The 71,646-nt window shown below is 41.0% G+C and overlaps 4 protein-coding genes across 6 annotated transcripts in view; 2 read left to right on the top strand and 2 right to left on the bottom strand.

The window, feature by feature from the left end:
* Window positions 1–10,773, top strand: part of zdhhc3a (zinc finger DHHC-type palmitoyltransferase 3a) — a 14,497-nt gene extending 3,724 nt beyond the window's left edge. For 2 of the 3 annotated variants that reach the window (XM_054621537.1, XM_054621536.1), the window contains exons 5-7: window positions 458–539; window positions 1,870–2,000; window positions 9,620–10,773. In XM_054621537.1, coding sequence (XP_054477512.1) covers window positions 458–539; window positions 1,870–2,000; window positions 9,620–9,826 — 420 coding nt within the window. In that variant the 3' untranslated portion in view covers window positions 9,827–10,773. Of the gene's footprint in view, window positions 1–457; window positions 540–1,869; window positions 2,001–3,663; window positions 8,125–9,619 lie in introns of those variants that run through there. The other variant, XM_054621538.1, reaches the window with a different exon arrangement.
* Window positions 10,774–14,608: 3,835 nt separating this feature from the next.
* On the bottom strand, window positions 14,609–18,064 carry LOC129109951 (transmembrane protein 42-like). The gene is made up of 3 exons (XM_054622103.1): window positions 17,686–18,064; window positions 16,242–16,388; window positions 14,609–16,085 (listed from the first exon to the last, which is right to left on the bottom strand). Exons 1-3 carry the CDS (start codon window positions 17,899–17,901, stop codon window positions 15,942–15,944), a joined length of 507 nt encoding a protein of 168 aa, XP_054478078.1. The 5' UTR covers window positions 17,902–18,064; the 3' UTR covers window positions 14,609–15,941.
* Window positions 18,065–18,370: 306 nt separating this feature from the next.
* kiaa1143 (KIAA1143 ortholog) lies at window positions 18,371–21,120 on the top strand. Its single transcript, XM_054621884.1, has 3 exons — window positions 18,371–18,596; window positions 18,983–19,133; window positions 19,258–21,120. The coding sequence occupies exons 1-3, from the start codon at window positions 18,483–18,485 to the stop codon at window positions 19,557–19,559; spliced, it is 567 nt and encodes a 188-aa protein (XP_054477859.1). The 5' UTR covers window positions 18,371–18,482; the 3' UTR covers window positions 19,560–21,120.
* A 182-nt stretch (window positions 21,121–21,302) lies between these two features.
* On the bottom strand, window positions 21,303–70,560 carry LOC129109289 (dolichyl-diphosphooligosaccharide--protein glycosyltransferase subunit STT3B-like). The gene is made up of 16 exons (XM_054621319.1): window positions 69,805–70,560; window positions 45,496–45,604; window positions 43,068–43,355; window positions 40,543–40,608; window positions 39,494–39,593; window positions 35,932–36,030; window positions 35,074–35,220; window positions 33,418–33,466; window positions 32,437–32,591; window positions 29,222–29,433; window positions 28,101–28,288; window positions 27,068–27,239; window positions 25,813–25,986; window positions 25,367–25,480; window positions 25,002–25,211; window positions 21,303–23,831 (listed from the first exon to the last, which is right to left on the bottom strand). Exons 1-16 carry the CDS (start codon window positions 70,089–70,091, stop codon window positions 23,751–23,753), a joined length of 2,451 nt encoding a protein of 816 aa, XP_054477294.1. The 5' UTR covers window positions 70,092–70,560; the 3' UTR covers window positions 21,303–23,750.
* Between the last annotated feature and the right edge of the window lie 1,086 nt (window positions 70,561–71,646).

Genomic DNA, 71,646 nt, shown 5'->3' with positions numbered 1-71,646 from the left:
GATTGTAGTTAACTTCGTGGTCTTGACTTTTACCGTTTTTTGTTTTGTATCTGTGTAACACTGAGCAACTCCTCCTAAAGCCTCGCTTTAAGATTACCACACAGGCGCATACACGGAGAGAGGCGGACATCACGGCCATATCTTAGTTCTGTTTATACTGTCCCCTTGTAGCTGCATGGACAAATCGGAAAAGGTCACGATCGCGTGGACAGCTTATGCGTAAACCCTCTGACTTAAACATTTCCATCACACAGACGTTAGCATATTTGCAGGACGCTCCAAGTACGCGAATGTATGTGTAAAGTGCGTAACTTTGGCTTGAGGAGATCCAGTACTATTGGCTGCTATAATGCATTACAGATGCCGTTGTGATGGATTACTCAGAATATGACTCTGTTTGCAGTAAATGTATCTGATGAATGTTTCTTTATTGTGTCCTTTTATTATTTCAACCTAGATGTACATTGCACTTGTCTCCCTCCACTCTCTGCTCATGGTGGTCTTCCATTTCCTCTACTGCTTTGAAGATGATTGGACAAGTGAGTTGTTGTTGTTGTTGTCAATTCTTTTCATTCATAAAAAGAAAAGCCTTTCTTTTAAGTACTTTCTAAACTTACAATGTTCTTTTGAAATGTTTGTCAGGATGCACATTATTTATCAGTATAAAAAAACAATATATTACTCTTAACTTTATGCTGAAACCTATATATTCTTAAATAACCAGTGTGTATAATTATTGAAAGGAAAATTCTGATGTTCAATGTAATATCCAAATAACGTATATGTAGTGTGAAAAACCCCTGTAGTTGTTGCTGATGTTATTGGTTTCTCTCGGGGGCAACTGCAAAATCTGTGTGCTACTCTCAGCTTTGGTAACTCTGGGCCGCTTAAAAATGTCCTTCTTCTCATCGCTTTGATGTGTTTCCAACAGCGAAGATATCAACCCATAATAGGAGTGCAGAGGATGTTATGGATACAAATATTTTTTACAGTGTATGTTTTAATTTATTTGGCTGATGAGGATATCAGCACGGGCAGTTTTTCTTGGATGCTGTCGCCTACGACAACCCAGAGAGACAGAGCCGTTTGTGCCTTACTATGCATGCAAGTTTTCCTCCTCACTGGCACAGAGGTATACTCGAGACCTTCATGATCCCAAAGATATACTGGAAAAGACAACCAAGACCAGCAGGTCATTGTATTTATCTAGTTTAATGGTCTGCCTGCGTAGCAGGAGTGAGAGACACCCGTTGAATCGCTACAGTTGGGCAGCTGCCACAGGAATGTCTAGAGACGGCATATTTTCTTACTTCTCACTTGAATTAAGGATTCATGTTGACCAAACCACAGTTGCTGATTGTTGGAACAGTGGAACAACTAACCAATATGTGTTTGGTGAGTTTTATTTTGTTTCAGTCCAACTAGTATTAAGTGTTTTGATGATGAGTTAACAAGGTCTTAGTTCAGTGTAAGAGATAACTTCAGAATGTGTACGGTTTATTTTTTTGATTAAGGTGTAAGCATATTCCCTTCACTGACCAAAATCGCAAAAATCGCCGCTCCCGAGCAATGCATCTTGGTACATGTAGGCACAGGCGGCACAGCTCCGCAGCAGGAGCTTTCTTGGTCAATGTAACACCCACTGGGGATTTTATTTTTTCCACTACAGTCGACTCCTTTCCCCCTTTCACTGAAGCACCATCAGCAGGTGACAAGTGGACAAACCTGTAAACCTCTATAACGCTGCACACAAGTCAACAGTAGAGTGCACTGGTTCCTTTTATTGTAGTGTATAGCAGTTCTTCATGTGGCCCTCTTCTTTTTGACCCCTTCACTTCTCTCCCTCCATGCCCCTCCATCCTCCCCCAGAGTGCAGTTCCTTCTCTCCTCCAGCAACAGTCATCCTCCTCATACTCCTGTGCTTTGAAGGCCTCCTCTTCCTCATCTTCACCTCTGTGATGTTCGGCACCCAAGTCCACTCCATCTGTACCGACGAGACCGTAAGTGATCCATTTAGCGACCCACAGTCCTCCTCCCTCTTATCTCACTACTTCCTCCTGCTCTTCTTCCTGCCGCTGCCGCCCCCTTTCGCTTTTAACATCGTCTACCTCCTTCTAATTCAAACTGTCAGCAACTAAGTGACGTCCTTAATTCTGCAGCCTGATGTAGAGTAAGGTGCAGCGGATTTCTTGCAAGTTTTAACTTTGACTAAAAACGGTGTCTGAAAACTGAGTAACTGCCAAAAAGAAAGAAACTTTGATATTGAGTTAATTAAAGGGACATTTGTGGTGTCTGTAACCACATATCTTTTTTTTTTTTGACATAAAGAATCCATCGAACAAATCAGCCACTAATTATAAACGTCATACTTTCTACATTAGGATTTAAAGCTTGACAGGCATAGAAGCAACAGTAACTAATGGCCCTTTCAGAGACTGAGCTATGGACTCCACTGAACACACGTTCAACGTTTGTTGCAGTAGAATAATTACCAAATGCAGTATTAATACAGTTTCAACTCTTGATCTATTCATATAAAACCGTCCCTTTCTTTTCAAGTTTCTTCTATGTGTTTCTCTTTCTCTTTCTTTGGTGATTTAAATGGCATTTACACATCGAGGTCATTCAATTATATCCATACCTGTTAGACATGCCATGTCACCAAAGCTGGAACACACCCAACCACAGTCTGAAGGGTTGGCTGAATTACGTTGAACATTTCAGAACAAGTGCAGGTGTTTTAAGTACATTCATTTTATCCTCTCCCTGGCTCTCCATTCTCTGCCCACATTTTTGATTTTGGCACACGCTGTTTCCCTCATTTTGGCAGTTACCTCTAAAGCACAGCCTGTGATCTAAATGTAGAAGAAAGGGTTGCCCAAAAGCAACATTTCACTCTTTTGAACCTGCTGTTGCTTGCCAAATTGATTTCCGTTGTCTCTCTTTAGAAAAGAATACTCAGTAAATATAACTAAATCTAAATAGTTAGTTAGTTATAGTAAAATGTTATCTTATGCTATTCATGATTTTTTTTTTTGTCACACTTTTTAATTATATATGACTGAATATAATTTATTTTACAAGGTGCAAACAATGGCGAAGCCATTAATATCTACGGTAAACCAGATTTGTCTGTAATCTAGGCTATTCAACCCATATGCCTTATTTTATTTTGGGCAAGCGTGAACATCTGCTCATGCCTTTTTACTTAACGCTACATCCACAGAGGTAGATTAGATTAGATTAGATTATATAGAAGGGTTATTTGTCCATGTATCAGTGGAAGAAGGAATCAGTAACCCCTTTATGTAGTTTGGTACCATCCTAAAACCATTCAGTATTGGAGCTCACCGAACCAAACTCCCTTACCCGCTTTGAACTTCTTTTTGTCTGCAACTCTAGTTCAGATATATAGGAGACATTTGATATCTTAATCAGAGGGCTTAGACATGTAGGGAGCCGTGCAATTTAGCAACAAATTTTTGCTTGTAGAGAAAACACTGAAATGCAGAGTTTAGTGGCCCGGATGATTTTCAAAAAAAAAAAGAAAATCTTATTTATTGGGGTCGGAAAAAGAAAAAGTCGATATTTGGAATTTGGTTTGTGTTGCTGACTGGGTCACAAAAGCACACCAACTGAAGTTTGGTTGTCTCTCATTTTCAGGGCATAGAGCAGTTGAAAAAGGAAGAGAGAAGATGGGCTAAAAAAACTAAGTGGATGAACATGAGGGCGGTATTTGGACACCCTTTCTCCTTTTTGTGGTTTAGCCCGTTCTCCACCCCTGACCATGGGAAGGCTGAGACCTACCAGTATGTGGTGTGAGAGCTCAGCGCGTTGAGCGTGGTGACCCGGGTCAGAACCAAAGTGGGAAACCACTGCCCGGCCCCGTAGAGCTCAGCTGGGGCAATCCGTTGCTTTCAATGCTGAACACATTGTATCTCCCACACATTAGCCATGGACAGCTTCCCATCTGCTTTTTGTTTTGCAATCCAAGTGCGCTATACGTTTATTTTTGTGTTGCCTTGTGCGTTGAGTTGCAGAGAAAAAGAAAGCACTTTCATTTTGTGAATCCAGTTTGAAAACACTGTGATAAATCTGTATTTTTGTTTCCTGAGCTGTTTCTATTTCTGTTGTTGTATCAGAAGCCTTTTATTTTCTTGAACTATGTTTACTCTATCATTCCCTCATAGATTTAGTTCAGTTAAATTCCAAAAAAACCCATTGACTTACTTATCCCGAGTGATGTCTGGCCATGCTGGTAGTTTAAGGTGTTGAAACTGCCATCCCCAATACAATGGAAGAAAATGGAATTGAATATAGGGCTACCACTAACAATTATTTTCATTATCAAGAAATCAGATAAATATTTTTATTTGGTAGTTTAACTGTAAAAAAAAACAACATGTTCCCAGAACTGTTAAAAAAATTAAATTCTAATCCCAGACAAATGAAACCCAAACTATCTACATGGCTTCATACCACCAGTGGTGAGTGGAAAAATGTCGTTTTTGATGAGTTTACCATTTTTTTTAAAATCATCTTCTTGTCAGATAGTAATCAGTAGTGTTCCAGATATTGCCACTATAATGGATTGGATTAATTGTTAGGTTACAGTAGTTTCTACAATCACATTCCTTGTGGGAGCAATTCTGAAAACCGATCCATTCCTAAGGCCTTTACACACCGGGAGCATGACAAATAAACAACACGAAATTGTCAAAGGTAAAAGCAGAAGGAGTGGATCTGGTAGGGGCTGCCTTTGTTAAGGTTGAAAGGAGTGATAAAGTTTGCTGTCTTTGTACAGACTACGAAGCTTTATATGTCCGTTCCGTACAATGTGGTTTGTTGATTCCTTATAGAGGTGTAAATACACAGAAAAGTCAACCTTCTTCTGAAAACAATTTTGGCATAATATTCCAGTCAGTGTGAAAGTATTCATGATAAAAAGCCACAGTTCGAAAGATATTTTAAAAAATGCCCCCTGTGGGTAAAGGCCTGTAGGCTGACCCTTTTTAAATGGCGCCAAATACAGCACATAAAGGAACACTTTGCCATCATTATTGTGGATGTTTGGTATAATGTCTATGATACACCATTCATACAAAATTGCCTACCCCATGTTTTCTCCTGATACCTCAGCTGAGGGCATCTGCCAACATCGATTTCCTGTGTAATACCAGTGCTCTGATTTTCCCTTTAACTGGGAATATATTAACATCCCTACGTAGAGTATTTATTGTAAATACTGAGATCTGACCCCACCCAGTGAAGAACCCAGTGAATCCAGCCTGAGAAATCGTTCGCTATTGTTATTGATGGGTACATTGATGGGTGGTGTTTAGTGCTGTCCTCGAAAAAAGAAACTCTTAGTTGACTAATACTCCTCTTATTTTGTCGACTAATCGATTAGTTGATTAAATCAACAGACCTGTAAAACTGAGTGTCTCCACAAAGAATCGCACAAAAGCCCCATTATAAATCTTGTGTTTACCAGAGATGTGGTCGTAAGTCTCTTTTGATTTAAGTCATTTAGTATAAAAAAAAAGCATAAGAAAGACTAATTGACTCAAGAAGTATCATCAACTGAGACCAAAACGACTGATTAGTTTGCTACTCGACTAAGAGGGGGCAGCTCCAGTGGTGTTTAAAGAATCCACAGCTCACCTGTGGGACAGTAGACGGTATCTTACCATACAAGAGAACATGTTCAAAGTGATCCTTTAGTGTTGTATTTAAGCCTTTTTTATCCCTTTTGAGAAAAACTACGTACAAGGCCAAAAAAAGTCACAGTGCAGTTTAATTATGTGTTTAAAATGAATTTAAAATCTACATGTTGCCCAGTTGTGGAACAATCTCCCTGATTCCTCTCTGATACATGCTTTACATGAACAAATCCTTTGTTAGAGGGCAGATAGGTATCCCCCCTCCCATCAAAACAAACGATTGAAAAAGAGTCTGCTTGCTTTAGTGGTTTCAGGCTTTGCTGAATCATTCTTGTACTGCTTTATGGGGACATGAAATCTCAGGTTCTCAGTCAAATTTCAGTTAGCACAGATGTCCACCTCATCGTGTCTTTCAACAAAACATTGTGAGGATCTTGTCGGTAGATTCCTCCCCCCCACCATTACACTAACACCCGTGAGTGTGTGAGTGTGTCTGTGTACTTGCACATCTATCTTTGTGAGGACCAACTTGAGTTTTAGACTTTCAAAGTGAGGACATTTTTGATGACGTTTTGCAGGTCCTCATCTCTTCAAATCTTGTTTGATGGTTATTTGTCATTCAAAAAGCGAAACCAGACGATCTACTGTAGGTCTGGATATACAAGCTGTTGTTATAATACGCACATGAAATCAAGCAGCCTTTGTCGACCATTTTTCTGCCACTCTCGCTCACCACTTCATTACAGTCAGCCACCTTGTTGTGAAAATATTTGTGTACACTGGAATGATTAGAAGAGTGTGGCCTCTTGACTTAAGACGTCGTCATGCTTTCCTCACTGCGTTTTTAATTATTGTGCGCTGATTTGCTTAAGCTGAACAGCCAATCAGAGGGACAGGATTAAACGGCCAAAAACGTTGCCAGCAGTAGGGACACATCACAAGAACTAGGGACACAGACACTTACTAATGACCTGACATTGGCTGACCTGATGTAGCTTGCGATGATTAAGGTTAAAGTAAGGGGGGTAGGGAGTGATTTTCCTCGATATGAGTGTCCTCACAAAGATAGAAGTACAGGAATGTGTGTGTGCCAGCGCATGAAACTTGCCCGTGAAACACTCCTGTGCTCTGTGATGTATTGACGTTGTGAGCGCGTGCCAAATTAATTTAACCCCACAATGACATGATTATTTGGGAAAGGTTTGACATGTAATTCCTCAGAAAAGGTAAAAGTATTAAAATGTAAATTGTATGAAATCCTGTGTGGAGTCAAAGGGACGCGCCGTATTAAAATGTTTAGATTTGCATTCTTCTGATTATTCAGCAGCTGGATGAAAGCTTGACTGTATTTCTGCACTATAGAGTGCTGCAGGAATGAGTCCTAAAACTTGGTAAATGTGCCTGCATCTTTGCACTTCTGGTTTCCTCGTCTCAAAGTCTATTTTGATAATTTTTTGTGTTTTTGGTTAAATGCCAATAATATGGTCTGTGGCTAACATGTTTTTATAGATTTGTGTTCTGCAACATTAAATATACAGAATATAAATTAAGAAGCTTTTACATGTCTTAAAATTGGTGGTTGCTAACAAGTGGCTAAATGAGACTACAAAACGTCATCACTAGAACACTAGTCCACCTTTAGCATAGTGGTTGTGACGTGAAGTCATGTGACAGCGGTGTAGTTAATTTTAACGCTTTATACTTTCGCCAATTTGCTTTCAAGCTCTAAAAGTCATTTTTTTTGGAACCAGTGCAACTTCTGGGGTTAGCCCTACAACAATACATCATCCCTGCACCACTCTATTCCAGCCTGCTTCAAAACACTTAACTTTCATCATTCACATTTACAAAAGTACTAAAAACGCTGATACGCACTTTGTATTTATTATTTAAGATTTTCTCCTGTGTGAACTGCTCTGTTCTGAACTGTGCATTTCATTCTCCTATTCTTTGTTTACACGATATGTTATGTATCCTTTGTTATCTGAATGCATGGTACAGGTGAAGGTTAGTTTAGTGATGTATGTGAAACACTGCCGGTATGATGACGCCAAGTCATCACCGGTGAGCGTGATGGTGGAGATGATTTGTTTTTTACGGAAATTTTAATTCTTTCTAAATATTCTGAAAATATTTCAGCACATGCGGAGAATAAATACTTCTCAGTTGCAATGCAAAAACTGTGTTTGCTTGCTTTTTTTTGAATGTATTTATTTCTCTTTGATTGTGGGGGGCCCTTCTACACCCAAAATGTGTTTTCACCTCTCTATTTGTTATGTTTAATAAGGTTACAGAAAAGGTTTCTGCTTTCCCTGCATACAGTCCTCTCACACCCTGCATTGTTCAATTTTTTCACTCTGTCCTTGTCTTTCATTCTATTCCATATTTACTCTCTTTAAACTGCCTCTTCCCCATGCAATGTTCTCTCTACGCTCATGCATTTGCTTTGGTTGATAACTCGTTCTGCCAAAAGCTCTCTGAAGCAGACAGCTCTTTGTAATCTTGAGGAGAGGTAAGCTTGTAACAGAGGTCACATTAGCCGTCCCATCGAGCCTGACACAATCACAAGCATGCTGATTTCAATTTGAAGGCCAAAGTACGCTTTTTTTTTTATATATATATATATATATATATATATATATATATATATATATATTTTTTTTTGTTTCAGATTCAACCAAACATTATGAATGAATGAGTGAGCTCTGTGTGTAACAAGATGCATGCACCATTTTTACCATTTGACTTGTTTGTTTCTTCTGCAGGGTTTTTGTTCCTTTATTTCTAAAGTGCATGTGAGTCATTATGTACAGTGTTTATTAATTTTGGGCATGTTTCTTAGATACCAAATGAATCAGAAGTGATACAAAAGCATTTAAAGGATATACTTATTTCTATTGTTTCACAATATGCATATGTTTTATGTACATTTAAAGAGTAACCACAACTCCTGTCTATACTGGCTGTGAAGAGATCCTTTCATGAGACTACACTGTAAAAGACAGGCCGCGGCTAATATTATGCTTTAGCCAGCTGAGTTAGACGAATCAAGTGGAGGGTCAAATAAAAAAAAATCTAATTATAACTGGCTTTGGGCAACAGGGAACACAGTAACTCTGAGTCACAATAGGCATGGGTAATTATTATATTTTATTGATACCGATGCCATTTGATTCTGCTAATCAGTCAAAATCTTGTGGAAAAAGACATACACAGGTTGTTATTATGTAATTCCTGCCCAAGTTTTTTGAGTTGTTCAAATTGCAATTAAAAACTGACGGCCCTAGTCCTTTTAGTAGAAATTCCCAACCTTAGCGCTAAACTTAACCAGTCCTCTCTGTGACACCAAACCATGACCTAAAATAAAGTTAAACCTAAACTAAACTCAGCCAGGAATGGGCAAAAGAGAAAAAGACATTCATAGTCCCCAGAGAATGAATCCTAATTACTTTAATGATCCCCTGTATGAAATAACTTCAACTACTGGATGGATTGCCACAACATGTGGTTCTCACATTTTTGTTTCCTTTTAAGATGAGTCACAACAACTTTGATGATCCGTTTACTCTACATCTAGGACCATCATACCTATCAGCCTCAGCCTTTGTCTCACAACCGGAAGGGATTTCTTTATGGTCTATAAGGACAGGAGGACTGATTACAGTGACTGATAACTTCTTCAACATTCGTACAACAAATGACAATTGTATTAAGATAGACTTGGGAAAACCCCAAACTATCCTTTAATTTAAATCTAAAGGCTTTTTTTCTAAGCCTAGAAATCATCTTTAGCCCGACTTGTGTCTGAGAAACATGACCAATTAGCTAAATCATAGTGTTTTAGTCATCAGCTTTTGTGTCATAGTTTTTTGATAGTGCATGTAGAAAAAGACATCCAGTCCTTTCTTTGGCTCAGCTCCGTTCACCTCAGACCCTCACTGTTGTGTCTTCACCAGGGAATCGAGCGCCTGAAGGGAGAGACGGGGAAGTGGGGGAAGGTGCCGTGTTGGGAGGCCATGCAGACAGCTTTCGGCGGCCCGCTCTCTCTATCGTGGTGCAGCCCCTTCGCCGAGCTGAGCTGCAAGAACAGGCCAGCAGAGCACGACCCCGTCCCACAGGGGAAGATCATCGAGGAGGACGTTATAGAGATACCACTCAACTAGTCCTGCCTGCACTCAGGAGGACGTTTTTTTTCTCAGTCTGGCAGCACCTCTTCCGTTAGACTTTTTGGAATTTGTGGACTTAAGACTTTATCGGGGCTTTCTAAATAGGAATTTTAATTTATATTTTTTATCTGGAAAAAGTATGTAAGTGACAATATCACATATACAACTTCCACTTTTTCTTCCAGTGTTAATGCAGCCATTTTCCGCGTGTGCGCAGGCGGTAAACGTATATTTTGTGGAAACTTTTACCAAACCAGCATCTTGATCCTTTTATAAATGTTCTGCCATTGCACACAAAAGAAGGAGGATGAGTTCCCAATGTGGAACTCAATCATTCCCTCCAGCTCCTTCCCGTCTGCAAAGTGTTTCTGACTTGAGATGAGAAGACGCTGGATTTTTAAGGGGCTCATTGAGACGTCTCAGGTGAAAACCACTAAAAGAAGCACTAATGTATCATTGACGTATGAGTAGTTTGCTTTAACCACTCTGTTTCTCTGATGCCTCTCCAAGGATTTTATTTTTCATTTTTGCCTTATCTGTCTTGACAAGTTAACATAGCAATGTGGGGAAAAAACACTTTGCATGACTTATAGTTCCCACTAATCATCCGTCCAGTTCCGGTGTTAGTGTCTGGAGCTGACGTTATCATCTCCATCACTCTGTTGTACATATGGAATAGATGGTAATGGGCTTCATGTGAAAGAGGTTATTGTATAATTGAGCAAACAGCTGGATAAGGGCTCTAAAATGGGTGCTGATGTCGTGGGACCACTCGTGTTATATCGCGTTCACATTGTTTTAACACAGTGTGTGGGTTTCATTTTAAAATTCTAAAATGTATATAAATATTTCATATATCTTACAAACGGTATTGTTTAAAACATTGTTGCTGTTAATAATAATCAAAGAAACAGCCTTGAATGAGTGACTTTTTATTTTTACAAACTTACATGACAAAAGTATTTACAATAAAATGATAAAAATAATACTTGACTGTTGGCTGTTTAATTATTTGTCTGACAGTACAACAGGAATGGTTTCAGCACTAATGCACATTAATTGGGACAAAACAGGACTAGAAACCAAAAGCTTGGGGTTTTTAATAAGAAATATGCATTTTACTTTTAGTTTACAGAAGATTATTTTCTAAATAATTCACTGTTAGCTTCATTATTTTTAAGGCATCCCTACCTGAGTTTGAAAAATGTAAATCCATTTTTTTTTCAAGAACTTACATGAATTATATAAAAATATTTTATTTAGCAAAATACAGCCAAAAGCGGTTAAACTGATCAATATATTGATTCAACCCATAGGTGAAAGAGGACACAATAACACCACTCTGAAGATGCGGTTAAATACAAAGTTGTTTTAGGTGGAAATGTCAGACTCCTTTTTAAAATAAATATATTAGGTATTGAATGATGGTATATTGGCACTGCTCAGACCATCTATTTGATTAAGACACTTTGTAAAAGTTGTTAATCTAAGCAAAATGTGTTAAGTGAGGAGTATAATGAATTTTTGTTCATGTTAATATGTAAAAAAGTATGCAATAATAAACTTGTACTTTTGGAGATATATCAAAATAAAATTTAAACTCAAACTAGACACTCCAAGCTATAATATATACTGTAACTGCTTTAAAGTACTTTGGTAAAGATTTTAAAAATTCCTTTTTTAGGTTAATCTCATTTCCATAATCTGCAATCAATCTATGTGTAATTTGCTACTATTTACAAGATAATACATAAATAGATTATACTTGAATAAGATACAAACACCATTCCAACTTCGATTCCTTTATTTAAATCACAGGCAAGACTGACTAAGCAATTCGTGTGACTGGTCTGCTTTTGGAATAATGGATGTACTACTCAACACTGAAACAATCAAGTTAATTACATAAATGTTTTCAGGACAAACTGCTCAGAATGCATACGCTAGTTATATTATCATGAGAACAAATGAAATTGAATCTCACATTTTTACTCAAATAGCAAATAACACAGTAACAAGACTCGGTTTTTGAAAGTTCTTCTAGTCTTTGTGATCAGGGGAAGACAATAAATATTAAATATTACATTCTATATACAGCGGGTAAAATAAGTATTGAACATGTCACCATTTTTCTCAGTAGATATATTTCTAAAGGTGCTATTGACATGAAATTTTCACCAGCTGTTGGTAACAACCCAAGTAATCCATACATACAAAGAAAACCAAACAAATACGTTCAGAAATTAAGTTATGTGTAATAAAATGGAATGACACAGGGAAAAAGTATTGAATACATGAAGAAAGGGAGGTGCAAAAAGGCATGGAAAGCCAAGACACCAGCTGAAATCTATCAGTAATTAGAAAGCAATCATGCCCCTTGTCAGTGCAAATTAATATCAGCTGGTTCAGTCCCAACTGATGGCCTATTAAAGGGTGTCTCCTTACCAAGGTGTCACACAAGAAACATCTCATGATGGGTAAAAGCAAAGAGCTCTCTCAAGACCTTCGCAACCTTATTGTTGCAAAACATACTGATGGCATTAGTTACAGAAGGATTTCTAAACTTCTGAATGTTCCAGTGCACTGTTGGGGCCATAATCTGGAAGTGGAAAGAACATCATTTCACCATAAACCGGCCATGACCAGGTGCTCCTCGTAAGATTTCTGACAGAGGAGTGAAAATAATTATCAGAAGAGTTGTCCAAGAGCCAAGGACCACTTGTGGAATTAGCAGGTACAATTGTTTCAAAGAAAACAATAAGTAATGCACTCAACCACCGTGGCTTGTATGCACGCTCACCATGCAAGACTCATTGCTGAAGAAAAAGCATGTTGAAGCTCGTTTAAAGTTTGCTGCACAACATTTAGACAAGCCTGTGAAATACTGGGAGAATATAGTCTGGTCAGATGAGACCAAAATTGAACTCTTTGGATACCATAATACACACCTGTTTGGAGGTCAAATGGCACTGCACATCACCCCAAAAACACCATACCAACAGTGAAGTTTGGAGGTGGGAACATCATGGTGTGGGGCTGTTTTTCAGCATACGGCACTGGCAAACTTCATATAATTGAAGGAAGGATAAAAATCTGCTGCCATCTACCAGGATGATGAAGATGAAACGAAGATGGACATTTCAGCAAGACAATGATCCCAAACACACAGCCAAGGAAACTCTCAATTGGTTTCAGAGAAAAAAAATAAAGCTGCTAGAATGGCCCAGCCAATCACCTGACTTGAATCCAATAGAAAATCTATGGAAAGAACTAAAGATCGGAGTTCATAGAAGAGGCCCACGGAACCTTCAAGATTTGAAGACTGTTTGTGTGGAAGAATGGGCCAAAATCACACCTGAGCAATGCATGTGGCTAGTTTCTCCATACAGGAGGCGTCTTGAAGCTGTCATTACCAACAAAGGCTTTTGTACGAAGTATTAAATACATTTCAGTAAGCGTGTTCAATACTTTTTCCCTGTGTCATTCCATTTTATTACACATAACTTAATTTCTGAACTTATTTGTTTTGTTTTCTTTGTATATATGGATTACTTGGGTTGTTACCGACATCTGGTGAAATTTTCATGTCAATAGCACCTTTAGAAATATATTTACTGAGAAAAATGGTGACGTGTTCAATACTTATTTTACCCGCTGTATATGTATGTGTGTATATATATATAGATATATATGTGTGTGTGTGTGTGTGTGTGTGTGAAAAAAAGAAAAAACAAGTCACAAAATGTTATGTCATAAAAAGTCATAGCATAGCATGTTGAAAAAAGTAAAACAATGTTATTGTAAAAAATATTGAGAGAGAAAAAAAACGCAATAATATATTTGACAAAATGTCATAGTATAGTATTTCAAAAAAAGTAAAACAAAAGCCATGACATTGTCGATAAAATAAGTCAAAGTATAGTATGTCTAAAAAAGTTTTGTAAAAGTTCTAGGACAGTATGTTTAAAAAGTTCCGATTATAGTTTATCTTAAAAAGTATTCAAAAAGTCATAGTTTAGCATGTCGAAGCATAGTATTTCAAAAAAGGTAAAACAAAATGTCAGAGTATAATATGTCCAAAAAAGGATTAAAGAAATTCCTAGCATAGCATTCCGTAAAAAGGAAGTAAAAAGTCATGGTATAGCATGTCAAAAAAGTCATAGTATAATTTTTCAAAAATAAAGAAGAAAAAAACATTATTGTTTAGCAATACAGAAAAAGTAATAGTATTGTATGTCGAAAAAAATCATTGTATGGTTTGTTGACCGAAGTCCAAAACATCACAAAACTGATTATCAAAAATAGTCATTAAAAGTCATAGTATAGTTTGTTGAAAAAAATGTCATAGTATAGCAGGTGGAAAAAAGGGAAAAAAGCAGTCGATGTGTCCTTGGGCAAGACACTTAACCCCAAGTTGCTCCTGAAGGCTTGCCATCGGTGTGGACTGGATGTTGCATGAATGTTAGTTAGAGTCTGATGGTGGCACCTTGCATGGTAGCCTGTCATCAGTGTGTGAATGGGTGAATGATATGTAATATACTACTGATTGTAAGTCGCTTTGGATAAAAGCGTCTGCTAAATGACTGACTGTGTCACTCACAAAAGCTGATGAACAATGTCAGATAGTTTTGACATTAGAGAATTCATCCAGGTCAGTGGCTGCAGCCTCAAAAACACTCCAATCAGTTTAGTCAAAGCAGGTCTGTAACTCCAGATGACCCTCATTGCACATTTAGGTTTATGAGTGCAAGTCGGGAGAAAATGAACCAGACAGTCAAGTCAAGTAAAGTCAGGTTTATTTATAGAGCATTTTTTTATTAAAACGTAGCCCAAAGTCCTTTACAAAGGCATCAAATAAAACACAGGAATGATAAAATGAAAACACAGACATAAATAAGAGAAAATATAAATAAACGCATGGAGTATCTTGATAGAACCAAGACACAACAGTATTGCACAAACAACTTAATAAAGTAAAAATCTGAGTTTGGTCAGGCATGCCTTTTGTGATAATAATTATTATAGGCTAAACTGGAAAAGAGAGGAGTCTTTGGACTGGTTTTAAAGTTGTCAAGGAAGATTTAACTGTGGCAAACCATGCAGTTCTTTAAAAACAGATGAATAAATATCTTCAAATCTATTTAATTGCAATAGTTGAGATGAGAGGGAATAAAAGCGTTAACTAAAATCTACAACATGCAGGAATGAAAGAGTAAATTCAATGAAGACAAATGGGTTGGCTGGACATCAAAGAGATGGATGTTAAAATCGCCTCAAATTAAAAGGTTAGTGACCATAAAGGACCAACATTCAGAGATTTCACAAATAAAAACCTTCTGTAAATGAGTGCACAAATCTAGGAGTTGACTGTTAAATCTTACACAGCGATAGTTTAAAACATCTTCATGCATCAGTCAACTTAAGTTTACAGGTAAATAGATTGTTTAAACCATAGCCAGGCCCCCAGTAAAAAAAAGAAAAGTATTTTTGAGGATACAGCTCAGAAAAAGAGCTGATTTCCCCGGGTCTTTTCCCAGGTTTCAGTAAGACAGCTGGAGCCGGGCACACACCACTTTTTTTCCTGCTATATTCCAGGGGTACATCCATCGTGTCTTTCATAGAGCTGAAACTCATCTTCAGTTAAATCCACTATAAAAAAATTCTGCATCAACAAAGTAGCGATAATGGCTTTTCCATGACATCACTGTCGCCATCTTCCAACTTCAGTGTTCTGTGTGAGAGACTGTGAACAGAGTCCCAAAGCTGCACACGGATACAGAGCGATAGGCGTCCTTTAATGTGGTGCACAATGGTCTCTTGATGGGACCCCCAAGAAAAATAAGCATGTACTCTGGGGAATTTAATTCCTCATTAGTTATGTGGTCAGCCAGGTGTTGCAGGTCTGAGGTTGGAATGTAAACACCAACCAGGACAAGCGAGGAAAAGTCCGGCGATGAATTCATTAGAACTGCATGTTTTCTTCATGTGAATGTACCATCAGCTCTGTGCCACATAGTCTACTGTTACATTAAGACACGTTGTCCATTATAAGCAACATTTCCACTTTAAAGTGCCAGAGAAATTCCATTATGTGTTTCCGTAAAGAGCTACGTTACTCGTCCTTTTTGCCCTCCTCCTGTGGGAGTGTCCGAGGTGTTGATCCGTGAAGCACCAGCAGTCCGCAGAGCGTCAGAGAGATTCCCGCCCACCACAGAGCAGCATGACTCTCTCCAAAAATCACCCTCCCCAAGACGGCCTGGACACACAGACAGAAGAGACTCGCTGTGAGACACAACTTGCTTAAATGATTTAAGCTGCCGTGTACATTTCTTTTCACAGGCTCAGTAGTGTTGAAACTGAATCAATAAAGTGAATAGCCTACGAGATCTCCATAATAGGTGGAAATGCTTACTGAGGAGATGAAGTTGGATGCGGTGGTAGTGACTGTGGCCCTGGCTGAAGAGGAGCAGTGTCGGAGGGCCTTGGAGAAGAAGGTCCACATGACGGCGTTGCAGGCGAACAGCAGGCCTCCACAGAGCAGCCGCAGGGGGATGTGGAGCTGCAAAGATTCAGGAAGCAGCAGTCAGCCACACAACCACGGATGGATGACAATTGTCTGTATGCGCTGTTTGTATATCACGTTTTTACCATTAGCTTATGTCAAAAGGACATGATTATAAAGACCAGCCACCCCTCATCTAATGGTGGTATGTTCCGTCTCCTCGAATTTGGCCTAACTTAAGCTGCGTTCCACATACTTATTATTTTTATTTTTAGTACATATTGCAGCAGCACTCACAAAGTGTGTACTGTTGCATGCAGTATGCATTCAATTGGGACATAATACTTCGTCATACCATGGCACCTTGAACTTTGACCCCTTTGCTCTAATTTCTGCTTCGCAAAGGATTGTGGGTCAGAATAGCCAGAAAAACATGCTGGCTTACATATTCGGCAAAGCATGACCAAATGTAGTAGAACATCCTTTTGGCATTCTGTATTTGACATACCATGTATTGGGACATACTAACTGTGCGTTCCAATGCCCATACCATTATATTATTTAGTAAGCCAGATAAATGTTTAGTATGTCCCATTACATGGTATGTCAAATGTGGTATGCCAAAAAAAACAGGATGATCTACTACATCCAGTCGCATTTTGCAGTATGCAAGCATAGACTGTATATAAGAAATGGACCTAATTGTCGTGAGGTCACCGATGAGTTTGTGGACTGCCATTTTTAGGCCTTGAGTTAGGCGATTTGACCATCTTGGAATACGGCCCAACCCATCTTGGTTTTTTTTGCAACAGATGAATGGACTTTACCATATTTGGAATGCGCAGGAATGACATAGAGACCTGTCAATCACAGTAAGACCTCCCTAAAGCATAATCTGATTTATGGTCTATTTGACTCTAAATGGACCATCATTTACTAAATGAACATCATGCTGTATTGAAGAAGACTTGAAACTAGAGATTGAGACCATAAACTCATGTTTACAATGTTTACTGAGGGAATAAATCAACTGAGAAGTAGAGTCATTTTCTCATAGACGTCTATACAATCTGACCTCCTTTTGGAACCAGAGGAGTCGCCCCCTGATGGTCAGTAGAGAGAATTAAGGTTTTAAGACACTTCCGCATCAGCTTCACGAGACAGAACCAGAGGTTGCCGCATGCAAACATGATGCGATAGGAACTCGTCATAAATCTTTTCCTGGTATACTAAATAGTATGCCAGTTTGGGGACTGGGACTCCAAGTTAGTTTACAAAGACCACAGGAGGGTTCCAGGGTGTTTTGACTGATGTGTTCGTCCATTGAACTGTAAGTACGTAAAGTTGGTCTCACCCAGTCACAGGCTGAAGTTCCACCGTGGGTTTGAGTCCAGACCTTGAGCCCCGACTCACACATCTCCCTCAAGTAGTCTGCACCGAGCGACAGCTTGGCAGACAACGAGGCAGCGGCTCCCAAAAAGCCCGCTATTAACGCACAAACAGACCCTGAAATCATGTTTGAATGACACTCGTAGTCCGAACCGGAATCTGTAGTAGTTACACCGCTCATAGAAGTGTCAAGACGTAAAGCATAAGTATGAGAAATCGTGGTAGAGATTTTTCAAAACAAAACCCTACTTTGAACCCGATAGCTCCGTAGCACAGACCTCACCCATGTTAAAGGCTTCGAGAACCAAATATTACAGACATTGAATTATTTTTTTGTCACTTTGAGAGGTATCTCCCGAAAATGTCGCCTTCAGGCGACAATAATAATAGTAAGCAAATAGTTAATCCAAAAAATAATAAATGCCATGTCAAAATCTTTTAAACCTTCAGTTGTCATCTAACTAAATCAAAACAAAAATGTTCTTCTGGTAAATTAATTACCACACGACGAAATGTACTCGTTTTCTACGCCGACAAAAATGTACCATTTTATTTTGAAAACAACTTCCGATCCCACTGTCGCCACCTTTACTTCACTTCTACGCATGAGCCAATTGCAGTCGCTTCTGAAGTCACGTGACCCGTAGCGGCTCATTTTAATGACGTATCCTCCTGTGTTTTGGTGAATACCTGTGCTTAACGAACAATCTGTGAAGGGCCTGTATTTCATTTGGGTGTTTGTGCCGTATTACTCCTTTTGCAATGAACAGAAGCAAGGCCAGCGGCGTGTCGTGGGTGAAGCCCGCGGAGCCGTCCTTCCTGAAGAAGTTTAAAAATGACGTCGGCTACAAAGAAGGACCGAATGTTGACACCAAGGTACGCGGTGGTTTGGCTAGTTCCTTTATCATTGAGCTAGCAGCATATGGCGTTAGCTAGCTTGAGTATAGGCCGTAGCGGTGGCTTTCTCTTCTAGCAGCTTTATGTGTTGTTGTATTGGGTTTCAGTGACCGTCTGCTGAATAACTACATCTCTAGCTTTGAATCAAGACACAACCTTTGCATTGGGCCGCCGAGCCGTCCATTCAAACTATTCGAAACGTGCAACACACCGCTGTCTCTTGATTGCTCTCATCCACTGATGTTATGTTCACCCAGTACGGTTATTGAACTTTGTTTTTAAACGGGACCAGCTGTGTCATAGGATGGGTGTCCGCTTAAGAAAACCCTCTTTGTCTTCATTTTATATCTCCTCCCCCCCCTCAGCGCCAGGCGATGCCGACACTGGATGACGACAGCGGGAGTGATCGAGATGACGAGCTACCTCAAGTTGTGGTTCTAAAAGGAGGAGACCTGACCGCAGAGGACGTGAAGAAGATCAAGGGCGACATGCGTCCTGGAGGTGGGGCAGAGAAAGGTGAGAGGGACTGAGCAATTTTTTTTTTTTTAATGTAAAGTGGGCTTTGTTTGTTTTACTAGACACGCAGAATGGTTCGGCCCAGTTGAATGTTTGTAATCTCATCATCCATCCTGTCCCACAGACGACGAACCTCCTCCCGATGGTAAAATCCTGTTCAAGAAACCAGCCAAGCGCTCCTCCTCAGACAAATTCCAGGGCATCACTGCCAGCTCCAGCAAAAAGAAGAAGAAGAGTGATGGGGTAGAGAAGAAGAGGAAGGAGGAAGAGAAGAAGAAAGAGGAGCAGCAGGAGGAGGATCAGGAGGAGGATCAAGAGGAGGAGGAGGAGAAGGAGGGGGAGAAGAAGGAGGTTAAGTCTGGAAAGACAGTCAAAAATAACAGCCTGCTGTCATTTGGAGGGGATGACGATGAAGATGAGGACTGAATGTTGCTGGTGAGGTGTTTCACTCTCTTTGACCCCTGTGACAGAGTGGAATCAAAGTGAGTGTTAATGGTAAAATGTTTCATTATATTGGCAAAACGGAACAGGGGAAACATTAAGACATTGTATTAACATATACTGTCTGCAGTTCATCAACAGTGTGCAGCCTGTCCATTCTGTAGTTGTTTTTTTAAAGGACAGTGCCACTATTTTTCCATGTCTAAGCCCACTGACTACTGCTCTGTTCATTTAGTACAAAATCAACTATCAGAGATTCAATTTGCTTCATCCATCAGATTGAGCATCTTGATTGCCCTGATTTAGGGTTTTTTCAACTCCACTTGGTACATTCGGAAATGATCAGACCGCATCAAACCGATAGTGTGCTAAACAGGAACAGTCAGGGCTGACTGACTGGAGGAAAATATCTAGCTCACAACTTCAGTACGAGACAACGCAAACACATCTTTGCCAAAAAGAAGTGAAGTGATGTTCACTTTGACTGTTTGCCTACCTCAAACAAGTCTCTGCAAACAGTGTTTATAAAAGCCCTTTGAGATATTTTTCTTTTTCAAAAATTGAGCTATACTGGTAAAGTTCTCCAAGTGGATTTTCAATACTGAAAGGAATGGACTCCCAATTAAAAACCTTTGGTCATCAGAAATGTAAGCAATTTGTAGTCAATGGGCTAAAACAGAGAAAAAAACCCCACCAGTTTGATCCTGTGTAATCCGTCCTTTTTCATCAAACATCTGGCAAGAGAACATCTGCAGTAGTCAGTGAAACGGAAAACGAGAGCAAGGCTGCTTTTGCCGTCTGAAGGTGCTCCTCAATACATTCGGTTGGCAGTTCAACACAAACTATGCAATTTATTCCAATAAATGGAAATCAAGCAACTCCAGGTGCAAACACAGGGAGATTGTTTGTGATTTAAATTGTTAGATTTTTTGCCAAATTTTACAAATTGTCAATAATCTGGTTGACTGCAGTATTTTGCAATAATCTTTTCTTTTTTTTTTAAAAGGACATTAAAAATAAAAAGACACATTTTTTTATCTTTTGACAAAAGAAAAGTAATATTCTTGAGGTTGAATCCAAACAGTGACACACTTTTCCTGTGCTCTTGGTGCCTTCCACTTTAGCAAACAATAAAGCAATGCCACAGACTCCGCCTCCTGTTACGTGGAGTCAGAACACATTTTAAAGATGCTCGTCATTTAAAGGCGAAACACCGTCCTCTCATTCATGTTAAGATCCTCGACCCCCGTCTGTCCGTATCTCTGTGGTGTCGTCACAACCGTGTGTTTGTTTTTTGCGAGTAGTGTGGAAGTGCTCATTGTAGTAATTTTCAAACACGTTCAATGATGTATTGAATGAATATATGTTCTAGCTTCGACAACGGAGCTGAAACAGTTTGTGTAGAAACCATGCATTTTTGTCAATGCGATTGTATGATCTTTTTTTTAAATGTGGATTTGTTTTTATTGTATGATCTTTTTTTTTAGAGAATGGTCGCGGCTGTAACATTTTAAAATATAAAAACATTAAAAACGACTGTACAACATCCTGTATCGTCAGCTTGATGTTTTCTTCGGGTCATAGTTGGACTGTACTGTGGTGTGTTCAGGTCTAGGTTGGGTATACAGAATGTCTTAACTGGCACTGAAAACGTACTGTGTGGGGAAAGATGCATTTGAAATATATAGGGTAAGTAGATGGATAATAACTGTGCACATGAGCGAAAGGAACTTTTAACAAACAGGAGTTTTATTTCAACCTCTTTATTCAAAAAAAGGCATGTTTCACTCTCACACCTGCATCCAGATCATTACAATTGATGGAAGAAACCTCGACTTAGAAAATCAAAAATCGGACGGGACTCTTGCATTTTCCTGATAGAACGCTGCCCCTTGCTTCAGCCATCGCAGCCTCCATCGTCCATGTAATAAATACACTCACTGCCTCTGAGCTCTGGAAATCATACACATTTTTTTGTTTGTTTTTTTCATTCTGTTAAGGCCGATGCTATCCTCTCCACTCGGGTTTTACATTCCTCAGACAAATCCTCACAACAGAATCAAAGTGGTTTCTTGGGATATCTTCAAGAAACGAGATTGAAGAGGATTTAAATGAGGGAACAAATTACAAATCATAACAGATCACTCATGTTGTATGAAAATATTACGCCACTCGTATGACAGAACAAAAGAAAAATGGTGTCAATTCAGCCAATTAGAAAGATTCCCGTTAGGGTTCGGTTAGATGGACTGACGGAGGAACTTTATTTCAACTGGAAGAGTGCGGTTTAAATGCTTCTGGGCTGCAGAAAGTGTTTTAAATTGAGTAAATGAGTGTTACACCTTAAATGTTTATTTTTAAAATGGTTACACTGGCAGAAGTGAGCGAAATCTTGCTTGTTAGGTTATGTTACTAGCAACAAAAAAGAAAGCACTTTCAAGTAGTAGTGACTCCCAGATGGTTTCTGCTCGCATCGCCGTGGCTCTCGATTTTACTCCAGTGCAATTTACCCTCAGAGCAAAAGCAGGCAGTTTAGTAAACCTGCATCCTGATAACTAAAAACCAACAGTCTGTTTCTCACCCTGAAGCTCAGAAATGCACGGGTTTGCACTTCCTTGACGTGACCTATTCTGCTGGGAGTGATGGATGGATTCTGCTGGACTGTGGGAGCGACACATTTCCTAACTGTCAAAGATGCTTTAGGTACTGCATTCTTCAAAGATATGTAATTGTGTTATAAGGACTGAGTTGCAAGCTGAACACTGACGGTCTCTCGTAGCTCTGACTCTGTCCTGAGTTTCAGTGCAGGTCGACATTGTATGAATAATACAGATAGGAATAACGCGCACCAGTTAAAAGATTTTCTGGTTTGGGTCAAGTTGAGTCTTTCTATCAGTTAAGATAATATTATACTAGTTTTAGTCATTGCTCAGATCCAGAGGAACGGTGACATCACAACAACAAAGTCTGAGAGGAGAGAAACACAGCGTTGGATCAAAGAGCTGCATAATGTCTAGTTTGCCCGTGTAACAAACTGGTAGTAATGGCTTTTTTTAAAGGAAGTGAACGTTTATGAGGCATGAATGATCTTAGGAAAGACACTATCCAGTTTATCCAGGTTTTATGGGAACTGTAGTATCCAGTGTTTCTGGAGCTTGACCCAAGCTAAAACTAAAAGTCATGTCGCTCAAATTTGGACAATTTTAACCCTCTTTGTGAGTCCCCTGACTATGATAAGCTGCTGGAGTAACCCTTTAATTAGAAAAAAAATGACAATGTTCCTTCTTTGTAGAGGAAAAACTGTGTGGCTGAACGACTACGACAAGTACAGTGGATTAAAGTTGAACCAGGAAGTAAGTCTTGTGTTCTGAGGTTTCAGCAATTAACTTGCAGAGTAAAACATTTTTTTTCTTTTTCTGAAAGAAACTACCAAAAAATGGACCAAGTTGCAATAAACAGGAATAACCCTTTGAAGAATTGTGTCTTGTTCTAAAAAAAAAAAATGTATCCTTTCTCCTTGTTGGCACATATGTGTACATGCATGTTCCTGTTAATAATGGAGAGTTTAAAGGAAATTAAACACATGAGAAAAAAATAAAAAATAGAAGTAGGCTGGTACATTTGAGTTTCTCTCCTTTTCAATGACATTGAATATCTATGAAGATTAGAAACGCCATCCCAGTCATCCTAAAGTCACTCTTTGCCTCAGTGTGATCAGGTGTGGTGTTCAGGGCTGATGGGGGATGTGTGTACAACAGTGGTCTGTTTTCTGTGTTTCTATCCCAATGATGCAATGCATAGAGCAGTCCCAGACTGAGTCCCTGCTAGAAGGACAGCTAATCTCTCTCTCTCTGTCTCCCAGCACATTCAAGTACAAAAAAGAAAAGCGGGTCAAAGGTCACAGTTCCTCAGGGGGGTTTAAAAACCAGCGTGGGGTGGATCTGGGACTAGCCAACGTCTCACCTTGACCCCGCTTATCAGGTCAAACGTCGGCTGGGGGTTGGACACATTCTCTTAGGCGGTGGTAACATCTCCACCTCTGGTGTTCCATGTTCATCTCGATTGGTGGATTTACTGTTGCTGCTTGTTTTTTTTGTTGAAAGTTTTTTTGTGTTTATATTTTTTTTTTCTCCTCTCCCGTCCCACAGTGTGTGCCCTCGGTTGGTGGTGGACTTTCTATAAAGATTTCTTGGTCAGTTTCCTGCCCTTCTTGAGGGAGAGCTTGTTCTTGATGAAGCCCCGCTTCCTCTTGGCCGTCTGCAGAGGGGAGAATGAGCAAAAAAATATATCAGGGCTAGCTTTGACTCTCTTCAGTAACAACTTCAGTTTCAGAGGGCAAATACATTTGATGCAAAACTAGATTAACCTTTCTTTTAGAAGTATAAGTAAGAGTTCTTCTTTACTTTATCCATATAAATAAATAAGACCTCTCAACTCCTAAACTTTCTTCTGTAATCGAAGTTCATTTTATTTAATATTCTTGTTTTGTTTTTCACTTATTGGTTACATGTTCTGACTATTCATATTCATCAACATGAATCCCATTAGTTTGTGACTGTGACAAGAATTGTTAAACCTGTGCAAGATAGGCATATCGTTGTTTTCACGGACGGCCGAATGGTGCGTCACTTTAAATGTTACTGCCCCAAGGAATTGTGGGGCGGCATTATCATCTTTCCTTTGGTAGAGGATGGTCCAGTGTATCCTATGCTAAAGGAGCTAATAAAGGAAGCATTGAAGCACCTTTCCTTAACATTTAGAGAATTAGAACAGCACTTATCATGGCGGCCACTTTTGGATCATTTCACTCAGTTAGGAACCTTCCTAAGCAGAAAAGACTTTTCAACCGCAGCCCAAGTGGACATTAGTGTCAAATTTAAAGAGAACTGGTCCAGACAGGCAACCCCAAAAAAACACATAAAATAAAACTGTGTAGTTGTTAATGTACCTTTTAGAAATGAACAGAGAGGTTTTATCATTGGGAAAATCCCAGTCCAAATCTCAGTGGGCCCTATTGCAGGATTAAAGTGTCTATAAGAAAAACTTGGCCTTTTTTTGCACTTTGCAAATGGATCCTTACTTTATCTTGATAGTTTCATGTCAACAATCAAGTTACACAAAAGATACTAGGCTTCAATATCAGATCATGAGGGGAAAAAACTAAACAGCTTTTCAACAACTATACAAGAGGGGCTCAGGCAATAGCTCTGTAAAAATTGAAATTCATTTTGCGTATCCGAATCATATCTGAATAATGGATTTGTTTATATCCAAACCGCATAGTGCACACAGTTGTTTTGGCTCCAAGTGTTTTTTCAAGTGGATAAACCTTCTGAGTCATTCTCAGCATGACTTCTGCTTGGACACCATGACACAGACATGGCTGCTGTGACGTTCCTGCTGTGTTAGTCTGGACTCCGTGCTTACCTTTTTGGAGGTGTACTTCTGCTTGGTGGCGTCGGCGCCTCGCAGCTTGTGCTCCACGCGGTCCCTGTTCTCCTGCTTTTTCACCTTATAAATCCTGACCAGCCAGTGCTCTGAGGTGAAGGCCTCCTCCAGGTGCTTCAGCTTTATGTCCTTGTTGCCGATCTCGGCGTTGCGCGTCCGGTCGAAGCCCGGCGGCGTCCGGAAGTCCAGCTGAAACAGAGACGAAGACATGATGAAGTTGTTTGTGTCTAAATCCTATTTGTCCTATTGTAAACTATTTTGTCAGTGGTCTTTGCCATCAATTATTGCATCAGTTATGGAAGTACACAGTGCAGTGCAGATAAGTGTTGCTGATGATGACGTACCTGCATTTCTCCAAAGCGGTAGTAAGACATTTTGTACATAAGGCAGTTGAGCAGCGTCGGGGAACCAGCTTTGTCCACTCTGAACTCTCCCTGCGGTGTAAAGTAGTCACTTTCCTGTGTTGAGAGGAAACAGAGAGACAGATGGAAGGAGACATAAGTGAATTCACACACACACACACAGACACTTTGATCTATGATTTTATTCAATTTCGCACCCAAACAATTCGGCCCACAGACTATTGATTTCCCTCAGCAGTTCCCTCCCTCAGAGAGAGAGCATTAAACATTCATATGAATTCCACTTAGCAGGCATCCGCCGTCTCTTGGATAAATATTTCACAGCTGCAGAGCGCTCCCCTTCTCCTATGTTACCAGAAAAAGTGACTGAGATACAGTGTGTGTGTGTGTGTGTGTGTGTGTGTGTGTTTGTGTGACGCCTCTCTCACCCTGATGTCCCTAGGATGCTCCCCCTCTGCGATGCGCACCATCCACAGGAACTTGTTGATGTCGTCTCCCGAGTAGCCGATCACCCCGCCGAAGATGATGAGGACGTAGTCGACGTCCAGCGACCTCATGATCTCATATGCTGCCGTCTCATTGGATGACATGGCTTTGCCCACCTGAAGGAACACGAAAAATCAGCTGTTTTACAATCCTAAGTGAATATTAATAGGGCCACTCTGTTGATTTTACACTTTGCTGAGCTTTGTCAGGTCTGAGAAAGTAGTTCTGTAATAGATCTGAGAGCTTCACCTATATTAGTGACTGAAAGTCAAGTTCACTGTCCAGTTTTTAAACACCACTTTCACTGGTGTGCAGTGCACTGTGGTGATACAACGTTGTGTCCACTTGGTGGTGCAATGCACCTAAGACCTAAAATCAATCAACACTCTGAGTTCCACAAAGTGATTGAACAAAAAAACTCAACCAGGGCCTGTCAAATTATGTAAACATGGAAAGAGCCAAAGTCAACAGTAGTAAGAAACATCCAAAGAAAAAAACAAAAAAAACAAGGCTCCAACAAACAATTGTCATCGATTTGCATTGGGATCTTTGCCACGTTATATCTAAAGTGGTTTAATTGGGTTTTTAAGGATTGAGACCAATCACACACTAGCTTGTTAGTAATTGCAAAGTCACACGTCATATTTCTTGGCATTTGTTACATGTTTCAATTTTGATTAATGGTCGAATTTGCACCGGGCACATGACATGGTTGGAAATAGTGATTTCAAAATAGTTTTACACACGTGGTTCAACATCGTCAAACGTATCTGGAAAGTTTCGTATTGAATGGGCACACATTTTCTGTTTAATAGTCTGATTTGTATTGTGCCATGCTCGTTTGTTATGAATGTTCAATATTCAATGTTCAAATCAGAAATCAAATCTCACCTTTTCAGAACTGCTTTTAATGTGTGAGGAATGCTGTGTGTTCTACATTTTTAGTGTGTAGCTCTTAATGATGATTTTAAATGTCTGTAAAGCATCTTTGAGAACTTTGAAAAGCGCTCTATAAATAAAATGTATTATTATTATTATTATTATTATTATTATTATTATTATTATGTGTAGCGCCCCCTCATGGTCCAACTGAATGAAAGTTCCACAGGTTGTGTATTACTCCCCATGACTAGTAAAGTCAAGTAAAGTAGTAATCCACATGTGTCAGATGGGATTAAAAAGCACAGCAGCACTCACCAGCGCTATGTGACTGTTGTTCCACGTGTTGTTGTCCACCAGCGTGGTTCTGTTTGCCATGCCCGCTATCTGGTAGCCGTAGTCCCACCAGGACATCACTCTGGCATGCTCGTCCGTGTTCTGCCTCAGCCAATAGTATGCCTCCCTGAAGTCGTCCAGGATGTTACGGGAGCTGGTGGAGAAAGTAAAAGGTCAGGTAGGTAGAGGATAAATCGTAAATATGTGTTTAAAAGGGCCAGTTAACCAAAATATCAAAAATGCATTTACACTACACGTAATAGTACTTATCCAAGCAGATAGTTTGTTTTATGTGCATTTGTCTCATGATATCCTGATTTCTAAAACCAACCCAGTAGAAAGCAGATAGATTGGCTTGGGGGCCCCTGATTAACAGCCGATTGTTAAGGTGACTGTTATAAGAATTTCTTGTTGTAAATCCTGAGTGAAAAATAATACATTACATTTATTTTTAAATCCTGCTCCCTTTATAGTGTCTGCTGATACCAATCTGATCGGATTTCTGTTAATATGTTTTTGTTCCGCTAATGCTTAATATCTGTAAAGCAATGTAAACATGTTTGACAGCATAATAGCTTGGCTTGAAGATAACCTGTGGTACAGCTTTTGTGTGATGTCTGTGGAGAGAGAGTGTCAGTGTGGACCAGCTGTGACAGGAAGGTTTGAAAAAGACTTAGACAGACTACAACATGAACAAAATAGTTTAAACCCACAACAGAATGATGAGGGAGAAAGATGCAGAACCATCTGTTAGGTACTAAAAGAGACCATTACTTCAGTAGAAAGTCTAAATAGTTATAACATGGTCTGCAGGGTGCTGGGTACACAGCTTCTGGAAAGATGCAAATTTTACAATGGCATTTTTTCATTGCTGTGAGATTCAACAAAACACCACTGTATTAGAGTGAGGTGGATTTAGTATCTGAAAACCTACATCTACATGGCTACATCTCTCACAAGGAAATTGTTTGTTGTATACAAATATATATTAACACATCTATAGTATTATTCTCACCCGTCGTGGTTGTATGATGCCAGCACCACACTGGGGCTGGAGTAGGCGTTGCTGGTGACCCAGGTGCAGTGGACGGCGAACATCATGAGCAGCATCAGCATCAGCATGGTGACTATGGACTTGATGTTTGGGCCCAGGCCCTCCTCGGCCTTCTCCTGCTCCGACACGTGTTTGCGCACCTTACCGGCCTGCAGGGGGACGGCAGAGCACACACCGACGGGAAACCATGAGTTAAAGCTTACTTAAACTCTAACAAGAGTTTCTCCATCAGTCCCACTGTATCCATTTGAAAGAAAAGCAGCAAAAGGATGACAAAAACATTGGACAGCAGTGATTTGGTTTCACTGAGGAGGAAGGAGGAGAAGGAAGGTAATGAGGATGGAGCTTGATTTAGCGTTTTAATCACAGATACCAGAACACAATATCTTCAATTGAAAAAAATATATATTTCTATGAGATTCATCCAGCATGACAAGCTCTGCTGTTTATAGGGTCCAGATAAATGATTGTTTTTGTTCCACTTATATTGAGATTTTATGCATTTATTAAGTTAAGTCCCTGTGTTGTGGCCTGCTGGTTTGATATCAGAAGATGGGAAACTTTTCATTGCGTTGTGTTGACCATGGGTCTACAAACAACAAATGCTTGGTGGCTAATGAAGTGGTTATAAATCAAGTGAGAAGTAGACTACACACAATCAGAGCTCTTTTTGCAACCAGAGGAGTCTCCCCTGATTGATGGCCATTAGACAGAATGCAAGTTTGAGACGTTTACGCATCAGCCTCACTTCTCGGAACCAGAGGTTCCCGCCGGATTGGTTCAAGAGCTTAACTTGACCACACAATTTTGTCTACGCCCGGGTACCATCTCCGGGGAAAAGGAAAGGCTTGATTTGTGGCAAAACATAAGTGCGTCAACCGTACCAGGAGGAAGATAGCGCTTTAGTTTTTTTAGTTGCTAAGCTTGGAGAAAAACGCAAAGCGATCCGGTTGTCTTGGCAACAGTGGCGTCAACTACAACATCTTTCAGCATCATGTCTTCCACTGCAACATGAACGTCAATGTACAGAGCGGTAACACATCAAACAACAGGACATCTTGTACGTTCTGACGGAGGCTAACCTTGTCGTAGAGGTTGCCGGCGTTCTTCTTGTCGTCCTCGTCGCTGCTGTCCTCGGCGGGCGGGCTCTGCCTCTTCATGTCGTCTCCCAGATAGTGCTCGAAGACACTTGAGAAAGCCACCGCCGACAGCATGCACACCACCGGGGTCAGAGTCAGCATCAGGCGCACCATCACGCCAGCAAAGTAAACAGCGCTGATGGCATACAGGGCCACTGTGTGAGGAAAAGCAGAGAGAGAGCGGAGAGAGAGATACCCGGATGTTACAAACCAAGCCTGGTAAGTTTGATCTCATTTTAAATACAACTTGACTTATTCAATTTACTTTAATTTAAAACTGTCCAGTCGTATTATGGGTACACCGACTCCCTGCTCTGCTGTCTGACAGCGACCTGAAATTCATGCATGCTTTTTTCCCCCTTGTTTGCCGCTGCTTAAGGCCGATCTCACTGGCTTTTGTAAGCAGGCTCAAAGCAGAAAATGTAACGGCAGAGAGAAAAGTACACATTATGAAACGCTAACCCAAATGGGTTTGAGTTATCAATGTAAGGGGTTTTAAGCTGAGCCGAGATCAAAGAGTTACAGTGAAATGATCAGGATACAACAGGTGGAGAGCAAGAAAGAGATGAACACCAAATACTGACAGAGATAAAAGTAAGCAAGGAAACAAGAAAACAGTGCAGTGGGGGGGGGGGACTGGGCTCAGTGGAGAGCAGGGTCGTCCCCCAATCAGAGGATCGGTGGTTCGATCCCTGGCTCCGGCAGTCCATGTCGATGTGTCCTTGGGCAAGACACTTAACCCCAAATTGCTCCCGCAGGCTGTTCCTGCGGTGTATGTATGTGTATGAATGTTAGTTAGGGTCCTGATGGTCAGGTGGCACCTTGCATGGTAGCTCCTGTCATCAGTGTATGAATGGGTGTGAAAGGGTGAATGATTAGTAATGTAAAAGCGCTTTGAGTGGTCGGAAGACTAGAAAAGCGCTATACAAGTACAGTCCATTTACCATTTACTGGACTTTCTGTAGGAAAGTAAAAACTGACTGACCTCGACATAATTAGCCAATTTTAGCTGATCATAGATTATATTGGTGTTTAAATGTTTCGGCTGAGAAGTTAAAAGGAATTGCAGTATAGGAAGGCTTTTCTGTAGCTTGCGTTGAATAGACAGAACCAAAATAGCAACAGGATATGAACACTGACTATAATATATAAATAAGAATATAAATCGCCTACATAAAGAATTCCAATATGTTATTTTCATGAGCTACTCTCTCCCCTCCTGTCCATGGAGCTGCTCCTTAGACAATGAATGGGAGACTGATTAAGTTTTTGTTCTTTTTTTATTCCCAAATGAGCTTTATTTTATTTTATTGTAGTGTTGTCAGTTACAAAATTAGTACCATATACTTCTCCTGAGCACTCTCAGTGTAATCTAGAACATCTTCCAGTTCATTGTCTATGGATCCCCTCACTTTACCTTGATGACATCACAAGTTAGAGATTTAAAACTCTAATTTGGGGATTTGGGAGGGTTGTTCATGTTTGCTCATACTTTTGGACTGTCTTAGAACGTAGGAATAACATGTATGAATTTTGAAAATTGGCATAGTTCCCCTTTAATGTTCAGTTATCATGGTTCTAACTTGAAAGTACAATCCCCAACTCATGGTTGTATGCCTCTGCCAACCAGTCAAGTTGAAGTTTACAGTCATGTCAGCCAAAATGTCATCATTGTAGTGTTGTCATTTAGACAGATTCATGACAAAGTAAGGCAAATATAACGATGCGTGGGAAATAAAGAAAAGGGAATGGGGGAGAAAAAAAAGTCTGTGTGACACCTATGGAGACAAAGAAAGAGACGAATACACAAACAGACAAATGGCCACACACCGCTGCTCACATAAAGAAATCCATGACGGACGCTGATGACAAATTCATTATGAACTAATATGGCCGACATGAGAGAGTAGCTGCTAAGATAGCTGCTACCCTCTAGTCTGTCACAAGAGTTATTAGATGCTCATACACTCACAGGGATGTTTCCATTTAGTATTGTTTCAGGAAATCATTCTGATTTCCAACAACTTGTATTTTTTTGTCACAGCCCAACTGAATGTACAGCTTTTTAGAGGAAAATTCAAGCACTTTTAATGTACTCGAAGCCTTTATTGTTACAACTAAATTGTTACTATACATGCAAAAAAACGAGTTTACAGAATTATTTTATAACCACAGCAATTAATGTATGTTGTCACGTTGTTTATTTTAATAGCTGTTTATATCAACTTTGGATCAAGATTATTGAATGCTCGCTAATATCCAGAGTAAGGGATCAAGTCAAAACTTATCTAGCAGCAAACGACAGCATGGTATGTTGCTAAATCTATATAGAAAAAGAATCCACCTGTTCTTTAGTCGCTGATGAGCAGGTACAATAGCTAGTTCAATACTTTCAATTTGTATTTGATGCACATCGTCAAAAGTCGGAGGACTCACACGCATTCTGAGAGCAGATGGTTGGCCCTTTATATTTCTGAACCAATGTCAGTCGCTCTAATCCCTGTCCTGTCCGCTACACGTATTTATGTGAGTGACTGTGTAGATGAAACACCAGGTTATGTTAAAAATCTCATGTTAAAGATACATTTATTGCTTTCATGTTTCTTCTGAAAACGTGTTTCTTTTAAAATTTAGAAAGTTTCATAGTTTGCTTCTTCATAATCTAAAGTCACATGAGCCGGCCTTTTGGAACTCTGTACTGTTGCTACGGCGCTAACAAGGGTTCAAACTGTAACGCTGTATTTTGATACAGCCAAGACCACCATCTTTAAACAGAAAAAGGGTGATGATCTCCCCTACGTATAAGTTCCATTCTACTTAACGGTTTGCAAGGTCAAGAATGTGATGAATGATAAAATGTGTAATATACAGCATGTTATTAAAGTAAGATTTCCAATGTTATCATGTCACTTATATTGATAGTGATGGTGCTACAGCTAAAGTTCATTGTCTCCACATTCACCACAACAACTACATCAAACACTCAACAAAGGCTGCCTTATACTGTATATATATATATATGTAAGCCTTCAATGCTGGAACAGTCTGATTGTATTTATAGGAGAAAATTGTGAACTATACAAGTTCCACGACCTTTGCCAATCACAGTGTTCTCAATTTGAAAGTAAAAGTGCTCCTTCCAGGGATGTGGCTCTTACCGAAGACGCGCTCGTCGTTGATGTTCTTGATGCAGAACCAGAGGCCTGCTGGGAAGGTGCAGACCAGGATGTGGAGGTCGAAGAAGAAGGACACCCAGGTGGTGGGCTGGTGCTCGGAGACCGATGCTATAATGGGTATGTGGATCTTAGCATAGCTGTGGAGAACATGGACAAAAGTCAGAGAGCATAGAAACAGTACGGTTAGGCAGAGGAGGAGATAAGGAGGTCTTTTTGATGACAGTATTGATCTTGGGAATGTATCATTAGTGTAAAACAACCCTTGTCTTTAAGATAAAAAAATATAATGTACCTTGTATTCCACTTCCCTCTCTCTAAAAGAACCACTCTTAATGAAAGTGGGCGAAAAATCAAGTTTGGCTGATGTCCGTTATCTTGGCTCTGATTATCACCTCATTACTTTAACTGCACTGCTGCAGAACTTAACTCCCTTTAAAAACAAATACTCCAGAGGGTGCACCAACACAAAAAACAAACGTGCACATACCCTAAGTGAGAGTTTTAGGGATTTACAGCTGATGCATTTTGTCAAGATGTATTTTAGAGACTTAGAGAGATTTATATGATTGGGCTGGCTGACTGACTGACTGACTGACTGACTGACAGTGACCATGAAAATATTTAGTGCAGTCTTCTTGGTGTACTTGATATGCATTTGATTTCTAAAAAAAAAAATTTGAAAGGTAGAAATAGGTCACAACTTTCTAAATCATTATCCCGAGCATGTGTTTATTAAACAGGTGGACTAAATCAAAATTTGGATTTAAGTTGGAATAAATCAACCAGCTGGAAAAAGATCTGTAATGAAATTCACTCCCACCCCGCCACTTTCTGTGTCATACAGTTTAACAGATTTAGAGGCAAATGTGCTACCGTACATAACTCAAATCTCATGATCATCAGCTCTGCTCTAAGGTACTTTGTTCAGTGAAAAAGTACAAGATATGAGCTGGGAGGACTTACCCAGTATCCCAGAGGGAGTAGAAGCGCCCACTCCATGGAGCGATGTATCCTGAAGGTCACACACACACACACACACACACACACACACACACACACACACACACACACACACACACACACACGTTAGAATATACTCACAAGTCCATCTAAACAAACACACACTCACATACACACACCGACAACCCAGCGGTCTGTGTACTCCGTTGCGCATCAGGGGGCTCACACTAATTGGCCACGCAACATTCCTCCTGCATGTATCGATCACATGATTACTCTCTAATGTGTGTGTTTTGCGGACGTGATGAGCCGTAATGAGCTCGGCGGTGCAAAGATGAATGAGGACACGGAGGAGGCTGAATCAACACTAGCAGGTGGTCCTATAACACACACCGATAATAGATGTGTGATGTCGGCTGATTCTAATCAGAACCAGCACGTTGTATCTTAAAAGGATAAGCCTGGTTAACAAACTGTGTACTGACGTGTGTGTGTGTGTGTGTGTGTGTGTGTGTGTGTGTGTGTGTGTGTGTGTGTGTGTGTGTGTGTGTGTGTGTATCACAGACGCCTGATGTAATTTCTTCCTTTATGATATGGAGCTCCACTGTCATCCACAAACTATTACAAACACATGAATGAGCCACTCCTTAGCGCTGGCTGACATGTTCCTTCATTACCATCAACACACACTGTAGTTTATCTTGACTCAATCTTGAATAGATCGTCCTGCTGCCCTAAATGTGCATTAATCCACCGCTGAAAATAGTCCCAAACGAAATTATTCAATAATCCAAGGACAATTTATGATAAACAATGTGTGCCCAGATGTTTTAGGAAATTGCTTGCGTATTGATTGAAGCTCATCTGTATAATGCAGGACTATTATCTCTGACGGAGTAACGAATCCATCATTAAAATAGCTTTTCTTGTGAATGTTTCAGTGTCTGTTTGAATCCATAACCAACTCTCAACCAATCACACAATCAGAACAACAGTTCAACCCCTCAGTTTGAGTCTGATACACCAGTCTTATAAGACTCTTCCCTCTCTGTATTTCTGACCACAAGTAGCCAGACTTGGGTGCGTTTTTCCCCTGAACAGTGTATTTTTGCAGTGTTTCTGAGTAGCAGCGACTTGGGTTTGTGACGCAGCTATGTACTGCAGGTGTACTGCTCAGAAAACCAAGGAAGGGCAATGGGCCATCCATCCAAACAGGTATGTTTGTAACAGGGACCGCTGTATAAATGAAGCAACCAGAGCAGTTGCCTTTGATCAGGTAGAACCGGCCAGTCAATGAGAAAATCAAACAAACAATATGAGACACAAGACAGTGAAAAGCTTCCAGAGTAAATCCGTTGTGTACACAGCTTTGTTTCTGTTCTCACATTGGAAAAAAATGTAAGTGTAAATCCATATTAGTCATTACGTTTGCGCGGCACATTCTCCCACTCTATTGAATGTGGAACCAGGGGACCAGTCAGCTTTACTTTGAGCATAGAAACAGTGTGGTGTGCATCATTCAGCTTTGTATTGGAGACGCTAAACGGAACAAAATAAGAATAACTAACCATGTGGTTGCTTCAATTTCAAGTCTAAATTTGTACAAATGCACGAGAGCTGTTCAGATAGATGAGCTTCTAGGAGCCGCCGTGAACCGACCTGTGTATGTCAGATAGATGACGGAGAGGAACACCACTCCGGCGGCCAGAGAGACTCCCAGGAAGAACAGAGTCTGGAACTCCTGCTTGGTCAGTCTGTCCTTCAGGTACTGCAGGAAGGCGTAGACCTGGAGCAGCACAAACACCCCTGCAGAGATACGGCACAAAGATGATTTATAATATACTCGTGGTTCAAGCAGTAAATATCAGCTATCTATTTAAGCATATTTAAAACCCCTTTTCGGCATGCTTTTCATTTGAACCAATTGTTTTTTATAAAGAAATGAGTATTTAACAACGATCAATGCCTTGGTATTGTGTATGTCCAAATGATTTATGGCTTCTCTGCTGGCAATATCCGAGTCTGCACTTTGACTTTATATCTACTTGACTTTTATTGTCCTCCACGGCAACAGTGGCACTGCCAAGCCGCTGTGGGCACTGATGTAATGAGAACGGTCTCAGGTGAGCGGTCCAGGACTAACTTATCATCATGACAAACTCGGCTTCGCGGGCTCATGCACAGATTGCATTTCTGAATTTAATTTTTGTAGCAGATATCTATATGATCTCCACTGGAAATTTAATGGATAGTTAAAATGGATAGGTTCACATTTTTTTTTCCAAGTCTAACTTAATACAAAACTGACATGCCTGTGTGTTAATTTAAAGGGTTTTTGGTCGCTGTAAATTGTCCTCCTGTCCACTCTGGCTCTACTAATCTTTCATGTGGGAGAGTGGTACAGGTTATACGTAGTTTTTGCACTTGGTTCCATGAATCAAGATTTACTCCATCGGCCTGCAGTTAACTCCAATCACTGGCACTTTCCACCCAGACCACAGGTAACTGGTTACTGACCTGCTGCAGCCATGTGTTCACTGGTCCTGATCGGCTGAAAGCCTACGAAGGGGATCTGCATGGACAAGACCAGGCCGATGATGTAGAAGGTGCTGTAGGCTGGAGGGAGAAAGAAGCAGTTAGAAGCAGTTAAAAACAAGCCACTATTTACTCATGGGACCGTCCCGATCCGAACCTAAAGATTAGTTTTGGACCATTTAAGGTATTTTTTAAAAAGTGATCGGTATCAGCTATATTGAGCTAGAGAGATAGAGAGATAGATACGATGTGGTCGTTACTCTGAAATAAAAGCAACACTCATTATTTGCAGTTCATCAGGGAAGGACAGAGGATGTCGCATGTGCACAGATTGTAAAGCCCTCTGAGACAAATTTGTAATTTGTGATTCTGGGCTATACAAAATAAACTGAATTGAATTGAATTGAATTCTGCAGCTGGGCTTCAGATAAACTTGTACGTCTGAAGCCTCACCAGATCACACTGAAGGGAATCGTGTGTGGAGAAAAGAATAAATTAAACATCTACGACAATTTGGGTCTGGGCATAGAACCAAACCTCAACTCTCTCCTGGGCTGTCTTCACAAATAGACGTGATTAGTATTGGTATGACACCAAAAGGTGTATGTCTTTCAAACGACTTTGTGTCTTGATTATCTCATTGCCTTGACAAGTGTGGAGGGAACAAAGTGGGGAAATATATGGCTCTGATATTCTGCTAACTAATCAGAAACTGCAATCTTTCAAACGGGATTCCTTAAGCCCTACAGACCAGACCACTATGTACATTTAAAAGCAGCAGATCCGAGTTTCTATTTCCCTTCACGGTTGTCTTCTGATGATATCCTTATTAGGAATGTCAGAAAATGGGGAAAAAATGCTGCTGACCCGGCCTGTGTCACCAACTGCTCTGTAAAATAACGCTCTGGTGTATTGATGGAAGGAAGCACTTTTCCTCACCATCTCTAATGCACAGAGCTGCCAATTTAGACACACCAGAACAATCTTATGAATGAAATATCAAACACACCTGCAATAACTATACCTTTGCAAAAACCTGTAATATTCCGTATATGTTGACACTGTGTCACAGTAGTAGCAGTGAGAATTGTAGTTGGTTGAGGTGGAGCTAATTCAAACTCATCAGGCATTTGATCTATAACAATGTGTCGTGTTTTATAAATTCTTCAATGGTTTTATGGATAAATCTTTATCTGAAAAATAACCTTTAATTGTCAAAACTTGTCCCTCTGAATTGTGGTTAATTAAATATATATTTTTTGGTTTTTAAGCACAGTACTTGAGTAGATGTACTTGGTTAGATTCTATTGGTACTTAAGACATTTCTTCTGCTTTGAATGAACACATCATACCCCGTCTTTTCTTCTTTCTTATATATTGTTGCACCTTGTATCTCAATATTGTGCTGTCGTACTAACAGTATGTGCATAACAAGGTCATTTGTACATTTGTTTAATTTTTCAAGTTAAAGTGGCAGCGCCTTTGTTAGCGAGTTGCTATTCTACGTATTTCATTGACAAAAATAGTCATGACTCAAGACTCGTCTCCATGCCAACAGAGCAAACTCAATCTGCTGACAAAGGAGTTGCAGCTGAAAGCTCAATACAAAGCTAGTAAGAGGACCTTGATTTTATAATATCTTGTCAAACTACTATTTCCAAAGAAAAGACTCAATTTTCACGTATATAAGGAATAACTATGTTTTGTTATTGTCAACAAATCCTCCCAAAAAATACTTTTACTATGTTTTACAAATATGTAGTTTAATTTGTGTTTTTTTTTTTGTTTTGTTTTTTTATATGCAGGAATGTAAAACCGCTGTAGTTTTTTCCAACGTGACTCAAACAGGGGGACAGTTTGCTGAGGACAATTTTCAGCCACATTTTAATAGATTTTATATTAATAAAAGTTATTTGTGACAATAAAAAGTGTTATCCAAGTTACCCACCGCAGCTGCTTGTCATTCACCTTCTGGCCACTTCACTTTAGTTGGTAAAAAGCTAAAGATGCCTAAAATCTGGCATAATCTATATCCGATTTCTGTAATTTAAGTAGTTTCTTAAAGTTACTGTGAGGAACATGGCCCAGGCCGTATTCTTGGGCCCGCTGGAGGGAAGGGAGGCACGGGAGAACCAGAACCAGGATTGAGCGGGGTCAGCTGCTGAAATAAAATGAGGTTTTCTAAAGGGACTCTGGTGCTCAGTAACAATACCACTTTTGTCCACAGGGACCACCAAAATCGACACAAAATGAAAGTTCCTCGTAGCTTTGAGGATGTCTTTAATTTTTATTTATTTTTTACTTAATCCTTTCCTCCTGCTACTGCCAGCCCGAGTCGCCCTGTTAAAGTGTCCCAGCAGGCAGGAAATGGCATCTGCAATCTAGATGCTGATCGATGCGATAGCCCGGACTGGAACCGGGAACCAGCAGCCAGGCCCATTAAGAGAGTAAAGGCATCCATCACAGGACCTTCTATTCTATGTTTTCTATTCTGCTGGTGAGATAATGACATTACAGTAGGGATTGCATTACGGTATTTGTGCTCTATTAGACAGGAGGGGAAAATGGAGCGAGAGCGAGCCAGTGTGTAGCAGCGGGTCGCAGACTGGACTCCCAAACACAGGCCGAGGTATGTGTCAGGGAACGCAACCAGCCATTACCACTTTGAAGTAACTCAATTACTGTGTTGTGCGCTGTGCTGGTCTTCAGAAGGGAGGCAGATGGAAGAAGGTGAGGGGAGGGGGGAGGAAGATGGGAAAGTCAGCTCGATGCTAAATTATTCATTTTGCCAATAATGCTATTTGAGGATTAAGAATCCACCGGTCACCTCGTCTTCTCTCTCTGTACCGAAGTTCTAGCAGTTCTCTTTGATTCCACATCTCACAGCTTTCTTGCCGACTCGCCTGGTCTTGGACTTTTTACTGTCTTGATGTTTCGTTATTTCAGCGGGAGTGTGATCCAGTACAGTACGCGTGGGGTTATTGATTTTGATCTGAAACAACGGTTTGGTGTTGCGGCATCAGTGGGGAGCGGTGAGCCATGGCTCGGGACTTAATTCATGATCAGTAACGGCAGTTCAGAGTGTGCGACGGGGCGAGCTCTTTGAAGGATATACAGCTTTAATCTTTTTTTCCTGCTTGCATTTCCGTCTTTCCATCTCTCTTACTTTTATCCCTTCTCTTCTCTTTTTCTCCCCTGGGCGGTTTGTGGAAACCTGATATCTGACTCATTACAGGCACAACATCGGGAGCTGGTAGATTGCTATTCATTATCAGTAAGTGTTTATACATGACAAAGAATAACAAACTACTCCGTGTCAGCACCCCCAGCATGGATGTGCATGGCTTTGGGTCTTTTCAAAATAGAGAAAATACACACAGAGTGTGTGTGTAGCTGCTGCCCTTTACATCTGTTTATACTGGATGTGCTACACTGAATGTCAAATGAGCAGAATTGTTGTCCCCCGCCTCAAGTCATCTGTTTATGTCCTTGAATTCATGTCCACATAAAATGTATTTGTGTGTGTGCATGTGCTGCATCTTACCTATGTAGACCCTCCTACTGAAGCGCTGCATGAGAAGCAGGACGAATACATGAAGGGGAATAAGGTTGATGATGAACACGTAACCGCCCCAAGCTGACACCTGTGGGGGGAAAAAATAAATAAGAGCAATTTTCAAGTTAATTTGGAGCTTTGGCAACAGTTGTTGTAAATTAACGGGTGTAACAATTTGGAATACATTCATGCACCTTAAGGCAACCTTTGGTTCAGACGAGTGAAGCCAAGTGTCTTGAACCTGCATTCTCTCTACTGACCATCCCAGGTTTGATAGTATAGAAGTCTACGATAAAATTACCCTACCTCTCTCTTGATTTATTCCCTCAGTAAACATTGTAAACTCTAGTTCAAAGTCGTCTTCAATACAGCATGATGTTCATTTAGTACATTATGGTCCATTTAGAGTCAAATAGACCATAAAGCAGGGTATGCTTTAGGGCGGGCTACATCGTGATTGACAGGTTGCTAACCTACCAGAGACAAATTCAGCGTTTCTATGTCACTCCTCCATTGTCCAAATATTGTCACTTCCGTTCACTGGTTGCTTAAAAGCCAAAATAGCTCCGACCAAAACACAAACTCAAGGCTAAAAAACGCACACACAGTTAGTTTACTGTTAAATGTCATAATGGGATTAAGACATCTGCTGAATCCGTGTGGTGCTTTCAGCCGCAGTAGATAATCAGTATTGTGACCGGTCCATCTGGGTTTTAGAGTCAGAGCGTGATGTACGCACGGATTTTCTTCGAGTTTATTACTCAGATTTGCATTTCGCGTTAAGAGTCAGGTTTAAAGTGTCAAATAAGTACATGAATGTGGTAGGCCTGTCACCATAACTACCACTGTTGAGACGGTTTACTGTCCCCGAAATAAATGTGCTAATCAATATTATTTCAGTGTACGACCAACTAAGTGTACTTGGTCGTACACTTAGTTGTTAACATACAAATGATAGGTCATGTCCATATATTGTACGATAAGTCAATAACGTAATTATCGTTGGAAATAAAACAAAGGTTTTTGTGTGTTCTCACCATGTAGAAATAGGAGAGGCAGCATCCGATGGACCAGAAGACCGATCCCGTCTTCACAGACTTCACCTGTAGTTTACAGAGGAGAGCATTAACAAACACACACACACAGTCTAATTTACATCATATGCTTACGCTAAGCTGATCTGCTCCATTCACTTATTTTTCCTTGAGGATTTGCTCCTTTGCTGCTTATCCGACGAAACTGTCTGAATTATTCATCATGTTTCCCTCCTTAATGAACTGCACAAAGCAGAGCACCCTCTCCTACACATCTTTACCTTGTGCGTGGGCAGCTAACGAGGTCTTAACGAGGCCAACGAGAACCGGCTTAACGAAGGCACGGGTGGGAGCCGCTATTACTGGCTGGAGGAGATTGGATAAATCGGAGGAGCAGAGCCAATGAGATGTGGTGGATTGAAGGAGACGAGGGATAGTTGAGGTAGAGAAAGGAATGGGTATGTATGCAATCACTAGAGACTATTATTAAACTCATTCTATCCCGTGTGATTTATTCAGAGTGATTTATTACTGATCCAAAGTATAGAAACAAGGCTTCATGTTAATCTAAATCAGGTTATGCTATGCCTTTAATAAAATTAGCCCATATAGCCACATGCACAAACCACTGAGGATAGCGAAGGTTAGGTTGGTGTACGTATAATAAGTGTATAATCACAAGCAACATGTACAATGTCCTACTGACTTTAACATGCATCAAGAACGAGACACTGGAAGCTCTTGTGTGACCAGTACAATGTTTACTGTGCTCAGTAAAACTACCTTGGTCAAAATGATATGTATTTGCAAGTTGGATTATCTGCTCCTAAAATTAAATGAACACTTAGCTTTACTAGATCACATGAATAAAAAAAGATAGTGCTATTAGGGCTTTTTCTCCTAACAACTTCAAACGTGAAATAGTAAAAATCAATTATGCTCAATTCAAAACCTGAATTTATAGATTTTTTTGCTCAATTCAAAACCTGAATTTATAGATTTTTTTGTGCAAATTGGCAGCAAAACAAGATGAAAACAGAACATCTGTAACATTATCACCTTAAAAATGAGTTATGGCCGACACGGAAGGAAACAATCAAAACACATCTATCAGATACGACGCAGCCTCAGCTTTCATTTGGAGCGGTCTTTCTGCTTTCCTGCCAAAAGTCAAACATCACTTTCCTTTTAGCTCGGGATTGGTCTCCACCACAAACATCTCTTTCTCTTTATCTGCTAGATACTCCAATATGATACTCCAAAATCGCTAGCCCTTCTACTGTACTCTAATTGTTGAATGTTAATGTTAAAAAAAAAAAAAGAAGAAGTTTATGAGAGAGAATATATTTACTGGAATGTAACAAAGCAACTAAAGCTAACACAGGCTAATAGGTGCAATTGGAGTTAAGAGACACTGCTAGCATGGTTCTAGATCTCCGAAATCTCCATTCCACCTCCCAGATTTGTTCTGCGGATTGTTCAGTTTCAGCTTACTGAAAGCAGTTTCCCAATTCGAAAAAACAACTGTGCCAATCATAGCTTCGTAGAACTTGGATTGTCTTATCCCGTACTTGAATTAATGGGGTCAGAAAAATTGCCAGAACATGGTAACTAGTGTGGAAGAGATCATCACGCTACAGGTTGGCTTATTTCTTAAATCCCTGTTAAAAACAAAGTAAATTTCTCCTAATGCAGCTTATGTGCAGACTGAAAATGACTTCTTGCAACACACTCACTATTACTTTCACAGTACTCATTTTATTTGAGTCATTATTAATATGTAAATAAGGCTGTGTGATATGATATTACAATTGAAAACAATTGAAATTCTCATCACATCTGCCTTTACAAATAGATAGTAAGTATTGTGCTACAGTGTACATTCAGTTGCAGTTCTATGGCTCCAGCTCTCCAATGCATACAGCGTATGCAAAAAAAAACCTCCCCAAATGCAGTAAACTTGTATCTCAAATTTTAAGCAGCCCGAGTCTGGGATTATAACTCGAACATGCTATGACATTGCCATCGTTTATGCTCTCAACAGGTGAAGTAAACATAACTTGTACCAGTTACAAGCAGGCTCGGTAGTGAATGTGAGAGAGCACTGCGCCAGACTCAGTTGAAAAAATGGCCTTATAAATGCCACATTGGTTGTCATCAGACAGTTTTATAGGATCTTTATGAGGCAATTTGGCCTTATGTGCTCTGATTCATTTGGCATGCAGTTAACCAATAGTCATCATTTGGTTTTGATGAAACTCTACTCCGATAATTACTTACAAAATTGTAGAAAATTATCCTTTGCCCCATCCCCCACTGCTTTATGAAAATATTGACGATTTTAGCTTTAGGTCATTGCAGATAAAACAAAAAAGATATGAGTTTAGGATTTGCAGCCTGACTACTTCACCATATTCCCCACTATCTAACAAAAGGGCAGCCATCCGAAGCAGCGACCGGAGTGCATATAAATAGCGGCCTAATGGAGGGTCAGGACTGAAGACTAATAAAGTATGTATAGGACATACCCAGAGGTAGTAGGTGAACTGCAGGGCGAAGATGGCAATGCCCTCGTTGTCGAAGGAGCCGGCCACAGAGCGGGAGATGTAGCCGGGGACGATGGCGATGAAGCAGGCCGCCAGCAGCCCCGCCCCCTGGTTCCACAGCTCCTTGGTGAGCAGGTAGGTGGAGATGGAGGTCAGGCCGCTGAACACCGGCGCCAGGAACACGCACACGTCCCGGATGTGGACGGTGACGTTCAGCAGGTTGAGCACGTAATGGATGAGGCCCGCCGTGACCATCAGGCCTGGGTACACCTGGGGAGGGGGGGGGGGGGGAAGAGATGGGATGGTAAGTGCAGGAAGTCCGCAGTGAAGTGAGGAGTCAAGTGTTATTAATAAAAGGCCCCAAAAAAGATGTTTTCATCTCTCCTCTCATGTAAAATGTATGTGATGTGTTGAGGAGAGCACCAATACTGACAAGCCAGCAAGAGTTCTGAACCACTGAAAATGCTGCTTTAAGCATCTTTCCTCTGCTGCGACGGAAATCATTTACAGTTTGAATGAGGAATTTGAAACGTAGAACAAAAAAAAATAATAACCACATAACAAGCTTGTTCCTAGCTAACAGGAGGTACTGGACAGAAGATGTGCTTTTACCAGCATGCATCATTAACTCGACAACCAAAGTTCTGATGACACAGAATGTTACTGGATTTCCTGCACACGAAACAATCTTTGAAACAAAAAGCATATTTGAGTGTTCTTTATATTGAGGATGACAGCAGAGCAGAGGCAAAACAAAGCTGCGGGAAGTCCAAATCAAAGTGAGAACTGTTGAGTTAAGTACTTCGTGGTAAAATTATTGCTGACTCCAAAAAAAAACCCCAAAAAATGTCAAAATGATATTTAATCGTAAACAAATGATTCCCAGCAGTACTGTTGACTCTTCCTGTCAGCTTAAATTTACACTCAACCCTATGCTTTGCCTCTGTTAACTTAATACTGCTGATGAATGAATACAGTGAATGCAAAGACATGTTTAACACAATATCTCAAAAACACTACCATAAAAAGGTGCTAAGATAATAATAAAGCTTATTAAATAGAGAGAATTGTTTTTGTCCTTTATTTCTTTCCAGTCACATGTGATGCAAAAGGGTTGCTTTAGAGTAGGAGTGGAACTCACTTGACTGGTGAAGGGGGTTAGTCCTAAGGTTAGCTAAAACTTTGGCCCACACTTAAGGTGGAATGATCTTTAAGGTGGAGCTTTGCTCAGCACCTCTCTACCTCCTCTTGCCCTCCCCTTAGTGGACACCGGCGGGATTGAAAAACATGTTTTCTTTAAACGATTGACAAAACTACACTGTGTATCCTAGCCAGGAGCTGTAAAAAACCTCAAGGTCCTTGAACACGTCATGTGTGAGAAACGCTTCTGTCAGAAAAAGTAGCCTTAAAATGAAGCTTAACATTGTAATATTTAATCAAAAAAATGTCTCATTTGAAATTACGCCAAAAATAAACCATTTGCTTTAACCAGATCCTGTAAAAAACATAAAGTTTAGCTATCCTAAGCTCAACTTGGTTCCCAAAGACCAACAGTCACGTGATAAAATTCCCTGAAACTGCAGGCTGCTGGACACAGTGTATTGAGAAGAGAACAGGAGTGGTGGTATGTAGAGGTTGTAATATGTAAATAATTCAATATACTTAGTACATGCAGTCTACTTTTTTTTTTGCCAACATTGGGTATACTTGGTAGTACTTTGAATAATGTCTTGTATAGAGATTCCGTTGTTTTCCAATTTTTGTAAAAGAAATTGACAATGAAATTGAACTTGTGTTTTTCCTTTTTTGTTATGATTTCTTGCAACAAAAAACATTTTTGAGTTCTCTCTACTTCTAGCCATGGTCGTTGCCGTTTCCAAAGAGGTTCAGGACTTATAAACTGCAGTGAAAACAACATACTAAAAGCTTCTGAAACGTCCGTACACTAAGTGCACTCTGGTGAACAGATTAGCCCGCGATAGCTCTCCCTTCATCAACCCCAAATCGAGATCACACGGAGCGCTGCAAATAGAGGAGGAGGAGATAAGCATTCAGAGATGAGTTGGGGTGTAATGATGTGTTAAAAGTGACCCCGGTTCGTCCGTTCTCTGCCGATTATGGAGACAAATCGGCTTTATGTGTTGTGCGAGTGCTCCCCGCTAACTCCCTGCCTCCCCCAGGAGCTGTTTAACCGGCCAGCTATACGCTTACCGAGTGTGGGAGACGCGCAGCTGAGAGCGAGTTTAAGAGGATGATTGACGATCCCTCATGGTAATGTGACTCATGAGGGATAAGGACAAGGGAAAAGATTGATCTGAGGCAGAATGCACTACATATAATTTGAACAATCAGTCCCTGGCATCCCCCCACACACACTCACAGACAGACAGACAGCATAAGAAAAACTCACCGTGCCCCCTACTATCCTACCCAGAGGGTACCAGGCTCTCTCGTCAAACCAGTTGAGGAACTCATAGAAGCCATTGGTGGTGAGGTGATGAGTCGACCTGTAGTTGAACCTGCAGCAGTGGGAGAGAGGCAGAGAGGAGGGAGGGGGCTGTCAGACATGGCACGCCACCAAAACCAAACAGGGCAGCTACATTCGAGCCGCTGATGGCGTTACCAGACCAATCCGATCAATTTTCAACAGGAAATTATATGAAATTGATTTAATGCAAAATTGTTTATAACTGAGTTTATGTTCTTAGATAGTTTTAATCCACACTATTTTATTTTTTGGTGCGCTTCGAACAAACTTGTTGCCTGTTTTATCTGATAGTTATCACACCAGCCAAAATGAACTAAATCGGCCCGGTTTTAAGTGGATCCTGGTGATGCTCCAGGTGGTGGTTTGGAAGCAAAACCAAAGCATAGGATTGATTTTAAAAAGCATCAGTTTAAAAGCAACAACCGCAAATAAATCAATCTACTAAAAGTGAAGGAGACAGAAATCTCCTAAGCAGATCGTTTGGAGAACCACGGTGCCCCCAAATGTACGTAAAGGGGCAGGATTTCAGATCGTGAATTCAGATCGTTTGATGAATCTGCATCACTTCAGGGCAACAAGACAGCTAACAAAGCAGCTCTGCTGACCTGTTGTATGGCCTGCTGAATCACTCTAGCAGTGCTGAACACACAGCAGTCTGAAAAGAACAAAGAGAGCAGGCTGAGGAAACGTCGACATCAAAGCGAGCTTCCACTTTGAGCATTTATCAGAGTTTAAAAGTTGCAGAACTGAGAAGAAACAACAAAAATACGTTTCAGAGTCCCAGCAGTGAGCAACGTTGGAAGCTATGACTGTCACAACAAAGTCACGGCATGGAACAGATTTCAGTTGCAATACTAAAGAGGCAAACTGATGAAATAGTATAAACATGAACTTCTACCAACAGACTGACAATACGGAGGCTGAGGTCAAAGCGGGCATAAAGAGAGAAGAGAAGCAGAGGTGAAATGAAATATCCTAGATACAGTGGCACAGCTAGTGAGCTGCTGCAAGCTGGAAGAACTATAGATGTGACAACAAGAGAGATGTTTGAAATGAAAACTGGTTAATAGTATTGTTTGTATGTGCAGGTGAGAACTTCATCTAACCACGCTGTGTTATACTTCTGAGTTTTTGCAATCTAAAGAGAATCAGCATTCAAACTATTTACAGTTTGGCTCTCGAGATTCCATGAATCCATCAGCGCAGAGAGGTTTGAACAGTATCTGACTGAAAGGCCACGTAGTGTGGTCATAAATACATCTAGGTCTGCTCACTGAAGTTAGTTCATGTCAGGTCAGGTCTACAGTAGGGCTGAAAGATTGGGACAAAACTTTCAGTTTTCAGTTATTAAAAAAAAGAAGAAAAAAGACAAAATGGTATATGTACATTATATATATTTCCAGCAATAAACTAAGGCCTTTAACTGACAAATTGTTGGCAAAGTATGAAAGAAACTGTCCCTTTATGAAAAACAAAGTTTGACAGATGAATTGCAGCATATGGATTTCTCAGACCCCTCAGGAGCGAGTGCTAGATTGATTGTTGGTGTTTGCGCTCACTCTTGAGGCTCGGTTATTTGATTAAAAAAATAAAAAAAATAAGCATGCACAGACACAAACACACACACAATCCGGTGCGTCTTCAGTGCTCTCATACCTGCCTGTATTGAGGGAATACCTCTACATTTTCCTCTTACGGTATCTTAAACCTGAGTGGACAGAAAAAAAGCTCACCGCCAGCACTTAACTCTCTGGGCGGTGGGCTCTTAAACCTTTTACCGGCCTCGGTCTGAGACCAAAAGCAAAATCTGTCTCATGTATGGGATAAGATAAGATAAGATAAGATAATCCTTTATTAGTCCCGCAGCGGGGAAATTTGCAATCCAGCTCATTAAAACATAGGGAAGCTATTTGCACCTGCAGACTCACCAGAAACAGGGTAACTAGCCGTTCTTGAGCCAGACAATGACACAGAATTGACTCTAAATGCTAAACAAATGTTTGGTGAATTAGTCCGTCCTACCAGTCTTCATTTATCAATCATATTCCACTGTGAAACTCTACTTAGCCAGCAAATTGGAGGTTGTTGAATTAATTAGGGATGTTTAGATTATGTGGCACCTATTATACTCTGCTTATGTGTTTTTTCCTTTAGCATTGCAGATAAGAAAATCCAATCTCCAACTGACTAAACAAAAAAATGGCAGTTTATGGTCCAGTAGAGGCCCACACATGGTCTCCAGGCCTCTACAGGCAGTCCGTGCATTTGGGCTCCTGGTGTTAAAACTGAGTTCTCCTCTAAATTGGAAATGTGTCTGTGTGTGTATCAAAGTTTCATACACTGAAAGTGCAATCCTACTAAACAGTATCCCAGTTTGAGCTTAAATTTCTTGCTCCGTTGCCCCCAATCAAGGTTCGCAACTTGAAAACTAAAAGACTTTGGGGCTCTAGATGGAATAGTGTGGCTAAGTTGAGTTCTTAAAATTGTTAGACAGCTGGTGGTATTAATGGCAACTACAGAATATTCTGCCGTTTTCCCCAGGAGTTAGAGACAGGTGCTAGAATGGCTGTTTGTGGAGTAAAGCGTCCCTTTAGGGTATGATACCAAGTGATGAGGTCGGACATAATACTCAGACAGTGACTACTGCAGATAGTATCCTATTTATGTCATAAAGATAAACAACAAATATACAATGCAGTACACAGAACATATTCAGGAGGCCATTTGTTCAATTCCACAGAGAGTAGCCAACGTGCTGTTTTCCTCACAGTTTTTCACTTAAATCTATCGCTGACAAGGCACGTTCGTGAGAGACTATTCCCAGCCACAAATCCAGAGCTAAGCTTCCATTAGCAACAGCTAAATATGAATACATCTTGGGGAGCAAAGCGCTGCAGCACAAAAAACACCAATCATTCTCGGTGGACTGTCATTAGACAAATTAAAGTCTGTAAATAATTCAGAGATGCAGCTGAAAGCTTTATTGCACTAAGGTAAATCTATTCTACCACACGTAGGATTACTGTAACACTTTCCCTGCCCCCCAGTGGGATGCACTCTAAAAGCAGTGAGTGAAAGTAAACAAATGAAAGCTTCATTTGGACCAATTGCCATGGCAACACTGTATGATTTCATACAGTGAAATCATACAGTGCACACAAATAAAAGACGTACACAAAAGATGTCCCAAAAGAAAATATGTTTTTGTGAATCCTGACATCCAAACACACCAAAAATGGTCAAATTTTGCATTTTAACATTTTTTATTTAAAAGTCATGATCTTAAGTACCATGTTTCATCATCTATTGTTCCATGACGTTTCCTGATGTAAGGTTTTTCCCATGAGATCATCTCAGTATCAGTATGGAGGTATTTAGACAGGGTAATGGTCAATGGACCACTCAAAAGCTCTACACACACACACACACACACACGCACGCACGGCAGAGGCTACTATGCAAGGTGCCACCTGCCTATCAGGAACTAAACTAAATGCACATTCAGGCACAGATGGAACAGCAGGAGCAAGTTGGGGTTCAGTATCTCGCCCAAGGACCCTTTTACATCAGGACTTTAGGAGCCGTGGATTGAAACCACCGATCTTCCAATTGGAGGACGACCCCCTCTACTTCTGAGCGACAGCTGCCACATCCACAGGGTATCTTACTGACGTTATAACATTGATATCGCCGCAGACCTAGTCTTCAACATAGCCAAGATCTCCCGCACTACCCCGCTCCTCTGCTCAGGTGGTTGCTCCCATCCCTTTTTGAGACACTTTTCTACCGTGCTGTGATTGGCTCAGGCCCATCCTACATCCAGGACATGGTCAACCCATACACCCCAGCTCGTTCATTAAGCTCTGCTACTGCCAATCGGCTGCTCCCTCACTACAAAAAGGGTGCTCAGCTACAGCTATAGCAAAGTCCCAACTGTTTGCTGCCCTGGCTGCACGATGGAACGAATTCCAAATAAGGACAGCATAAACCATGAATAACTGTGGGAAAAATAGGCCAGTTTACAGGGACACCAAATGACGACCAATGGGGTTTGTATCACCGTGTGAAAAGGAAGTAAACATGCTGTTAAGCAGCACATTTTGGAAGTGTAATACCTGTCCCCTAGCTACTGTTATAGTGCTTCATATCATACCAAGATATTATCAATGTATGTTCAACTGTCGGCCTGGGATCATGGGTGTAATACTTTTTTTTTTTAATAGTATGATAACATACAATTTCATAATAATATGAAATACACAGAACACTCTATTGCTACAAGCTCTGTCTGCAGAGGACCACTGAGCTAACTAGCTCAGCACTGGGTCAGGATGAGACAAACAGAGATGAGAGAAGAAGCATTATTTCCCTGAGAGGAAGCTTGTCCTGGCACAGGCAGCCATATATAGCTATGTACCATCACAGGGCTGGAGGGCAAAAAATATTCTGTCCCTCTTACTGCTCCAAAGTGCTGGGCCACATGATCAGAGTGGAGTGGGACAGGGGTCAGAGGCTTAGGGTAGAATAGATAGAAACAGTAATAACTTTTTTTTTTTTTTTTGTTCACCTGCCGTAACTGGCCTGTGCCGGCTTGTTAAGCAGCCGCGTTGTGTAACTGGTCAGGGCTCTCTGAATGCTTGATGCAACGGTAGCGGCCGACACAAAAGGGATGACGCTCTGTCTTCCTGCGTCTCCATCTGCTTGGAACTTTCAGACAACAATCTGCTAATTCGTCATCGTCTCTAAACTCTACTGGTCCCGTTTTGAGTAAAACCTGAATTTCACAGTCCATGAAGACTGAGCGTGGAGTAAGGAGCAGTACCTTTTGACATATGCAGCAGTATTCCCGAATAAGGATGTCATGGGGACCAATACTTTGGTACAAAGTCAATGCTAGAATTCTGTAAACGGGACGTTTTTTCTACAGTACCATAGGTACCGGGGATCAGGGCTCGAGAGAGCTCCGTTGTCTCGGCGACAAGAGAAAATCTTCCTGATAATGCTCAGCGTAAACAACAAATCTGTGTTGAAATTGGCAGGAGAGCTAGGTAACGTTAGCTGTTAGCAGATGGTGGGCAGCACAATAACGGCGCTAACAGCTAACGTAAGGAGGTTACATTGAGTTACATTATGATGTGTTCATGCTTTACTCGGTAAAAATGAGTATTTGGCTCAGGTAAATTATGAGGTTTACATGATGTGTTCAAATGGAATATAGCAAAATGTGTTTCTTGGCATGAAACTTGAATTGATACGGTTGTTTGAAGGAGAAGTTTTTCGTAGCAATATGAATAGATCATGACATGTTTAAGTGTTTAAATCATCATGGTTTAGAAGAAGTGGCCCACAACTGTTTTTATTTTATTTTCACCTGAAGTGGAGAAAAGAATGTGAGCTGAGGCTGTGCAGGGGAGAATAGAAGCCTGGCACAAAACGCCCCGCAGAAAACAAATGGGAATGTAATAAAAAATGTGTAATCTGGCTTTGCTGCTTATTCAAAAACTATTAATTATAAGAGTGTTCACACATGTGTATCATTAAAGAAACAACAGCACAGAACTGTTACTGAACCCAAGGGGCAAAAACTGGTCTCCAAGATCTTAATTAAAGCCATGCAGAAAAGTTGGGCGGAGAAAGAGAGCAGAGGAACAAGCTCACGGGGAGGCGAGTGAGCAGAGACGTCTTATTTTCATGTGATGTGCACGGACACTCAATGCAGAAGTTCGGAACCCAACTGTAATGTCTGAATGCTAATAGTCAAAACTGAATTTATGAAAAAAATTACAAAATGATTTGTTCTGAGAGAAGTTAAAGGGGACATATTGTGCTCATTTTAAAGTTCATACTTGTATTTTGGGTTTCTACTACAACATGTTTGCATGATTTTATGTTAAAAAAAACCACAGTTTTTCAAACTGTCTGAATATATCGTATTCACCATCTGTCTGAAATGCTCTATTTTAGAGCATGTCTCTTTAAGACCTCCTCTCAAAAAAGCCCAGTATGCTCCGATTGTCTCACTAAAAAATATGGCGCACCTTTGCAACGGTAGTTCTCATGCTGCTGACCGGGATTCTCAGAAGGAGGGTTGGTATTCTAGTGAATCTGCATGTGGCAAAGGAAGGGGAGCCAAAACTGATCAGCTTGTTAAATCACATTTATGTGTCCATAAAAATAAAAAGACTTGTTTTATGTCACAGTTTGTGGGTTGGAAGTCTCTCTAGATACCTAAATGTATATGCACAAGCAAGGAAGAAGTGACTTTTTCATGGTATATCCCCTTTAAACGTTTCCACATCCCATATTTGGTTTGGTTTGGTAGAGAAGAGAAGAGAGGGTGTGTAGTAATCAGAGCCAGAGAGTTAAACCTAAGCTGGTTTAGAGCTCAGGGGAGGAGGGGAAACCCTAACACAAAAACATGTATTCAATTCTGGCGATGTCTCATCAAATTCCCACTAATCCTATACTGTGGACAGCGGGGACCCTCATTCATTCTCTAAATCGCCTACAGTAGGCGGCAGTAGCAGCAGGGGACAAAAGAGACAAAGATGAAACTTCATCACATGTGGTTGTACACACGGCCAGAAACAAGCTTTTTTTTTTATCCCAGGGGCAGCTCTAATGAAAACTTGCTTTAGATATCTCGGGAGCCAGAAAAAAAAAAAAAAGGCCCCCATCAGTGATTAAAGGCTCGCCGTGAAGAAAGTGAATGTTTTTCGCAAGAGCTACCAGCTGTGTGTTTTCAAAGGGTCCGCTTTTTTTATTTTCGCTAAAACCAAGCACACCTCAAAAATCCTATTCCAAAAAAGTCATTTGAGTTAGTAGCCTATTTCATGGTCTGATTCTCTGCTCTTCAAGTCCATTTCAGAAACTGATGAAAAAAAATTAAAATAAATAAAGTGTGGTCATGTTAATCTGATTCCTGATCTTGATCTTGCTGTTCCAGCCCGAGCCGCAGAAACGTTAATGGATCCGGCTCTAAGGAGTCTGATGAGAAATCAGCTCACAACTTAAAGCTCCATTGATCATTTTCTGGCCACCAAGCGGCAGAAGCACCACAAAACAAGCTGGTCCCGACATACTGTGGTTGATACATAGCTGAAAATGGCAGTGTAGAGCTTTTTAGAGTTTGATGATGAGTCTCAAACTTATTCACTGACCATTTCAAATTTGATGCAGTCATTGAATTCAATACTATCGACAAAAAAAAAAAAAAAAAAAATTAACAAGGGAAATCAATGCCTTGTTCAACCAGTAGTTGGAATAGGAGAATGAAACAGTTGGTTGATATACAGAAATATTATATAAAATAAATTTATAATAAGTCATTTATTCAAGTTTACGTGCCAAAAATCAGTCTTGGGTGAATGTAAACTCACAAGCCATTAAAGTACATTTGTTGATTCTTTTTCAATATTCACTCACTGATTTTCATTGGGGTTTTTTTATAGACCAATCAACCAACCATTTCAAGAAGATCAAGAAAACATTTACAATTTTCCTACTGTATGATAGAATGTCTGAATCTGTCCCTTATTTGCATTCATTAAAAGATGATTTTCAAATACCTGAGGCAACTGACAGAATAAAGGTCAGGGGAACAACAAATAAAGAAAAGGTAATCAGTAATGTGGATACAGACAACCAGACTGCACCGTGGAGCAGAACTGGTGTGGATCCAAAACCCTACCAAACAGAGGCTAATCTCTTATTACAGCAGTAGGGTCAGCTGCTCTCCCTCCAGTACGTGCATTCCTCACTATCTAAGATCCCAGCATGCCATGCTTGTTACTTAACAGAGACATGGTGTTGCTTTACACTGACAGACCTGGGGAGAATATATTTTTCTTGAAAATCAATATGATGGAGATAAACTTATTGGGAAAAAGAACAGTTAAAAAGGCATCCCGGAAGTGCTTCCCTGACTCGTGTCCAAGGGGAGAGGCACGACGCCATCAAATATGCATTAAGTAAAACTTGTCTTTCTGGAGTTTTGCAGCAAGTCGAAGAGGAAAAAAAAAAAAAAAAAAAAAAAAAAAAAAAAGGTCCTGAAGCAGCATCTGAGGGGAAATATGGTGCAGCGAGGATTTGAAGCAGCTGTTCCGCACTTTATTGATTCTAAAAATGTTTGACCTTTGACAATTTAAGCCAAGGGATGTCCAAAGCAGAAAAAAATGCCAAACTCAAACAAAACTGTATCATTTCAGCGATATAAAATAAAAAGATTTGAAGTGACATTTACATCTATTGCTATGCCTTGATGAAAGCAGAATTCAAAGGGTTTGGTTTGAGCTCTTCTTTGGCGGCGTTGGTTGGTCAGTCAGAAGCACTAACAGCCTAACAACAACAACACTCGTCTCAGCCCTTTGCAGTCGTGATGATTATTTAATGAGGAGACGCTTCGCTTCTCTGCAACCAGCTGCTCGACACGTCTGAGAGCCTCGGGACAGGATCGTGGGGAGACGAGGTGAAACTGATTCTGCAAACCTCCATTTTACTGCTGAGGAATTGTGTGCACAGCCTCACACAGCCTCTGGTAAAAAAAAAAAGAATAAAAAGCCAACTGACCATAGCGTGTGCATGGAACGGTGCAGGTCTACCAGCCCACCTCCCATTTATGGTTGTTTTGCTCTTTTAACTCATGTTGGTAAATGTCTACGACGTAGAGCTTTACATGATTTTTTTCTGCTCGTTTGCCCTTATTATTAGCTTTCTGATTTAGACTTGTTACAACTAACTGAAGATAAATCTCCAAGAGCTGCTGGATGCAGCATAATAAAACAATAATCCCTGTCACTTCCATACAGTGAGGCATACATCTTAATTAGACAGGATTTAACAGATCACTACTCGCTATTGGACGTTATCCTACGCCCAGGTATCTGTATTCGGGACTGCACACAGTGGCTCCCACTTAAAGTTCTGTATTCTCTCAGTGCTGTGGCTGCAGGGCAGAGAGCTGACTTCTGCCCACGGTGTCTGGCAGTTCTCAGAGTTCAAAGTCAAAACAGAGTCTCTGTGCTGGACAAAATCTCCCGCTGATGGCCAATTACATCCCACTGTGGCCGTTAGAGGAGTCAAACTGACCGATCGCGGCAAAAAATACACCTCTGTTTCACTGGTGGCTTGGTGCCAGTACTCACCCTGCATGTCAGAGCGGGTTATGACGCGTTTCAAGTGAGGCCTCTAGGTGGGTTCAGCCCCTAACCACAATCAACAGTGATGTCATCTGGGTCTCTTCTCATTTCCATTACTTGTCCCTCTTTGCTCCACTGGCTTGTGACCGAGAAATCGAAGTCTGCGCTCCATCCTCAAAGATGTCCTAATTCCTAAAAAGCATCTTGAGGAGCAAGTAGGCTTGACAGAGGAGCTATAAGGGAGGATGCAAAAGGTGTATGTATTGCAGAAGTCTTTTTGGCGCCAGTGACGTAGAAGTGGCGTGGCGATGGAAAGCTGATGTCATATTTAATCGACGTCGCTTTAAAATGACTCGTTTATTTTCTTAAATGCCTCGACTCCTCCTCTTGCATCCCTCCCCGTGGGCGGGACTAAGGCACAAGGAGAGAAGGCAAGGAAAGAAATCAATAATTTACAAACTGGGAGATGGACACACCTGTACATCACATCAGCTAAATAAAAGAGTAATACCAGTGGAGGACGGCAAAAACAACATTTTCAATGGCTTGTCAAGTCACCCTCTAAGGTTTACTCTGAGGCAACATGGTCGTAAAAGCCCTTCTCTGAAATGATTTCTCAAGTTATGTAACACTAAACAGAGTTTTGATACTAAATGTCAGTAAGGTATTCAAATTGCAAATGTTACTTTGTAAACTAGACCATACTGGCCATCCCAAAAATTGTATACATGATTGTATACAGATTGTGTTTGTCAAATGTTCTGCTCTGGCAGCAGACAGGCTTTGAGCCTTTGATATTTTCCAGTGATGAGTCCATTTGCTTTCACATCACCGCACCCTCGGCCCCGAGGACTGCTGTTCTGTGACTACTGTGTCCTCTGCAATACCAGCAGAAAATCATGAGCAGGTCTGTGTGCGTGTGCGCTGTGGTCTATTAAATGCAAAACATGAAACCTGGGTCTGCTTGTTCGGCGTATTACTGATGTGACTATCAATGATACGCTTTCTCTTTGACCATTAGCATCTTGCAGCATGAGCTGGTCGCTCATCCTCTCTCTTATCTCTGGAGAGCTACAGCGGTGGGAATGGTTGCTGCCGTATGTGTCCTCATACTAAAAGGAACTAATGGAGTCATCAGAGAGCAAAGCAAAGCATAACCGTTCCCAATATGGAACATGTAGGTCGATGTGGCCGCACTGGGTCTAAAAAGTGGGGGAAAAAACTATGCAAATACATTAGGCGCGAAGTAGAGCATTTGCAGTTTGTCATTGTGAGGCCTGGAGCTTTGTTTCTTAAATTAGAGGTCATGGGTTCCATCTTTGGTGGGAGGCTGCCCGCATGATAAAGGAGGCAATATGTTTTTGAGTCTGGCTTCTGGGGCGGGCCTGTCCTATTTGTCATTTGGCTCTCGGGCTGAAAGAAGAACTTGCAGCCGGCTCTCAAGGAAAGCTTCGCCATCAAACCGGGTCTCGATGAGACGCTTTCCATACGGGTTTGATAACTGCTAAACTGCTCGTTGACTGGGGTGGACAAAGAGAGGAAATCTGCAGACTACCAAAGAGATGACAAGAATGCGCACACCTAGCATACAACACCAGTGGCATCAACAATCGTGGCTTGTGTACGTGTGGTGCGGAGAGGACACCGTTCAAACAAGAAAAATTGCGAGCACTTCATTGAAAGAAGAGCAAAGAACCACTTTTTCTCGATCGTTAAAATGCGTTCTCTCTTCGGTAAGCGTTTGATTGATAGATGGTTCATCCAATCAGCTGCCAGGTATTTTTGACAACACAAGTTACACTTACTAGTTTTAGGATCTGTTTTGGCCTAGCTAGTGTTTTGCCTTTTCTCTTTTATTGATGCTAATCATGTAGAACACTTGGATTCCTCTACAGCATCAAGGCAACAGGGAAAGGGCCAAAAGTACTACTCCACAGCTCGTTTGGTCGTTATTACCAAACCTCGCGTCAGTCAGACTAGCCACAAGTCGGTTTATACAGAAGTTAGCCTCTTAAAACCAATAACATAAAAAATGGCCGCCGCTCTGACCTTCCTGCCACGATGATTTGAATGTGAACATCCATTCTACTCCTATGCTGCTTCTATTGTTCAAACCTATTTTTGTTTAAATTGTCTTGTGCAATTTTAACAGACACTTATGAGGCAATGAGAAATCAATATGATTCATGGCCAGAGCATAACTGAAATATACTGTGATATGATAGTACAGTTCACTTCTGAGTGCGACTGCATGCCATAAATGTACACTTTTCCCACTGAAAAGCCCTTGTGGAAATACTTTGTAACACTGCTTTAGGTGAATTTGCTGCAGTATTTCCTTTCTAAGTGGAATGCTTCCAGTGGACACAGACAGGCTAACTGACCTGAGATATTACAGGTCTACTGTAGTCTACCAGGCTACCAGCCAGGATTCAGCTGCATCCAATCAGCAAAACGGATCACATTGTTATTGTGACCCCTCTAATCCCTTTATCGGAGGAATACAGCAGCCACTGCTATCTCCTTCTCTAACATCCCCATAGGTTCACTTTGCCATCCATGTCACTGCCAGGCTAACATGTAAGCGCTTCACTCTGCTGTGAGCCAAGCCACATGACAGGAAACACAAGACAAAACGAGAGAAATACACAGGCCATGAGACAGAGAAATGAGATGGAGGAGAAAGAGCAACAACCAGAGAGAGAGAGAGAGAGAGAGAGAGAGAGAGAGAGAGAGAGAGAGAGAGAGAGAGAGAGAGAGAGAGAGAGAGAAGGGACTGCCTGGGTTACATCAAAGAGGAATACTGTGCATGAGAGACTCTCCTGGCTAATCCAACTGGCAACGAGCAGCAAGCTAATGGCTGGAAAAGGTAACGCGACACAGGGAAGGCCAGGGAGGGATACAGAAGATAGGGGGATGAAGAGAGGGAGGGAAGAATATAGGAAGGAGGAGAAATGAGTGACGCCCAAAAACAGTATACAAGAAGTGGACGTAGTCGGCGTGACGTCGGTCATAGGTTTGTGGACAGATGTTTTGAAGCACCAAATTCTGGCATTTTGGCCGTCATCATCTTGGTTTTTTGCAAACCAAAGTGACACAAGTTACGAGCAAAGGCTGACATTTCTAGGCAACCAAAATATTACAATTACTCATGAACTTAAATCACACAGCGAAAGGGTTAAAGTTCTAAGACGGACCGGACTGGTCAACGCTGTGGCAGCGACCTATAGATATATCTATATCTATATCTATATATATATATATATATATAATTTTTTGCAACCAGAGGAGTCGCCCCCATTAGAAAGAATAAAGGTTGAAGACACTTCAGCATTGGATTCCTTTTCTCAGACTAGGAGGTTGCTGCCTCGTGAAGCCTCGCAAGGAGTTAAGTAGAGAGGCTAAGTGATATTTGTGAACTAAAAATCCTCCCATGTCATTACCGTCTTGTGCAGCGAATTGTAAAGTGAGGTAACACAAGTCAAACAAGCTCCTTTGTCTTTTTTTGTCAGTTATCAAACTGGGACGAAGAATGTGCAATCCTGATGAATATTTATCAGTGACAGCCGCAGGGACTCTGTTGTCGTATTCAAGCATTAATCAGCTGTGAAAAGAAGGCAAGGCCATTATGATAATTTCTCGCTTTGTTTGTATATTTAATCAGTGTAACAACATTTCTTTGATGGGAGGTTTGCTGTGTAGTTGATTCTTTTAATTGTCCGTCCATGCGGATCTTAGGAGTGGAACAGTGGGGGGTAATATGAAGGAAGCACAGCAGAGGGCAGGGAAGGGAAATCATCAGTATTTTTCTACAGCAGCACTGACTGCAGCTTTCTCTGCCTTGCTTTTCTCTTATGTTTCAAGTTGACTTAAACCACCTTGTTGCTCTCTTTGTCATGGATATTTAATTATCAATCTGGAAAGTCCCATTTGGCCCACGATGTGAGAATTGTCTGTTGTGACCACCGCAATATACACAGTGCTCATTAAACACTTACTACCATGGAATCATGTAAGATGATGTAAAGTTACCATACAAGCTGGGAATTTCCCAACCCACAGAACAAAAGCCCCAGTTTAAATGCCAAAACAACTTTGTAACTTCCAATCATAACATAGACTGTCCCATGGTACTGTCTTTTTGGAAGGTGGTGCTGAAAAAGCTTGACATTTGGCTCAAACAACCTCTACCAGAACCCTCACAACTAAGTCTGTTAGGCCCATAGGCCTTACCAACGCAGAGTTTGGAGTGACAGTAACAAGTTTTGGCCAGGCTGCACTTCCACTACTTAATACTTAGAATCAACAACACTCATTTGATCCCTAATAGATAGCACATGGAACGAAATGGTCACAGGTGACATTTTCCAAAGTCATGGGACAATCTGTGAGCGCTGCATATTTTCTTTAAACTGGTGCGGTCATAAGTATTCTGAGCTAAATAAGATACGCAGTCTGATTTCCTGCCTGCCTGTGAAGAGCTGGAAGTGAGCTTGTCAGATTCTCTTCACTGACTGAACAAGAAGGCTAAGTGTCACATGGGGCAGATTTGGGTACTGGAAACAGGCAAACGTGCCTTCAGGGAAAGAGGACAGGGAAAAGAGGGACAAAAGAATACCGATGTGTATAAAAAATATATATATTGTGAAAAATTGCATTTAAAAAAAAAATCACCTAAAAATATTACTTTTAACAACAGAGAATAGTAGTCAAGCAATGCGTCAAAGGAACAAACACACGCAGCCTGACAAAAAGCGAGCCATAATAGAATTTAAAAAAAAGATTTTTGTTGCACAGGCCTTGTAGGGCAGCTTTTTCCTCCAATGGCATTAAGCACTCATGGGCAAAAAGGGATTTCATTTTACTATTTCAATACCGATTGTTGCTTCCGAATAGAATACTACTTGAAGTCAAATAACCTTGGACTAGTGTCTGTTTTGGGGTAATCCTGCATATTAAATACTGTGCAAATCAAATAAAAGAAATCAGGCAAATTCTATATTTCCATGAAACAATACTTATTGTTGATTTCCAGCATTGCCTGAATAAGTCGACTACACACAGAAAACTGCAAATAAATGTGCATCATCTAACAACATACACTCCCCAAAACTGCCCCTCCTAGACCTGTAACGATAACGTTACCAATTTACCGTGCCATATATGGACATGACTTCTATCATTTTTACTCTATCAACTTGTTGTAGAATATATGAACATCGATATTGCTCATTGTGTTAACATGTGTTTGTTTATATAAAAATGTTAGCAACATTTTAGCCAACATGATGCCAGAATAAACAGCAAGGTTTCCCTGCTATTATAAGAATTGGACATTGCACATTTTTGTTAACAGTATTTTTTGGGGGGTGTTTTTCTTTTCTTTTATTAATTTATTTATTATTTACAATATCTTAAAAAAAATTTTTTTTTTTAAATAAAATAAAAATCACATTCCAATTCCATTGTACATTACTCTTAAGAATGACAAATTCATTGCTCTTTTAAAAAGGATGAACATGTATTAATACATTATTAAATTATCTTAATATCAGTAGTATAACATTTTCTGAAATATAATTTGGCACAATTATTTAGGGGACTATATAATGTCCAACAAAAGTCTTCATCATGACAGGCCTACTGCACACCGACAAAACTAGGACGGCTGTTGAAAATATCACGACTGTCATCAATACATGAACATATTATTGTCCCGATAGTGATACGAGTGCATGCAAATGTAAGAAATGAAAGATAACAATGTAATTCACTGCACATCTGAGGGCTGTAGACAGTTTCTTTTAAACACTTGAAAGAAAATCGGTAAATAATCGGTTGGGGAGTAAAAAATGTAGACATCACAAGATACAAAATCTACAGTCGATTAAAACCTCTCAAAGAAAATTGGAAATAAAAAAGAAAAAGCAGTGTAGTAGAAGTAGGGAAGGACAGAGGATGTCGCATGTGCACAGATTGTAAAGCCCTCTGAGGCAAATTTGTAATTCTGGGCTATACAAAATAAACTGAATTGAAGTACTGTGGGCTGAAGTAAAAAAAACAGCATATGGCATCATGCATTCTAAATGTTTGCATAAATAGAGAATGTGCAAGGAAAGCAGTGCATCTAGTCAGTGTCTCTATAATGTGATTAGAAAAGACCGCATAAACTAGAGTGTTAGCAGCATGGTGGCACGCTGCCAGGTGTAGCAGTTCAAAGCGTGGTGGGAATCAAAGCAGAGAAATGCTTTTGCTCAAAAAGAAGAACTCGTTAAGAGTGGCTATTCACTAATTTTCAAGCTTCATATTCAAATCATCTCAAGTATTGGCAAGAGCTGATAGAAACCCAACCCCAGAGAAAGCATCTTCCCCCTGTCATGCCAAATAGAGCTTTGTTAGAAAGAAACGGAATCCCACACCTCTAGGTGCATTTACTCCATAATGAAAAAGGAAAACAGCTTGTTAACATCAAAACAGCCTCACCCACAAAACAGTAGTACAAGTGCTGAGACATTCAAACGTTCACTAAGGGCCCCTATTCGGCATGCTAGAAGAGGATGCTGAAATCGTTTGTAGTTAGTCCAAACTGGTGGTCTTAAATCTCACTGTGAGACTTGTCCACTGACTTTGATTTTAGAGCTTTGGTGACCAAAGACAGCCGCCACCACAAAACCTGACAGCGTCTGAGAGGGAAATTTAGGACATCATTTACACAGTGATCTTCAGCCATATCTGTGACTTCAAGAATTTCAGGATTTTCCTGTTCCGTTTCGGCGTTACAAAGTGCAGCTGCAGGCTACAGCTAGGCTACGCCGTATTGTCTTTGAAATGCCGTTCTTTATATTTTCTTTGGGCGCGCGCAAGTTGGCGGAGAGAAAAAAAATATATGCTGCTTTAGACTTCGAAGGTCGAAATATAAATTTTGATCGATTTTATGATTTAGAATTTGAAATCTGGACACCCCTGGTCCACAGTATGAGGGCCGTGCTCAAAATATGTAGACGCCTTCACTTCCCATAATCCAACGCAAAAGCTTCTTTCATTACACCCTCCTACATTTTGTAACGCTGATAACTCCAAACTTTTAAAAAGGGAAACTGAAAAAGTTGAGTGTTGGATTCCAACCTTGGGACCTCTCTCTCTCGCTCTCTCTCTCTAATAAAGCCAAAAATGTAGAATATGTATGACACAACTGTACACACAAGGCCACTACTTTGTTTGAGCTGAAAATTGTTCCTTGCTCTACTTTACAAGGTCAGGCCTCCACTCAGAGTGTTTCACGGAGAAGCAGCTACTGCCGTAGTCTCTTTGATGCCAGCGTGGTCGGGCCGAAACACCTCCTCGCCCTGAGCCAATTCCCAGAGAGCCAATTAGCCGCTGACAAGTGGAAAACAGCAGAGCAGGAGGAGTACGGAGCTCAAAGAGGTGAGAGTGCCGGGGTGAATGGTAAACAAGTTCACTGGCATTCAGAGGTGTGTGTCACAGAGCTGGAGGTCAACCGATGAATTTAACTGCGTTAAAGTGTAGAGAGGGTATCCTTAGGGAGCATGTTAGACAAAATTATTTCCAGTCTTACCGGTCCTTCCTCAACACTGTACGAGCCTCTTTGTCCTGGAGCCGAATCATTGTGTTATTTCAATAAAGAATCTTGGCCTGGGACCACGCTGACAACTTCAGTCAAACAACGAAAAATCAGTCAAAGCAAACAGATTCACAAATAATGGGTGACCAATTATTTTCACCGTTTATGAATCTCACTACGATTGCATTCTTTTCCAGCATTATTTCAGAGATTGACCATCAAGAAACAAAGAGTGGAGTGGAGGAGTATTATGTGAAACGAACGTCCAGGAATTAAACAAGGGCTGTTCTGGTTACATGACGTGTGTCAAGAAACTATTTCGATAACCATTCAATCTTCTAAAAGGCATTTATTGAGACAAAATGTCAAACATGTAATGGTTGTAGCCGGGACATGCTGCTTTTCTCTGTTTACTAGCATTGGGTTAGGGACTGTTGGGCAGACAAGACAAGTCACCCGAATACATCGCCTAAAACCTAGTTTATACCAGCATGGATGTAGAAGGGGACTGTTCATTAGTAAATCATGGTCCATTTAGAGTCAATAAGACCATAAAGCTGAATATGCTATAAGGCGGGGCTACTGTGATTGACAGGTCACTGCTGCTACCAGAGCTGTATACGGTGTCTCTACGCCACTCTTCCGCATTCCAAATATGGTAACTTCCATTCATTGGATGCGAAAAAAAAACGACAAGACATTATCAGCAGATGTCCAAAAAGAACGCGAGGGTTCACTGCATGGCTTTTTTTTTTTCATCATCAGTCTGTCAGTAGTGTTCTTCAACAATACAGTTATTTTGTGATCAGAAATCTAGCTTCGGGGTGTAAGATCCTCCAAAGAAGCGCCTCTGCAGATCACAGAACTACTTTCAGATGCATGTGTGTGCGCACACGTGCGCACACACATGCGAAAAGAAGAAGTAGCCATGGTGGCGGTTGCAGATCAAAACGGCAGTGGTGGAGAAGGAACTAACAACAGCGTGTGGTAAAGCAGAGCTCACATCTCCCGCAGCAGCTCCAAAGTGCAAAAGGTGTTCACACTCGCACAGATACACAACCTGATCAACTGTGATAACGGCGTCTACTTCCCTCTGACTGCTATCTTACAGTTAAACCTGTGGAGATAGAGATATTAATTTCATTTATTAATGTCACTCTACTGTACTTCCAAATGAATGGCATTTTGTGGCTCAGTGCCATGGAGGCTGAATGTGACCCAGGTGGACATTAAGAGAGGCACTTTCTGTCACCTTCCCCTTCATAAACTCAAATTTACATGAGTAAAACAGTGTGTTGAAGTCGTTCGGGTTATTTCACGCTACCCATCTGAATGAAAGCTTAGAATGACTCATCCCCATTCTGGATGTTGCGTAATGAAAAACTAGAATCTGTGTTATGTAAGCTGAATAAAGGGGATCTTCCACATGTACGCGGTGGGAAAGGATCTCCTGGGGAAAAACAAATTACTGTGAAGGAATTGGGCTTCAACGCTCAGAAATATAATGAATAACTCTTTTCTAATGTGTCATTATTAACACCTGGAAAACATGTCCATGCAATCCAAGGTGCTGTGACACAGCAGCCGATTAGGGACACCGTGGAGGATGTTTTATTGTGAAAAGGGGAGGCGGTGATGTTGAAAGTAATGGCCACCTGCCATCATCTGCTTGATTGGAGTTTATAGGTACAAATGTGACTCCAGTTATTTCCTTCTTCCAAAAACAGTGGATAAGAACAGAGGGAATAAATGCCAAAAATTGTGTTTTCATTTAAACAAATTATGGCTGCATAGTTTTGGACAAATTAATCAGAGCACACAAGTCCAACTTGCCTCAAAAGTTCAGGAAAAGGGAAACCCATGTCTTGCCATTTAATCCAACAGAACAACCCCTTCCATCTCAATGTACAGATTTAACTGACAAAACACTTGAAATTTTATAAAAAAAAGGGGCAGATCATCTCAAACTAGTTTTTTTTAACCAAGAAGCATATGTCCAGCACACATCCAAAAGTTCTTTGTCCTTCTGCAATAAGACAGCCTTCACTGCAGTTAACAGCAGACAGAAATTTGGTGTCGCAAGCACAGCACAGGATATGCTTCCAGTAGTGCAGTGAGTAGGAGGTGAAGAAGAACAGCGTTGATCGAGACAGATGCGACAAACTGCATTTTTAATCTGAATGCAACCTGTGTGTGTTTCTTTTACCCGAGTAGAGAGACATTCTCTGAGGGTTTTTTTAAACAATAAGGAGTCATAACCAAATACTACCTTTGTCGGAACAAATTTTGGTCCTTTTTTGTTGACACTGTCAGAGAACTGTTTGACTCAACTTAACGGTACATAAAAGAAAAACGTTTGCAGTGGCAAATTCAAGGTTGCTCACATCTGAAGGCAAGTTAGATTTAACACTTTTTTTATTGCCACTTGAAATTTAGGACCAATTTTACAATAGCAAAAACTGATGAAAAAAACACATCAGTAATTGTGCCGGGGTGATTCACTTCCTGCACAAAATAAGACGTGCCTCATTTACATTGCCATGCCGGGAAATCTTGCATGAGTAGCCAATTGATATTATCAGTTTGTGCTTCCCCATGACGTCACTAGCTAGCAGAAAGTAGATCTGCTACGAGCATCCCGCCCGCTATCAAAATGAGTGGCGTAGGCCAAGCTATCTTGATCTTTGACACGGAAATGCTAGAGGCATTCTATAAATTATTTTAAAAATAGATTTTAAATTGCAACGTGAGGAAAAAAAAGATTCATGAAATCCTAATTGTCTTCCCAAAATTAGTTTAAGACATTTTAAGGCTTTATTTCTAAATTAATGAATTCAATAACTTATAAGACTTTAAAGATCCGCGGGAACGCAGTATATTGAAGTTGGAAAACTATTAGAAACACTTTTCTTCAATCCAAACTAACACAATACCACTCCTTTCTGTTGCAAAATGAGTTGAGCAAAGTAAACCGACATTAAATTACTGCATTTGCACAGAATAACCGGCAATAACAAGTTATATCATAACTTGTTATTTCTATGAATACCTAGTATCTTCCATATATAATGTTAAAGGCTGACAGCAGGAATTACTGGCAGTAGTAGCAGTGGTGACGGTAATGAGTTCTGCTGTGTGTTAGGCGTCGTATTACTGCAGTAATGCAGCAACAGGCCCAGTCCTGGTGTTAAAAACGCAACATTTGAAGCTTTATATAGACAGATGTATGCCTGTTCAATACGACTGAAGAAAATCATCTCCATCATAGCACACAATTGTAAAAATGGCATCAGTCTGCCAGTAAATAAACTCTCTACACTGAGTTTTAAGTCCAAGCTGCACAAGGTCGCAGCCACCCGGTGGGTCTGTGAGTTTCTATCTGACCCCTTCATCTAAGCGCCTGTCACCGGCGGCCAGTGGGTGACGGAACATTTGCCCCCCTCTGCCCGGTGAAAAGCACCCGTGTTTGGCAGAGTCGCTGCCACCGCCAACGCGAGGATCGGGTTTCAGGTGGTCTGTCAACAGAGTCGGCCCCGGGCACAAACTGTTACGACCCCTGCGACCCGAGCACAGCGAGCCGCCGAAGGCGCCCTAAGGGGGAGGCAGCGGGAGCGTACTTGCTCCTGCGAATCGCCGGCCTGGCATTGCACTGCTGACCTTGATCCATTTTTTTTTTTTTTTTTTTTTTTTTTAATGTCACCTACAGCTGAGAATTAAAAAAAAAAAAAAAAAATAAGGACTCTGACTCACTCTCTGTAACGTTTGACCCCAGCAGCAGTGATAGGATTGAGATGATTAAGCAGAAACTAGTGAGAAAAAAAATCGGATGTGAGGAGGCAGTCAGTGCAAATGAAGCCAGCGGGGCTAAATGTAGGATCTACTTTCCTATTCTGTTTCAAGCAGGCACTTTTCATTTCTCCTCCCTCCCCTTCATTTTAGAAATCTTTAAAAAAGGCAGCTTTTTCCTCTCAAGAAAATACAGAGGAACGACTTGATCTTCTCAGACTCGTGTACGGCGGCAACGCAGCTCCGGGTCTATTACGGAAGACAAAAACCTCTTGCTCCCGTTTTCAGAGTGCCTTGTAATGTGGCACGGCTGATGATAACCTCCATTCCCCCAGCCCGGTGCACACACCATCATCTCCATCCTCAATAAACAACGAGGCCATTTCCTGTTATCTTCCATTTGTGCAAGTGAGAACAAAGAGAACAGTATCCTTATATTAGACAGGAACCGTCACCCTGCCTGCTTTCACAAGGTCCTTCTCAGTTCACTCTGCTGCCATCAAACATTGACTTTAGTTTTACGGAGAATCAATCACTAAGCCAACAAGTGATATTAGAATGTCTGGGTATAGTAATGTTTCAATACTATTGTTTTCGCTAAGGTTTGGGTGCTGGGCCTGTCACAATCACAAATTTTGTCATTTTAAGACCGTTCTTTGCCATTGATATAATGATAGTATAGAAATGAACTTTTAGTTCTTAAAAGGAATTTTTAGACATTATACAATAAATTAAATGGACTCTGGCTCAGTTGACAAATATGTACATTGTCTGCCCAATGTCCAAGTTTTATGATGGCAGGGAAAACCCTGCTGTTTATTATGGCATATTCATTTTAATATGATATAAAACAGGGGAAAAGCAAGAAATCTCCACATTTGAGAGGCTAAAAACAGCATTCCCTGCCATTTTCCCTGAAGATTTACTTTTATGATTATCAAAATGGCTAGTGATTGTTTTTCAGTCGATCGACTAATCGATTAGTTCAGCTCTATCTGATACATAGGCCTAATAATAACACCGGCAGCCTCTTTATTTTTGCACACCATATTTATAGATATCACGCCTTTTGTTTTACTCACAAATGATCTTTGGCAGAGCACAAACACTGGCACGCTAACCAGAAAACAGCTTCATTTTGTTTCATTTTGGTGAATAACCCTCGGCATTCACAATAATTAGTTACAGCTGATTTCATCTTTCGCCTGTAGCATTTGTCATTTAAAACGCCAAAGCCGTCGGTCATCAAGAAATAAGCCTCAACACAGGCCGCCATGTAAGAACGTTGAAGAAAATATCATCTAAAACTGGAAAAATGTCCATTTAAAATCAGGAATTACCTGCTCAAAAGAATGAGTGAACAAGTAAAAAATCTGACCAGACATTCAATGCTAGCCAGAGAGTTTTCAATATTCAGATTAAAGACACATTTTGGTCAGTAACAGACATGTGACCTTAATATCAACCCGATAACGATAACGATGACAATGCTAATGACTGGTTTGGCTTTAATTGGATTGCCCCACCATACGAATGCCATCACGGTTTCATGTCTACTCTAATATGTCATTCTTCATTAAAAGTTCTGGCCAACAAGTGACACTAATTGCATATAAATTCCCTTTCCAACCATTATCCATGAAGCTGGAGTTTTGATTAGGGGATGACAGGTGGATCAGATGCCGTCTCCCCGCCAGACCTCGCACTGAGGGAGGTCCAGCTCACTAGCAAATGCATCAGACAGAGACATCAGCACTAATGAAGCTCTGATCTTTTTATCTATTCTTTACTATCTGAAGCCGTTCTGTTCATGATTCACACAGGCCGAGCTCAAAGCATAACTACCTCTTGGGCCGCCTGCCTGCCTGATACCAGTCACATCTAATGGCTCCGATCTATCGCTTCTGAAGGAAAAGGACTATTAACCAGCCACATCAGAGAGAGGAAGAAGGCTAGAAAGAGAAGTAACAGGGTAGCGGAGGGGTTGACACAACTGTGAGTTCCCTTGCAATCCTCTGCTAAAAGATAAGAATGACAGCAACATGGCGAGTACACGAGGGACCTGTCATCAAACAGCGGTCTGGAAATGGCTGTAAACTTCGCTCCTTTTATCCTCCTGAATGCTTGACAACAACCTCAAGATGTCTTTGGTGTGACAAGAGCAGGTTCAAACTCCAGTCTGTTTTACATTTATAACAGTTGGGCAAAGATAAACTACTTCCCCTACACACACACACACACACACACACACACACAGAGCAGAGGTTTCCTCTTCCACAGATGTGTCAAGGCAGCCGAAAAAAGTTGTAACGCAAGTCATAAATGTACAACTAATATCACCTGACCTTTCACATATTGCATCACCAGATTTCCCGCCACACACACACACACACGCACGCGTCTCCTATGCCAGTGTGATAGCAAAGGGAGAAACGATAGAACAATGAAAGCGGCTTATGAATAAATTTCACTCCTTGCCATGCAACGTTAGGCTCTCAGACAGCTACACGCGGGGAAAAAGTGCAGGACTCTCGAACCAGCCAAAGCATTCAAGCCGTCCCTCTTTTATTCAGGAGACAAGACCCCGACGCTGGCAGTTTAATCCACACTGCTTGGTCTCAGAATAATCATTAAAATGCTTGCAGTGATGCAATGCAGGCTTGGGCCAAGGCAACAGTCCCTCGGAGTACACATTTATATATATATAAAAAAAAAGGACAATATCTGCCAGAAGTCACGCTGGTGGAGATTTTGAAATCAAAACACAAGCTAGAGTAGGCAGTGCAATTAAGAGTGTCAGCTCTGGCTTGTTTCAACTGAGGTGAGCTTTCATATGCATGATGTGCATGAGCATGTCTTGCGTCTTTGAAGGGGAAATACAAACGTGAATGACTGCAAAATCTGACTTTTTGGGTGAGGGCCTCCTTCCGCCTTATCTTGCAGCAAATTCTGCTAACCTCACTGCGAGCTTCTGCCCAGGCTGCACGAACATCTGAAGCCTTTTACACACTTGAATTAAAAGCAGCTGCAAAAGTGATGCAAACTTCCAAGGCCATACTGAATCTTAACACTGAGATATTGTCGGGCAGAATAAGGAGGCACAAACCCTGTGGCTTTATCCACTTCAGAATGGAGGATTCTGTGCAAATGTCACTACCAAACCCCCTGTTTAAAAAGGAACAATGAGCAAGAATAGGGTGCAATATTATCACAGTTTGGCCAACGAGGTCGTAGATTGTATTATGACCCTGTAATCAGTGCCAGTGTGTCGATGCAAGGCGACGCACCGAGAGCAGAGGTGATCTGCGGGTAAACAAAGGAGGGGGAGAAGCCTGCGTTTAGAGGGACTTCGCTCGCGGCTGCCTCTTCGTTCCGGGTTCAAGCCGCGTCAGAATAAAGCTGTCACCATTGTCCTCGTTCATTCTGCGGTGACCCCCACCCCCAACCCCCCTCCGTTGTTCTCAACTGGCTGTTACAACGATGCACTTTATGATAAACGACACTAGCACACTGGGCAGATACAAGACACGGGTGTCCCCGTTTGAAGTTTGAACAACAATCTTTTTGTTAATTTAGGCACGTGACAAACCGTTCATTTGACATGTTTGGAAAGAAAACCTCCCGGCAACGCAACCGAGGCTAACTGTGCAGCTGTAGCAGCGTATCTTAAACGAACAAGCTAGGTGTGCGTGTGTGTGTGTGTGTGTGTGGGAAGACTGAACTCACCAGGGGTCAAACTCGTGGATGATGCTCTCGAAGCGAATGACAGCGAAGAGCCGGGAGCTGAAACCGGCCAGCCAGGCCAGGAACAGGATGGTGAAAGACAGTAAGGACTGCCACCCGGCCGGCTGCGACAGGCCGCCGGACAGACCTCCTCCGCCTTCTTGCCCGGCGTTGCTGCCTCTCTCCGCCACCACCGCCGTGCTGCTGCGTCCATTCCCCGAGTACGACGACGCTCCGGAGTTCAGCGAGGATTTGTGTTTGTTTTCGGGGACCGGGTGATGCTCCGCCATATTCTACGTCAGTCCCGTCGTGGCGGGCGAGCGAAACGAGCTATCTGGTATCAGACAGGAAAGAAACCCCCCCCACCTTTTTTCCCTTTTTTCGGTGCCACGCTCCTCTACCGAAACCCCTTGCACCACCTTCCCTTCTTGCCCCCGTACCCCCCTCCCCCCTATAAACACCGGCTGCAATTGCAAACTTTCTAACCTTGTATGCCACCGGACGCAAAACCAGCTAAAATAATCCCGCGGAGTCACATAGCAGCGCAGTTTTGCAGCGTACTAGAAGTGTCACATGCGGCTCGGGCAGTTCCTCCTTCCTTCCTTCCTTGGGAGCTGGATGAAGGGGCGGGAACTGCGCGCGGAGCAGGAAGAGCCGTCAGCCTCTCACAGCGAGACAGGTACGGCCAAGGGGGTCGGGGGCTCAGCTCCGTTAAGAGCCCAATCGCGCGGTAGAGCGCGCTTGACAGACAGCCAGGAGGACCAATGACAAATAAGACGTCTGACACGCCGAAGACGCTCTGAAGTGAAGACGTCGGGTGACGGACAGCGGGAAGAGCGTATGACACGCGAACAGCGCAGGGGCGCCGGAGTCGCACGAGCCAATGAAATAAATGAATTTTCACTCAAACTATATTGACAGAGCATGAGATGGTATGACAGGGCTCAGAAGCGGGGCTGTAGGCCAACTGTAGGCCCTGACTGAAGCCGGTAGTTACTTATCAACACCGGAAGTAAGGAGCTGTAATTCCCTAATGGAGATACAGCAGCATAGATATCAACAAAATGCCATTTGTTGAAAACTTTCAACGAGCTCCTGCTGCTGTGAACAATTAGTTTGATTCCAAAAAGGATGTAACTCGATGCTTTATTATTGGTTAATAAACAATTAGCTATTGCTCAATTTAACAATTACAAGCCATTAAAGGGTTTCTGAGCAATTTTGTATTGTACTTACTTAAAGTTGGGGAACCCACAACAGACACATTAAAAAAAGAGCTTAATAAGATAAGATAAGATAAGATAATCCTTTATTAGTCCCACAGCGGGGAAATTTGAAATTTGAACCCCTGCGAACACCTCCATATCCGTATTAGTATTCGTAAATAATATAGGCTATTAAACATTAATAATGCTATTAGGTACAACTTTAAAAGTTCTTATGAATAGTGACTTATCAAAAATGTTTTGTTCTTTGTTGCTTTGTAGCTAAATAGTTAAAAACACTGATTAAAAAATCAGATTTTCTATTGTATTTTATTCTATTCTATTACTTTGCATGCTCTGAAAGCAGCAGTGTGTCTCGGTGGAACATTGAGCCAACAGATCTACAACACTTCTTTCTAAATCTTTCCTCTAGAATAGTGAGAGGAATGAGCAATCATGGGTGGATCAGTTTTGGGTCTATCTCAGAGCTTCCTTTTGACGGTTGATCTCGATATTCTGATTGAAAGACTTAGTGATTCAGTTGCTCTATCAGGCCTTCCTGTGTACGTGTGCTTTCCAACTTAAAGCGCTACAACGGAGCATTTCAGAGAGAGGTTGAGAAGTGCAGGAAAGCCAATCA

This window comes from Anoplopoma fimbria, chromosome 20 (genome assembly GCF_027596085.1).
Source record: "Anoplopoma fimbria isolate UVic2021 breed Golden Eagle Sablefish chromosome 20, Afim_UVic_2022, whole genome shotgun sequence".
NCBI lineage: Eukaryota > Metazoa > Chordata > Actinopteri > Perciformes > Anoplopomatidae > Anoplopoma > Anoplopoma fimbria.
Note: the sequence above shows the minus strand (reverse complement) of the source record. Positions and strands in the feature narration are given on the sequence as shown.

Bases quoted from the DNA above. Each gene is read 5' to 3' on its own strand.
- LOC129109951 (XM_054622103.1), bottom strand. From the start codon at position 17,901: ATGAGCGGTGTAACTACTACAGATTCCGGTTCGGACTACGAGTGTCAT. The intron at 16,389-17,685 runs GTGAGACCAACT...GAATCTTTGCAG, and splicing joins GAACTTCAGCCTGTGACTGG to CTCCACATCCCCCTGCGGCT. The intron at 16,086-16,241 runs GTAAGCATTTCC...CTGTGTGTCCAG, and splicing joins CATCCAACTTCATCTCCTCA to GCCGTCTTGGGGAGGGTGAT.
- kiaa1143 (XM_054621884.1), top strand. From the start codon at position 18,483: ATGAACAGAAGCAAGGCCAGCGGCGTGTCGTGGGTGAAGCCCGCGGAG. The intron at 18,597-18,982 runs GTACGCGGTGGT...CCCCCCCCTCAG, and splicing joins GACCGAATGTTGACACCAAG to CGCCAGGCGATGCCGACACT. The intron at 19,134-19,257 runs GTGAGAGGGACT...CCTGTCCCACAG, and splicing joins TGGAGGTGGGGCAGAGAAAG to ACGACGAACCTCCTCCCGAT.
- LOC129109289 (XM_054621319.1), bottom strand. From the start codon at position 70,091: ATGGCGGAGCATCACCCGGTCCCCGAAAACAAACACAAATCCTCGCTG. The intron at 27,240-28,100 runs GTGAGAATAATA...TTTCTCCACCAG, and splicing joins GCATCATACAACCACGACGG to CTCCCGTAACATCCTGGACG. The intron at 25,212-25,366 runs GTACGTCATCAT...TCTCTGTTTCAG, and splicing joins ACCGCTTTGGAGAAATGCAG to CTGGACTTCCGGACGCCGCC.